General features: G+C 42.2%; 1 protein-coding gene across 20 annotated transcripts; it reads right to left on the bottom strand.

Annotated features, from left to right (window-relative positions):
- TPX2 (TPX2, microtubule nucleation factor) lies at nucleotides 12,890–66,433 on the bottom strand. 20 transcript variants are annotated; one of them, XM_021078098.1, is made up of 19 exons: nucleotides 66,281–66,433; nucleotides 65,711–65,848; nucleotides 62,167–62,257; nucleotides 51,641–51,818; nucleotides 48,910–49,029; nucleotides 44,874–45,000; nucleotides 36,576–36,704; nucleotides 35,500–35,628; nucleotides 34,057–34,178; nucleotides 32,340–32,491; nucleotides 30,888–31,059; nucleotides 28,872–29,010; nucleotides 28,012–28,228; nucleotides 20,645–20,740; nucleotides 19,432–19,608; nucleotides 18,900–19,046; nucleotides 16,112–16,223; nucleotides 15,045–15,232; nucleotides 12,890–13,441 (listed from the first exon to the last, which is right to left on the bottom strand). In XM_021078098.1, the coding sequence occupies exons 4-19, from the start codon at nucleotides 51,744–51,746 to the stop codon at nucleotides 13,331–13,333; spliced, it is 2,244 nt and encodes a 747-aa protein (XP_020933757.1). In that variant the 5' UTR covers nucleotides 51,747–51,818; nucleotides 62,167–62,257; nucleotides 65,711–65,848; nucleotides 66,281–66,433; the 3' UTR covers nucleotides 12,890–13,330. The 20 variants fall into 20 exon arrangements, with proteins under 20 accessions (XP_020933757.1, XP_020933746.1, XP_020933750.1 ...); XM_021078087.1 differs by lacking the exon at nucleotides 62,167–62,257; XM_021078091.1 differs by lacking the exon at nucleotides 62,167–62,257 and having other exon boundaries at nucleotides 51,641–51,815.

Below are 72,089 nucleotides of genomic sequence, written 5' to 3'. Positions count from 1 at the left end.
AAGGGAGGGAGGAAGAAAAAGAATAAACAATGGGAAATTGCGTAGCTGTAAAAAAAAAAAGATTGAGGAAGCAGTGAATGAACTGACATGAAGCAACCTCCAAAGTGGGGGGAAAGCCAAGGACAGAAAAGCATGCAGAGACGCTATTATTTGTGCAAAAGGGGGGTGAAATTTATAATAGTTAGCATAATATGTATATAATACATGCATTTTCCCTTTATACACATATAAATTTTTTTGGCAGGATAAACAAGACCCTGGGGAGCAGAGGTGGGAGAGGAATGTCACTGCATACCCTTTTACTTTTTTGTTTGAACCCAAAACCATGGGAACAGACTGCTCTTCAAAATGAGTGACGTTGCAAACTACGCATTTGGAGTCAATAAGCAATGAGGTCCTGCTGTACAGCATAGGGAACTATATCTAGTCACTTGTGATGGAACATGATGGAGGATAATGTGAGAAAAAGAAAAAATACATGTATATATGACTGGGTCACTTTGTTGTACAGTTGAAATTAACAGAACGCTGTAAATCAACTAAAATGAGAAAAATAAAAATCATATAAACTTTAAAAAATGAGCGATGTTTTCTTTTTCCTCTCTCTCTCTCTTTTTTTTTTTTAGGGCCTCAGGTGCAGCATACGGAGGTTCCCAGGCTACAGGTCGAATTGAGGCTGTAGCTGCCAACCTATACCACAGCCACAGCAATGCAGGATCTGAGCCACATCTGTCATCTACTCTGCAGATCACGGCAACACTGGATCCTCAACCCACCGAGCAGAGCCAGGGATCGAACCTGCATCCTCATGGATACTGGTCGGGTTCATAACCCGTTGAGCCACAACAGGAGCTCCCCTGAGTGATGTTTTCTTAAGTGAATAAATGCTGGGGCTGTTGGTCCAAGACTAGCCAGAAACAGAATTGGGTCTCCTTCCCCAGTCCTGCTGCCTTTTGTCTGCTGTTCCTCCTCGACTGACCTGGCCCTTCCCTCTTCCATTTCTCTCCTTCGAGGTCTAGTTTACAGCCTGCCTCTGCCAGGAAGAAAAACACTACTCGCCACATGCCCCAGGCCTTGTTCTAAGTGCTCCTGTGTAGATTCCCTTGTGGGATCTTCAGAATCCAATGAAGTAGGTATAATTACAGATGGGGAAACGGAGGCACAGAGAGGTTAAGTATTGACCCAGAGCCGTCGGGCTTGTAAGGGATGGACTGGATCTGAACCCAGGTTCTCTGAAAGGATGGGAGCTCCCACTTTTTGAGTGCCTGCTGTTAGCTTTATCCATTGTCTGAGAACATCATCTTGATAATAACTCTATGGGGATCTTTTATCCTATTTTCTCGATGAAGACAAGAGCATCCAAAGGGGAGCTTGTCCAAAGCTGTCCTCCACAAGGAAGGGAGTTGGGCCAGAAATGTGCTCCTTCACAACCCAAAGTCCTCCTTCTTCCCCAGCCTGTGCCCCACCCCATCTCCCTGCTGGGTACCCACTTTCTGGGTGTCATGGCACTCTGAAGGTTGAAATGCCTCACGCCTGTGCCTGTGACCTGGACTCCCAGCCCTCCGTTTGGTCATTCCCACAACACATTCTGGTTTAGCTCGCAGTGTTGGACCCCCCTCCTCTGGCTCCTTCAGTTCTGGGCTGATCCCACCACTGACACCGTCTGGGAGCCCCTCAACACAGGGGCTGTAGGATGCTCATGTGTCCTTGGCACAAAGTGTGCTTGCCAGTCAGTGTCTGATGAGTAACTGAGTGACCAGCAAGGCTCAGGACTGGGTTTGTGGGATGACTCTACCGCGATGGCCCTTACTAACGTCCCCTTGCTTTGACTGTAGTTATCAGTACTGACCGTTATTGAATAAGTGCCCACAAAGGACCACTAAGGGCTCTGCCAAGGGTTCTGACCAGCTCATCAGATCTTCACAAGGGACTTTAAGCACCAAGTGCTAGGCCATCTTTAAGATGTGGAAACTGATGCCAAGAGGGGGTAAGAGGCTTGTCCCTAAGGTGACAACCATTGAAAAACTTCAAGCTACCCAGATTCATATATAGAGCCACCTCCCGACAAGACTGAAATCCAGGCTGTGACAACATCAGAGACTCTAACTGCTGTACGTGTTACTGTTGATTCCTAGATAATAACTGGCATTCCTTGAACTCTTTCTAAATGAGTTGTTCAATCCTTATGGCAGTCCTGCTGAGCAGAGGTTGAGGAGCTCTGGCTGTGAAACTCTGAGGCTCAGGCAAATGCCTTCACTTGTCTCCTCTGTAGGACGAGCACCTTCCTCCCAGAGGGAGGTATGAGAAGCATTTAGAGCAGTGCATGGGTACGTAGGGAGAACTGTATCAATGCCAGCTGTTTCATCCCCATTTCACAGATGTGACAGGAGAACTGAGTCACGGGGCAAAGTCATAGAGTTGGGCTTGAACTATCTAACTCAAAGCTCAGCTCATAACTACTCTGCTCCATCGCTTCTCTCCTAGGATTCCGGGGAGCAATTAGCGAGCACCTGTACGAAGAGTGCTTGGCACAGAACCCGCAGCACTGCAGGGTCTTGATCACATGGATGCCCCAGGTAGAGGGCTCAGCCGTCCCTGCAGGCTCCTCCACAGTGCCTCCTGCTGAGATGAGGGCCTGGCCTGGTTCCGGATCCGCAGGATTGCCTGCGGCTTGCTTGCCCGCCTGCCCGCCTGCCCGCCTGCCGGGGCTGAGCTCAGCTCAGCCAGCTGCTCCCTGGGAGTCCCCATGCTTCTTCTCAGAGCTCCCTTGGAGGCACCGGGGTGGGGCCCAGGGAAGCCTCTCCCACCCAGCTGGGGGCTGCCAGAGCCCCTGCCCACCCTTAAGACGGGGTTTTCCTGCCCTGCACCAGCTGTGCTGCTATCCTCCTCGCCTCTACAGGGGCAGGGCAGGAAGTAGGGAGATGCCAGGACCAATTAAATCCGACGGGGGAATTAAGGTCAGCAGGATGCAATTATGCCTGTTGGATTTAACAAGGCCAGAGGGAAGGTTTCTCCAGCCAGAGTTCACGGCTTCTTAGGCCTCTTGCCCTGGGTGGCTCTGCGTTCCAGAAGCCTGGGCTCCCAGGCTCACACATCCCTGGGAGAATTCCTTGGGCCTGGAGGGGTTAACTCCACTTGGGCACCACTTCTTTGGCTCCTGGAGGAAATGAACCCAGCCAAGAGGCTTTAAAAGGACCGGCTCAGAGGAGACATTTCCCAGCCTGACCCTCTCCCTGCTCGGCTGTGATGGAAAATCCAGGGAGTTGAGCAACGACCTTTCTGACTCCAAAGAGAGCAGCCAACTCCCCTCACGACTTTCCCTCCGGTCCTGATATGGGAGCCGCTCAGAGCTGTTTCCTCCTGCCTCTCCCACCTTGGGGCCCCCGAGCCAGGAGTTTGGCAGTACCTCTCGGCCCCCAAGAAAGTCCTGGTAAGGCTGCTGTCCTTACTGCAGACCCTGCCCTTCCCTCCAAGGCTGGTAAGCAGAGATCTATGGACATTCTGTGTGGCCAATTGGATGTAGATTTCTCTGGAAGCTCACATGACACTGTTCCAGCCCAGAATTGTAAAGTTGTATTGCTAAAATTATTACTGAGTGTCCTACCCTGTGGCCAGGACTAAACTCTTCCCTTTGGGGACACAGAGACGGAGCTGGGGGAAAGCTAGAGAATCACCAGATAAATCATTTTAGATGAAAAAAGATTGTAATCATTCATGAAATGGGATCCTTTTTCGTTGCTAATATTTCTACAGAACGTGTCTGGAGGAATATGTATATATACACACATATACAGATACATACAGATGTGAGAGTAGAGGTGATTTTTCTTCTTTGGACTTTGTAAAACTTGTTGAAATGACCATCTGTAACTCTTAGAAGATGAATAATTCAGAATATCAATATGAACACAGATTTCTACAATTGAAGACGGAAAATGGTAAGAGCTACATGAGATCTAAAATGCTATGGGATCTCAAAGGCAGAGTTTTGGGGCTGATGATCGGGGCTGACTTCTCAGCTGAAGGCATGACGATGGCACGCTTTCTCAGCGCCTAGTCCCCAGAGTCTGTGTAAAATGGGGCCCCAGGAACCTGTCCTCATAACCAGTATTTCAGGTGGTTTTCGTGCACTCCCCAGCTTGAGAACTCACGAGTCAGGGGCTTTGAGGCACTCCTGGGGCAGCTGGCAGAACACTCCCAGCACACACCCCCCCCACCCCTAGCCTGGGCTGTGTTCTCAACCCTGATGCACATAGGAAACATCTGGAGAGCTTTCATCTCTGAAGTCTGAGCCCCTCCTGAGCTCAGACCAATTAAATCAGAAACTTTTAGGGGGCGGGAAGAATGTTGATTATTTCTCAAACCTGCCCAGAAGATTCTGATGTGCAGTAAGATTGAGAGCTGCTGCTCTGAGGCTCTCCCTGGACAGGAAGCTCACCTGTTTCTCGGGAATGCCCTCCCAAGTTAGGGTAAAGCGGTGTGCATGGCAGGCGTTCCCCTCTGACCTGTGCTGTGTGCACTGTCCCGGGACCTGGGGTTCAGGTGCTGGCTCAGAACAGACACGGGCCATACCAGTCACCCTGATATACCAAGAACCTAGTACAAAAAGTGGTGCTTCTGGAGTTCCCATTGTGGCTCAGCAGTAACGAATCTGACTAGTATCCATAAGGACGCAGGTTCAATTCCTAGTCTTCCTCAGTAGGTTAAGGATCCTATGTTGCTGTGGCATAGGCCAGCAGCTGCAGCTCCTATTCGACTCCTAGCCTAGAAACTTCCGTATTCCACACCTGAGGCCCTAAAAAGCGAAAAAAAGAAAAAAAGAAAGAAAGAAAAGAAAAAGTGGTGCTTCTGTTGTTAGTGATAATAGTTGCTAATATCTATTGTGCATTTACCATGGGGCGGATAGATACAGATATTAATTCCTTTAATCTTCACAGCAATGTTAAGAGGTGGATAATATTATCGCCCCTGTTTTTAAGAGGAAACTGGGGTGCTGAGGAGTAACTTGTCCAGGGTTTGAGAGGTAGGATTCCAGTGGGACCAAGATATAAACCCAAGCCATCAGACTCAGAGCTCTCACTCTTTAATGATCACTCCTTTACACAAAATAAATGCCTGCTGCAAAATGAATTTGTAGGTGAGTGAAGGATACTTAGATTATGTCATCAACTTGGTTGCCCCAGAGCTTGACATACATAGGTGCTCTGTCAATGCTGAATAATAAATGCTCCGATTTGGTAGGGCCCTGGAACAATGAGAAACCAAGACCAGCCCCTCCTTCACTCTTTCTCCCTCTCCCCCACCCCAGCCCAACTTCTCTGCAGCAATAAACAGCGAAGCCAAAAATAGCCATCTAATGACGTTAGAGGAGCAAGGTCATCTGAAAATTGCCCATGGCCACTGGACACCTCCCTATAGGATCAAGTAGCAGGAGGGTACCCCAGGCTGGTGCAGCTGTTCCAAGAACAGGAAACAGCCCAGGAGCAGACTTGGAAGCACCACCTCATGATGGCAGGGCCCTCGTGAAGGGGGCAGGGGACAAGTGCCAACACTCAAAGGAGAAGCAAGGCCCAAATGTGAGTGCAGACCCTGTAGAAGAGAACTGGACTTTGTCTGCACTGGAAGTCACCCCCGTCACACGATCCCAGGAAATGGCTCAAAAAGCGGGGAATGCATGTTCTGTCCTGGTGCACCTGACGGCTTCCTGGCCCCCCACTATGCTATTTATAACGCCGCGGGGGCTGGGGGCGTCTGCTGAACTGGGTTACCATACAAGCTGGGGTGCATGGCACGTTCTGAGAGGCTGCCGGGAGAAGAGGGCCCCGCCTGGGATGGCGAGGGGGCGTCCAAATAAAGGATGAGGAGTGGGCCGGGGCAAAGCCCCTCTGGCTGCAGTCCCCTGGCACTCTGACCACCTTGGCTTTCATCCAGGCCTGCCGAGGCTTGTGACCTGACGGGCAGCTGCCGTATCCCTGACAAGAACGCAAGCATCCGGCACGGTCCGAGGAGATGCCTGCTGGGTGAAACTAGAGAGAGAACCTGCTCTGAGCATCTGGGGAGCATAGCTGGAGCTTCCCACAGCAACGTCAAGAATTCTGTGAGGACTCCAGCCCAAACTTGCTCCGAGGTCCTGAGCTGCTGGCCCTGGCGAGTGACAGAAACAATCTCTTCTTCATCCAAGGGGCCCTGTGATCAAGTGTCAATTATCTTATCTTCCAGGAGTTCCTGAGAATGCCCATCCCCTCAAGGGCTGCAACTGGTGCGGTGCAGAGGGCCCTTGAGGGCACAGACCTGGGTCCAAATTCTTTTATTTTCTTGGTCTTTTTGTCTTTTTAGGGGCGCACCTTTGGCATATGGAGGTTCCCAGGCTACGGGTCTAATCGGAGCTGTAGCTGCTGGGCTATGCTGGGTCCAAATTCTGACTGCCATTTACCAGCAGTGCGACTTTGGGAAAGTAACTTAAACTCTGAGCCTCAGTTTCCTCCTCCGCCATATGACTTGTTGGAAGGACCTATGGAAAAGCATTCTTCCTTCGGTCTTTATTCTGGTAATGGAGTCTTGGCTAAGGGGATAAACACCTACTCAACCAACTCAGCAGCTCTCCCGGGTAACATGAACGGGCTGCACAAATATGATGCCAGGGAGCTTGGAGGGGAGGTGTGTTTTCTCCTCCACACGGGCTCTGTTTTGCCCTGGGTGCTGAGGCTCACACAAGAGAATGGCTGCTGGCTCCCTGGTCCCTAGAGACCTTTTGAGTTGGGAGACCTGTTGTCCATCCAAATAATGTGCAACGAAGAGTCAGGGAGCCTACAGTGTAGACATCCACCTCCAACCAATAAGAACGCGATTTCTGTAAGGTCAGCTCAAATCCCTCACCTCTCTGCTTGCACAAACTCCCACGGAGTCTCCTTCCTGAGGAGTGCCTCTGCTCCTCTCGCTGGCTGCTGACTCTAGCAGCTGCTGGCCCTGTCCTGTCAGGCTGTTGGCTTTGTGAGTAAACAGCAGGGGCTTCTGGCAACCCCTGGTGACACACACCCACTGACAATTAATATTGAATATGTGACTCAAGCAGGGCCACACTGAGTCACACTGTCCAATAGGGATGAATAAGTGCCCATTGTGCTCCCAGAGTGCTCTGGGGCCATGTTAAAGCTAGGAGCAAATTCTCATCCATGGAACTGGAGGAATGGTCCTTTCCAGAAACATTGTTTTAATTTCTACCAGGAAGACACTGAGACCCAGAAAATGTGACATGTGCAAGGACATAAAACCAGAAGCCACTCTCCCAATCTAGGGTTCAAGCCACTAATTTTTGTGCACCTTCAGAACAAAAAGAGTCTAAGTCCCTTTGACCATAAACATCACAAAAACTGAGTTGCAGCGGAGAGAAACAGAAGAGCAGTAAGACGAGGGGAGACGTCCTTAAACTGCCTCTAGCAGCTGAAGAACCCGCTATTAGCAACCTCACATCGTGGAAAAGCCAAGGATGGGAGGGACTTCCTTGCTGGAGTCTGTCAGAATTCATTGAGCATTCTGTACAGTCTTTAACTGGTTCCAAGGTCAAGAGAAACATCAGAAAATATGTGTGTGTGTCAGAGGACATTATTCAGGGATTAGTCCCCTGGAGTGATGTGGGCTAGATTTCCTCTTCCAGAACAACCCTTGGAAAGTCCTCAAGAGCTAGCACTCTGGTCTCCAGCATAACTTCATTTAAGTTGAAATAGAAATCTAGCCTGCTAGGGGTGCCCTCTTGCAGTGACGGAGCAGCTGACTATAGAAAAATATAAATGTCAAACTAGGACGAATGTGGTTAGGACGAATGTGGTTAGAACAAATTGTCGGGGGAAAAAAGCTGAAAACATTCCAGCTGAAAGAGCCTTATTTATTTTTCTCATTCAGTCACCTCTTTGACGATATGGAAACTGAGGTCCAGAAAAAGGGAGTGCCTTGTTAAAGGTCAGCCGGTGTGCCAGTGCCAGGAGGTGGATTATATTCCCTGCCTCTACTCTTCCCAAGACACACCGCAGCCCAGCTAGAGTTAAGAAAGACAAAGGGCGTTTCCTTTCAAATCTGATCTCCAGGCTCTGAGACAGCCACCCCCCGTGTACGTCTGTCTTAAGATGTAGAATTCCAAGACTTTAAAACGACATACCTAGAATTCTCTCCAGAAAGGCTTTGCTAAATGCCGGTGAACTCTTCTGCTGGGCACCAGTGCCAGTTACACTGACATCAGGTCGGCCAAAGAGAGCTTTCCAGTGTGCAAGTGTGTATGCCAGAATGTCGTCATTGACTATGCTTTTGGGAGGGACTTACATTTTAATAATTTAATTGAATTACAAAGATTGACTAAGTGGTTTGAAACAGCCATTTAAAGTTTAGAGACAGACATAATACATTAGGGGGACAAAGAAATCTGTCCTATAAATAGCCTAGAAAAATCTTTTGCGAAACAAACCTTTTCAATGGGGAGAAGCAAACTCAGAACACAGGAACAATATGCTGCTGTTAGAATTGGTATTTTCAGAGTATGCAACAATACGGGAAAAATATTTGCATTAATACTATGCAAAATGAAAAAAAGGAATACTTTGTATGTCAGAAAAACTCTACACTGTAGAAAAACACACTAAAGTTTTAGGGAGTATGTCAGCGTAAGGCCACTGACTTTTCATCGCTCCTCGCCACTAAGCGTAACAATGCTGCCCCAAACTGCTTTTCCTATTGTATTTTACAACTACTCATTGTTTAGTATTTGACCCACTGAAAACTACATCTCCCACCCTTGCTCCTGAAAGGAGTCCTGAGAATATCACTGGTACCAAAATAAGGTAGGCAACAATTTTTAGCCCATTCATACACCTGCCTGTGAGGTTCTGGGATACCAGTCTCAAACGACATGGGTTTAGGCAGATCAGACAGGCCAAGTTTTTATTTCCTTTCTGTGTCATAAAATTTTAAGAAAAGAAGAGAAGGCAATTGATGCTTTAGGGCTAGGCAGTCTGGTGAAATAATTCTTGACAAAACCTAGTATTTTCCTAAGCCCCTGCAACAATAGTTTCTCGGAGTAAAATGTCAGCATTTGTCAAGCCCTTTCAGGAAGCTGCTGATAACCTTCAGTGCTTAAGAGTCATGCTTTGACGTGAGCCCAGCCTCTTATTCTCTTGCAAGAAAGAGAAGTGCAAATACGATGAGGTATTTCTGGTTTTGACATCCGTAACCTTTGCTACAGAAAGTAGAGTGGGTATGCAGGAATACAAAAAACAAGGAAAAAGTGTTTGTCCCCAGGCTTCTTTTTTATAGCAACTACACTGGCTTTAGCTGGATAACAAATTGTCCTGGAATTCTTGGCATTGGAGCAAACATGTCAGCTCCGTGGTTACGCCTTCGTCACTGCTCAAAGTACTGCACACTTTAACCTTCCTGCTCTTTCCATAGGCCTGGGTTTGTCCCATACCCAGGAAACTTTATATGTTGTCTAAACTGAGCATCCCAGCAGGCTGCAAGGCAGATGGCAGCTCAGGATTCAGAATGTTGACCGACTCCTACCTGGATCCACACCACCAAGCTATAACTCAGCCTGGCTGTGCAGAAATAGGAGCCCGGCCACGTGGCTGACAGCTTTTTTAACTGCTACTCTCAGCAATGAGGAACTTCTCCAGCAGTCAAGATTCAGAAAGGAACTGAAAAGGAAGCATGTCAAGAGCTACCGAAGGGGATATACAGGTCCGACCGGATACTCAAGCCAATAAGCCCCCAAGGCTCAGCTAAGCCAGGGGGAGCTAAAAGACTGGGTATTGCCAAGCTGCCCTCAAGCCCTTGGGACCTCAGGTCATTAGCCCAGGACATCACACAGAGGAACTGGACATCACTACTGGACATCTGCCTTCAGGTCACTAGATTCTCATAAGAAGCTTCATACTTCAGCCAGGCAGAAAGCTAGTACACACCTGAGGTAGCACCTGAACCACATCATTCAATGCAGAACATATGAAAGAGCAAGGAACAGAGTATAAATTATGACATTATTTATGGAAAAACAAAAGGGAGCAGGTGAAGTCATCTCTGCAAGGGAACATACTTGGCAGCACTATCTGGGGTGGGAACTGAACTTGTAGCTTTTGAATTTTGAATGAAGTGCGACACTTACAGAACAAATTAACATTAAAGGAAATGCATAATACTACAATCTCATTGCTATAAAAAAAAGGAAAACGCTGGAGTTCCCATCGTGGCGCAGTGGTTAACAAATCCAACTGGGAACCACGAGGTTGCTGGTTCGATCCCTGGCCTTGCTCAGTGGGCCGAGGATCCGGCATTGCCGTGAACTGTGGTGTAGGTTGCAGAAACGGAGTTCCCTGGTAGCTTAGTGTTGTTGCTGCTGTGGCATAGGTTCAATCCCTGGCCTAGGAACTTCTGCATGCTGCAAGCATGTCCCCCGCCCCAAAGGAACTGCAATCTCACCTCCAAGAATCTCTAAACTCCTGAAGCGTTTTATCTGTCTGTCTCACATTACTCAATTACATCGTATCTCGTGTTACAATTGTGTAAGTCTAGACTTACCTCTATTCAATGCTGGAGCAACTGCCACTGCAGCCTGTCTACTACTCAAGCTCTACTTTCTAAGGACAAAATTCTATGGAAAAGAACTGGTAAGGAATAAAACAGCAGTCAAGATGGCAACAAAGCAATTACATAAGAACAAAATGATCAAAGTAAAAGTGAACGATGACCTTGTATTAATTAATCAGCACAAGACTATTAGTAATGGGAAACTATAACAAGTTAAAACACCAAGGCGTTCCCGTTGTGGCGCAGCAGAAACGAATCCGACTAGGAACCATGAGGTTGCAGGTTCGATCCCTGGCCTCGATCAGTGGGTTGAGGACCTGGTGTTGCTGTGAGCTGTGGTGTAGGTCGCAGACGCGGCTCGGATCTGGTGTTGCTGTGGCTCTGGCGTAGGCTGGCGGCTACAGCTCCAATTTGACCCCTAGCCTGGGAACCTCCATATGTCGTGGGTGTGGCTCTAAAAAGCAAAAAAACAAAAACAAAAACAACCCAACACTAAAAACACAGTCCTTCTCAGGTATTGCAGAAATTCCAACAATCTGCATGTCTGCAGGTGCTAGGAGCTCTGCAACTTGCCAAACAAAGTGTGGCAGCCCGATTTCTCAGAACTCAGTAAATTCCTATTGGAGGGCATGTTCTTTGTTTAGGAAAATTCTGGGGTAGCCTCTGACAATTGAAAGAGAAGCTCCCTCCTGGACAAGGCCTGAAGGGATAAAGAACTTGAATTTCTCTGCAAAAGAAAAGCAAAGATTGAGTTTCAGGAGAAATGGGAGGCTGTACTAGAAAAATGAAGGTCATGTGAAGTGGTGTAGAAAGAAAGAACTGACTAGACAGGTTGTACTGAGAGGTAGACAGCCACTGGGAAACTGAGAGACATTCTGGGAAGTAAGAGACAATGGATGTCTGCATCTCCATTTTAAAAGCTATTTGGTCTAAAGTAACACACTCTCTCTTGCCTCTCAGAGACCACCACGCGTTACCACCCTGACGTGGGTGTGTCTTTAGGCAGTAATCCAGAATGGAGCAAATGGAGTGGACGGACTCCATAGGTCCATAATTCTCAGTACCACTCTTCTAAAAGCCCCAACTTGAGGGCCAGATTTATTCTTCTGCTTGAAACCACCAAAACTAAAAATGGACAAACTATATGAAAAAATGGTCCCAGGTGGTAATATATGAGTAAGAGTCAATTAGTTAGAGAACTGCTGATACATGGGCGGGAGAAAAGGACAGACACAGAGAGGGGATCAAGAGATGGAGAAGTAGAAAAACCAAAGCAAGAGGTAACCAGGAAAAAAGTAGGAAATTATCATCCTTACCTGATGAGGTCAAATGGTCAAGGAAAGATTTATGAAAAAGATGATACCAAAGCTTATTTTTTTTGTTTTTGGCCACACCTGCGGCATGTGAATGTTCCTAGGACGGGGACTGAACCTGCACCATGGCAGCAACCCAAACCACTGCAGTGACAGTGCTGGATCCTTAACCTGTTTCGTCACAAGAGAACTCCCAGAGCTGAGTCTTATATGGAAGAGTTTACCAGATGAGAAAAAAACACACTTTGAAGGCATAACAGACCTCCAGAGTGGTTCCTAGGAGGGAGTTAACAACATAGGGAAGGATATTCTGACATAAGACCCAAAAAAAAAGTCACAAAGCACTTTCCTTTAAGGATAGAGGCTATGCTTTTAAAAGTCCCTAGCTCCGGAGTTCCCGTCGTGGCGCAGTGGTTGGCGAATCTGACTAGGAACCATGAGGTTGCGGGTTCGGTCCCTGCCCTTACTCAGTGGGTTAACGATCCGGCGTTGCCGTGAGCTGTGGTATAGGTTGCAGACGCGGCTCGGATCCCGCATTGCTGTGGCTCAGGTGTAGGCCGGTGGCTACAGCTCCGATTCGACCCCTAGCCTGGGAACCTCCATGTGCCGCGGGAGCGGCCCAAAGAAATAGCAAAAAGACAAAAAAAAAAAAAAAAAAAGCCCCTAGCTCCTTTCAAAGTACTCACTTCCCCAATAAGATGTGACCTCCAGAGGGGCTTGACAGATTTAAAACATCAAATAACAAAATCAGGGAGGGAAGACAAACCTATTTATTCCAGTCCAGGTCACTGGAGGACTTCAAAGTGCACTGCTCAGCATTCCCTGTTATCATCAGCACCAATAAGAGAAGAACAAGCCTGCACAGCGGCTCTGCCTGAAGCCACCGATGGCCGCCGTGAGGTTCCTCCAGTAAGTCTGCCTCATCTGGCAGTTTACGAGGATTCCTCCCTCATAAAGAAGGGCTCTTTAGCTCTAAAATCATCTTGCACAGACAAGAGGAAAGAATCTGACATACTACTGATGGCTCTTCATTTAATCCATGACTTAATAAATCCTATCTCAGTATTTAACTATCTTTATTTTCTGATTAAAATAGGAAAGGGGGGAGGGGCAAGGGCAATAGAAATTACACTGTACTAATGCAAGGGCTTTAAATTCTAGTCAGAGTTAAGACCCATATTAAAGGGCAACTGACGGTTGAAAGGAAATGACTACACGGAGTCCGGCTGAGACATACATAAGGTGAGTCTCACTATTAGCCACAATAACACAGGAAAAACAAGTTTCAATGAAACTGGAGTCCACACTTGTCCGGCATACTCTGTGGGTCATGGGTAGGGAAAAGCCTGGAGAAATGGGTTCTCTCCATGCCCCCGTGACAAAGAAGCCTCCTGGTTTGATGGAAGGAGCAGCTCCGGTTCCCAAGTGGCATCAGCTCGCAGCTAAGTTCAGCAGTGGAATCGAGTGGAAAACTTGGGCGATACAGGCATGGTCAGTGGCTGGTCACTTGACTTGACCTCCACACTCTGGTACTTGCGTATTGGATTTGCCTTGTGCACCTGCAGAGTGAAAAAATATGTAGTTACCACTGATAAGGATGTTAGAGAACCACACTTTACGTTTTTATTTTTCTTCCGGAGAAAAATTTTGCATAGTGTTGCAAATTCCAGTCACTAATTCAAAGAAAGAGGGGTAAAAAACGGCAATGCAGTATAGCAGTAAAGCACAAGAGCTTCAGAGCCCAAGCAGGTTTCTATTCAGATCTTGCTGGACCCTCAGATTGTCTCTATCTCCAATTCGGCTGTTCAGTACGAGGGTATAAGAGGACTATACTCAATTGCAGCAGAGACAAGATACATGTGAAGAATTTGCCAGAGTACAATCTTAAGTTTACTGAGTCTTAATATTCACCAAAAGCATGAACCGAAAAAACAGAGCCAATAACCAGGAAGGGTTGCTGGGAGAAGGCATGGTCACACCCACCCTTTTGGCAATCTAAAATCAACCCTGAATCAAGCCAGGTTAGTGGAGCACTAATGCGAGCACTGAAGAAAAATCAAAACACTTGAAGCTATTAAAGAGGCTGATTTTGTATTATCTGACTAAGGATTGTATTGGTTTTTTGTGGTTTTTTTTTCATCCAATCAGCAAATGGTAGCTTGAATTTTGTTGAGAAGCTAGTCCCTTTAATAGTTTGTCCCTAGAGCTTTCCTGTGACCAGTCGCCCCTGCCAACAGCTGTATCAGCTGCTGGCTTAGCACTTTGAGCAAAACCTCAACAACTTACATATTTCTAGATTCTTTCTTTTATTAATCATATGAAGTTCCAGCTAAAACTGTCTTCTTCCTCATCAATGCAGTCAATGTGGCTTGCTGCCCTTCTACTGAAAGGGTCGTTAATGGGAATTAAGCTTTCTTTTTGGAAGACTAATATCTAAATCATCTAGTGTTAGCATGGAGGGCCACCTGGACCAATACACACTATAATTCCAAGGAACCTGACTCAAGTATTAAGAGGAAAATGAAAAGCCAGTTGTCACACATGTCCTTCCCCTACCAATGTATTCTAATTGTAAAACATATTTTCTTAGGCCTTAAGGAAATAATAAAAATAAGTGAAATAAAGAGTCCTATAGGAGTTCTCCTGTTGTAGTACAGCAGGTTAAGGACCCAGTGTTGTCACTGCAGCTTGGATCACTGCTGTGGCACAGGTTCAATCCCTGGCCATGGGTGTGGCAGGAAAAAAAAAAAAGAAAGAGTGCTAAAGAATGTACCACTGTGCACAGTTACAGCATATGATGTCCTCCTTATGAAGGCCCCTGGAAGAAGTTCTGACTGAATATAGTGTCAAGGATAAATGTATTCTTCAAATAACTAGCTTATTTACATCTCCTGACCACTGTGAGTTTTGTAACTGACATGCTGGTTCCTAAAAAGGCCACGATTATGGCACAAACTTAGCAGATCCATGGATCACAATGTACGCAGCTTTAGCCTCCTTCACATCTCAACTCTGTCACCACCCTTGCTTTGTGTGACTTCTCGTTTTCACTCATCCTTGATGCATTCTTGTAAGCCACATTAGATCCTTTCTGGAACAAGGCAAGGTATAGATTAAACAGACATAAGCATGGGTTAGTCAGCATTCACACTGCCCAGTTACCAATTCTTTCCGTAGCCTGGCCAGTTCCTGCCTCTGCTGCTCCTCTTCCTGTTGCCTGGCCTCCTCCAGCTGCTGAGCTTTCTGGGCTTCCACCTCAGCCATTCTCTTCTCCAGCTCCTGCCGCTCCCTGGCTCTCTTCTCAGTGGCCAGCTGAAAAGTTTCCTGGACTAGAGAACCAGAAAGGCCCTCTGAGCAGAGACAGAGAGAATATTGGTGCACAAGGACTCGCATAAACCTAGCGCCATAGATCCAGCAAGTGGCACAGACATGCAAGGCGACAGAAAGGCTGAGCTCTGAACGAAGGAAGCCCAACAGGGAGAAAGGCAGTGTGAACCATGTACAAAAGTCCTAACATTTTAAGAGTTGGAAGGGCCCTTAGAAATCATTTAATTAGGAGAAAAGCAAGATGCACAGAGATGAAGTGGCTTGCTCAAAAACTACATAGTGAGGAGTTCCCATCATGGCTCAGCTATAAAAAACCAACTAGCATCCATAAGGACGGGGTCTGATCCCTGGCCTCACTCAGTGTGTTAAGGATCCAGCATTGCTGTGGCTGTGGTGTAGGCTGGTGGGTACAGCTTCGATTGGACCCCTAGCCTGGGAATTTCCATATGCCACGGGTGCAGCCCTATTAAAAAAACAAACAAACAAAAAAAAACAACCACTACACAGTATTTGAGACAGATTTAGAAGAATCCCACTTTTCTGACATGCTCCCCAGTGCTTAAGGAATCAAATGTTTTCTACCTAAGACTTGCTTCAGCGGACTCCAGAAAGAGGTCCTGGCTCTCCCTCCCTCACTTACGTACTTGCTCCTCTCTGGGCAGGAGAAAGTATAACTGTTGAAATGCCAGCTGCCTCTGCCCAAGCTCTCATTCTGTGAATCTGACCCCAACATATTCTACAAATCAACATGGCTGCTGGATTCAACAAAGATCTAGAGGGAGAAAACTCTAGATCCTCTATGGGCAAATGCTTCTGATTAACACAGTATGGTACTGACACAACTGAGTCCCAGGAAGTCTGGCAATTCTGCCCCAATCCCCTAAGAACCCATGAAATATTACCAGTAAGGGATTTTTTCTCTATCTTAGGAACGAAGGGCTCCTGGGAGATGACGGTGTTTGGACGAGCCTTGAAGCAAGCTGCTTCTTTCTGCTGTTTTAGTTCTTCCTCCAGCTATTAGAAAGAAAAATCTGTCAGATAAGCAGCCACACAAATATCCATAACACCTCAATGACTCAGTTCTAAGGTTTCTGATCTATTTCAGTGATAAAGACAGCAGGTGATTTGATCTAAATCTCAATTAAAATCCTTTACATTATGCAGATCAGACCAACAACATCTGAACCCACTGAGAACTAGAAAGTATCTTTAAGATACTCTTAAGGCCTATCTTAACACAACAAAAGATAAATAAGTAGACATTATATACACCTGATGTGATCATCTGTATTCTCCCCCTCCAACACCCAAAAGAATCTAACCAGAATTTGCATCCAGATATAAACAATTCAACTGTTTAAAAGTGAAGGATTTGGGGATATTTGAATGTTGACTATTTGTCACTATTAAGGAATTACCGTCAATCTTTTAAAGTGTGATTGTGGTATTTTCTAAGGCACTATATCTAATTACTCATTTATAGGAAATATAGGAGATAGAGGAGCATATTGACCAACACCATGGACATACAATAACCAAAATCCAGATTATAAAAACCTACAGGACAAACAATCCAATTTATTCAACAAATAAAATGCAAGTAGAGCAGCCTATAGATTAAAGGGGATTTAAAGACTTATCAAACAAATGTAAGATATGGACTTTGCATCCAGATATAAACAATTCAACTGTTTAAAAGTGAAGGATTTGGGGATATTTGAATGTTGACTATTTGTCACTATTAAGGAATTACCGTCAATCTTTTAAAGTGTGATTGTGGTATTTTCTAAAATCCTTATATTTTAGGAGTTCCCATTGTGGTACAACGGAAACGAATCTGACTAGTATAAGTGAGGATGCGGGTTCGATCCCTGGCCTCGCTCAGTGGGTCAGGGATCTGGCATTGCTGTGAGCTGTGGTATAGGTCACGGACGCGGCTCAGATCCCAAGTTGCTGTGGCTGTGGTGTAGGCCAGTCGCTGTAGTTCCAATTCAACCCCTAGCCTGAGAACTTCCATGTGCCCCATGTGTGGCCCTAAAAAAGCCAAAAAAAAAAAAAAAGTGTTAACATCCTTATATTTGGAGTTCCCATCATGGCTCAGGGGTTAGCAAACCTGACTAGCATCCATGAGGATACAGGTTCGATCCCTGGCCTTGCTCAGTGGGTTAAGGATCTGGCGTTGCCATGAGCTGTGGTGTAGGTCGCAGACGTGGCTCAAATCCCGAGTTGCTGTGGCTGTGGTGTAGGCCGGCAGCTACAGCTCTGATTTGACCCCTAGCCTGGGAACCTCCATATGGCGCAGGTGTGGCCCTAAAAAAACAAACAAAAAAACCCAAAAAAAAACCTTATATTTTTAAAGATACACATTCAAGTATTTTTGGATGAAATGAGATGACAACTAGGACTTGCTTCAAAGTAATCTTGTGTAGGTAGAAGTGTTCAGTAAAGAGATAAATAGGTGTAAGTTAAATGAAGTAAAATTTTCCATGTTTTGATCACTAGAGAACCAGGTGACAGGTTTATGGAAGTTCATCATACTACTGTATATCTGAAAAACTTTAAGGAAAAAAATTTTTTTTTCTTTACTTATTATTTTGTCTTCTGAGGGCTGTGCCTGCGGCATATGGAGGTTCCCAGGCTAGGGGTCTAATCAGAACTGTAGCCACCGGCCTACGCCACAGCCACAGCAACAGAGGATATGAGCCGCGTCTGCGACCTACACCATAGCTCATGGCAACACCGGGTCCTTAACCCACTGAGCGAGGCCAGGGACCAAAGCCGCAACCTCATGGTTCTTAATTGGATTTGTTAACCACTGAGCCATGACAGGAACTCCCTAAGAAAAAATTTTTATTATGGAAAACAACCTCTACACAGACATTCTATGTCATGGTCCTTGAAAGATTCATTATCACTTCCAAAGCAACAGTGCTAAGTTTTCCTAGAGAACAATGCCAACAAGGAGTCTACATTTAGTCACTTAACCAATTATATCTCTTGGGCTTCAAGAGGGGTTAACTTTCTACAAAGATTAGGCCAGAGCCTCTTTTGGACAAAGCCTAGAATAAGAGATAATATCAATACTGACAAACTTAGGGATTCAGGGGAATTTTTTTCCAGACAGGGCAGAATTAGATCCCAATTAAACCAGTCAACAATCAATTAACTGTTTTTAACCACCTGTCAACTATAAGGAGCAAACAATATACCATGTTGAGAAAATGACACACCATATTGAGAATCAATTCTCACTACATAGTTTCTCACATGGTTTCTAATAGATGAAATAAATACGATCTTCAAAACTCTCCTTGTGCAAAAAAAAGGCCTATCTGTTCTCGAATTCCCCAGATGATCACTTAAAATAGAGATTAGCAAACTTAGACCTGCAGGCCAAATCCAGCTTGCAAACTCTTTTTGTACAGCCCTTGAGCTAAACATCGTTTTTATATCTTTAAAGAGAAACACACACAGAGAGCATGTGACAAAGACCATATGTAAACTGTACAACCTAAAATACCTAGTATCCAATCTTTTGTAGAAAAAGCTTGAGGATCCCTGATTACAGTGAGACCCCCAGAAATGATCTGGTGGATTAATTCCCAGATGAAGGTCAGGGTTGTGGGTCTACTTATTGCAACAAACCAACAATCGAGCAATTCACATTTTAGCCGCTCTCCCTATCCCCACCTGGTGCTTCCAAGTTTGTGCCTTCAGAGCACCTCTTCTGTCAGTCTCCAAGCAGAAAGGCTCAACCTGGGTTGTATTCTTCACCTTCTTCTCTGGCAGGTTAACGGTGTCAAAATGAGGCAAAGGTAGTGCCTTGAACTTAGGCACCTAATAGAAAAGAAGATGTTAAGATTTAAGATAAGGTCTTTCTGGCCAGAAAGCAGCAACTGCTCCAGAATATCTGGATGAATCTGAAAATAGGCAAGGCCAGTTTTCAAAGAAGCATGGTATGGCAGAAAGAGTAATGAGTTCAAAAGGAAATCGAGGTTTTCCTCCCAGTATTGCCAATAACTAGCAGCATGATCATGGGCAAATCACTTAACCTCCTTATGCCAGAAGGATTATTTAAATTACTTGCCCTATTTATATTTCATAAGGTTCTTAGGGATCACAGGAAGTCAGTGATTTTATAGTTAAATGTGCAACATAAAAGATTACCTTTAAGGAATCAAAGAATAGTATTTTGCTGCTTGCAAAAAATGGAAACACCTACCTCCCCTTTCTGCAGTTCTTTTATTTTCTTCTCCTTCTGTAACTGACGTTTTTTGTCTCGAGAATCAAAAGAGAAGGGGCATATTTCCACAGTTCTCCCCACTGGAATTTGGGGCTTAAAAGGCATTCCAAAATATGGCACAGGTTGAGCTCTTATCACTACTGGCTCCTCCTCTTCCTAAGGAAAAAATTGCAAGTTAGAAACAAGATTCCTCACTCTCTCTCACTTCCTCAGAATGTGGAGTCAGAGGGCATTATATGAGCAAGGTCATTAATTAAGGCAAGTCACTCAATCTCTTAGATGTCTTAGTTTTCTTTCCCATCAAAGAGGGCTACCCACTGACTCACCAACCTACTAAGTCACCTACCAACTCACAGGGGTGAGACTGATGTGAAAGCACTTGATAAAACTAACACAATTACTACTAAAGAATCTAAAATTTTTCACAGGAAGGTTGTAAAAACAATCAAGGAGTGTGAATAAAGTGAGAACAGAAGAAAGGTACTAGCCAAGCATATACCTTGACCTCTTCTTTGACCCAGCCTCCAGAGTGCACTAAAACATGTGACTGAGATTATTTCTAGTTGCCAAACCCAGAATAGGACCAAGTAAGTTGTTTGGGTTCAAGCTGGTAGCATAAGATTACTGTGTATTTTAGTTTCAAATGAACCTATAAAAAGGCTTATGCTTGAGATCTGCTATAAAATTACCCTAACTCTGGATATTTATAGATAAAATGGGAGATGTAACAAGAAACTAGCCTGATCAATGACAGTTTATGTATACCAACTTCATGAACCATCACCACACTGCCAACTTTGCAACCCCTGGGTTGCTAATGGAGATAGGACAGGGTGATGTTAACTGCTTAGTATGAATTTTAAAAGTCTCTCACTGAATGGTGACAATAGCTCAAGCAAAACAAAGTATAGGTTTGGCAACTCTTATTCCATGTTATAACAATAGGCTAATTTTCAATGCAATAGAAACAAACATAACCTAAATAAGCTGCAACCAGTTACCACTGAAAGCCAAGATTCGTATCCTTACTATTTTGCTCTTTGAAGAGCAAAAAAAATGAGCAAATGCTTCATTCCCATTGTTAGTCCAGATAAGAGTGACTGCTTTTGAATTCCACTAAGTTTAAAGAAATTAGAATAATGCCTAGATTGATTATGCAGCAAGGGTAGAAACCCCCATCCCAGGGAATCACCTCATCTTCTTTGGAGGGCATTCGGATTCTGTTCTTCAGAGTAAAGGCTGGTGACTTGGGGACAGTGACTGGAAGTACTTTCTTTTCAGGAACACCCTGGAAGGAGTAAGCAATTCAGTTAGATGTTCCAGAACAATCTCTACTAGACTGTGTGTTAAGATTAATTAACTTAGATGTTCACATATCAGGATTTTTTTTAAAAAGCTAGTACTTCGGTATGTTGCTATTTACCCAAATAAGACTGGTGTGTATTTAGCACTCCAACCAATGCAAATTACAAAGACATGATTTGAGTTGTATAGTCAATAAAAATACACTTCGGAGTTCTCACTGTTGTTCAGTGGAAACAAATCTGACTAGTATCCATGAGGACATAGGTTTGATCCCTGGCCTCGGTCTGTGGGTTAAGGATCCGGTGCTGCGGTGAGTTGTGGTGTAGGTCGCAGATGCAGCTTGGATCCCAAGTTGCTATATCTGTGGTATAGGCCGGCAGCTGTAGCTCCAACTCAACCCCAGCCTGGGAACTTCCATATGCTGCAGGTGTGGCCCTAAAAAGGAAAAAAAAAACCCAAAAAACCTTTTTTGGTATTTATGAAAAACTCACCACAACGGAAAATAAATGTCAATATTTTATTGTTTCTCTCCCTTTTAATGCCCTAATCACTAAACAACAAAATCAAAAAGGACTTCCAGGGAGTTCCCGTCGTGGCGCAGTGGTTAACGAATCTGACTAGGAACCATGAGGTTGCGGGTTCGGTCCCTGGGCTTGCTCAGTGGGTTAAAGGATCTGGTGTTGCCGTGGGCTGTGGTGCAGGTTGCAGACTCGGCTCGGATCCCGAGTTGCTGTGGCTGTGGTATAGGCCGGCAACTGCAGCTCTGATTAGACCCCTAGCCTGGGAACCTCCATATGCCGCGGGAGCGGCCCTAGAAAAGACAAAAAGACCAAAAAAAAAAAAAAAAAAAAGGTATTTTTGACCTGTAAGACTAATATTTTAAAGACTGATTAGTACTGGGTTGGCATGTGAAGAGAAGTGGCCACTCACACGGAGTTAGGTAAAGTACAGACTGGTACACCTTTTAGGAATTTAGTTATTAAATCCTTAAACGGTCATACTCTTTCACCCAACATTACACCTCTAATATTTGGTCTCCAGTTTAGTTTTCAGGTATATTTCAATATAACATTTTTAAAAAGAATAAAAAATTGCAAATAACCCTATTATCTATCAAGAATAAATTAAATGCTTCTTAAATTATAGTATAACCACACAATGGAATATTATACAGACATCAAAAAAAAATAAATCTTTATTCCTGACATAGAACAGTGTTCATAATATTGAGGAGGAAAGGACAAGTTGCTAAAACAAAGAATATTATTTTTCTGGGTTTTTTAAACGTATACATTATTTATTTGTTTGTTTGTTTTGCTTTTTAGGGCCACACCTGCGGCATATGGAAGTTCCCAGGCTAAGGGTTGAATCAGAGCTACAGCTGCTGGCCTACACCACAGCCATAGCAACACAGGATCCGAGCCGCGTCTGCGGCCTACACCACAGCTCATGGCAATGCCAGATCAACCACCCAGTGAGCAAGGCCAGGGATCAAACCCGCATCCTCATGGATATTAGTCAGATTTTTTTCCGCTGAGCCACAACAGGAACTCCCTTAAAATGTATACATAATTAATCTAAGAATAGAAAGTAAAATCTGGAAAGAACACCAAACTGTTAACTCTCACATCTCTTTGAGGGCAGATTAAAAGAGGCATTTAATTTCTATATTCCATAATTCTAATACACTGAACTACTCCAAAGATCTTTTCCCCTTTGTGGCCAAAACACTGCCAACATCTCAAATCCTTGCAGACTGAATTATGTGTACCAAACTATGCACATCATTCAAAACTAACTTATGTTAGAAAGTTGTTCCATAAGTATTTTTTGACTTTCATGGACTTTACACTCGATCATGAATCTGGCAATTAACCCTAAATGCAAAATAATATTTCTTAGGCTATTGTTCTGAATGAGGGGTATGAACAGATCAATTTTTTAAAAAATCCAGGAGTTCCCGTCGTGGTGCAGTGGTTAACAAATTTGACTAGGAACCAGGAGGTTGCGGGTTCGGTCCCTGCCCTTGCTCAGTAGGTTAAGGATCTGGCGTTGCTGTGAGCTGTGGTGTAGGTTGCAGACGTGGCTCAGATCCCGCATTGCTGTGGCTCTGGCGTAGGCCAATGGCTATAGCTCTGATTAGACCCCTAGCCTGGGAACTTCCAGATGCCACGGGAGCGGCCCTAGAAAAGGCAAAAAGATAAAAAAAAAAAACAAAAAAAAACTCCAAACAACCTTAAGGCGTTCCCACTGTGGTACAACAGGATTGGCAGCATCTTGGGAGCACTGGGAGGATGCAGGTTCGCTCCCAGGCCCCTCACAGTGGGTTAAGGATCTGGCATTGCCACAGCTGCAGCTCAGATCTGATCTCTGGCCTGGGAACTCCATATGCCACAGGGTGGCCAAAAGAGAAAAACAAAAAACAACCTCAAGACATCTCTCAGTAACTCTTCTACATGCTGCCCCCATTAGCTCTCTATTCTGCTTCCTCTCTAATTCTTCACTGACATGCCATAGGCTACATCATCTATTGCCTGGACCATTCCACCAGCCTTCTAACAATCTTTGGGCTTCTCATCTCATTCCACCAGTGCATGTTCTTATATGGTTAGAAGATCTGATCATGTTATTTCCTGACTTAAAATTGTTTTATGGCTCCTATTGCCTACCTACAACAGTATAACAAATTCCTTAGCATGAAATACAAAGTGGAGTTCCCGTCGTGGCTCAGCGGAAACGAATCTGACTAGAAACCATGAGGTTTCGGGTTTGATCCCTGGCCTCGCTCAGTGGTTTAAAGATCCAGCATTGCCGTGAGCTGTAGCGTAGGTCACAGACACGTCTTGGATCTGGCGTTGCTGTGGCTCTGATGTAGGCCAGCAGCAACAGCTCCGATTAGACCCCTAGCCTGGGAATCTTCATGTGCTGCAGGTGCGGCCCTCAAAAAGACAAAAGAAAGACAAAAAGAAAAAAGAAATACAAAGTGCTTCACAACTTGGTACCCTACCTGACTATTCAGCTGTACCTCCTGCCCCTCTTTACACATCACCCTCCACCCACAATGATTTAACACTGGTTCTCATCTCAATACCTTTGCTTGTGCTGTCTGAAATGCTCCGGTTGCTTGGAAGCATCTAACCCTTCTTTTCAAGGCTCCACTAAAGCACCTTCTCTTTTAGAAAAACTTTCAATAGATCTCTCCATGCCCAGAACCTACTTATGCCACTCTCCCCTTTACATGGTCTATTATGGGACATACAAAAAACTTCACTGCACTTGTTTTACTTCATCTCCTCCTGCCAGACTGTGAGTGTTTTAAGAGTAGAGACTGTAATTCCATCAATCCCTAAAACCTAACACAAATCTTGGTAAGCATAAGGCATTCAATAAATGTTTGCTGAATGAATACAGTAAGCATGAGTGACAGAATTTACACCTTGGACTTGAAGACTCTTAGACTCTAATTTATACCTTGGGAGACTTCTCCTCAAGCCCAACAATGTACAACTGCTCCAAACATGTTTGGAATGTCTTTCTTAGAGTGGCCTTCAAAGTCAGTTTGTTCAATCTTTTATTTATATAAATTTATTTATTTTTTATTGAAGTATAATTGGTTTATAATGTTATGATAATTTCTGCTATACAACAAAGTGATTCAGTTATACATATACCCATTCCTTTTCAGATTCTTGTCTTACGTAGATTACTGCAGAATATTGAGTAGAGTTCTCCATGCTACACAGCAGGTCCCCACTGGCCAGTCATTCCGTATACCACAGTGTGTACATGCCAATCCCAAACCCAGTCCATCCCTCCCCTCCCCCAACCTGTCCCCTTTGGCAACCATAAGTTTTGCTTTGTATTATCCTTTTAAGGCCACATCCAGGACATATGGAAGTCCCCAGGCTAGGGGTTGAATCAGAGCTGTAGTTGCTGACCAACACCACAGCCACAGCAATGCCAGATCCAAGCCACATCTGCAACCTATACCATAGTGCATGGCAACACCGAATCCTTAACCCACTTAGTGACACCAGGGATCAAACCTGCATCCTCATGGATACTAGTTGGGTTTGTTACTGTTGAGCCACAAAGGGAACTCCAAGAAAGGTGATTTATGAAAATCAACTTTGTAGCAACTGTCCAGCCATGCCCCATCTCCACTGTAATCAAAGCCAACTAGGAGGGAGTTCCCGTCGTGGCGCAGTGGTTAACGAATCCGACTAGGAACCATGAGGTTGCGGGTTCGGTCCCTGCCCTTGCTCAGTGGGTTAACAATCCGGCGTTGCCGTGAGCTGTGGTGTAGGTTGCAGACGCGGCTCGGATCCCGAGTTGCTGTGGCTCTGGCGTAGGCCGGTGGCTACAGCTCCGATTCAACCCCTAGCCTGGGAACCTCCATATGCCGCGGGAGCGGCCCAAGAAAAAGCAACAACAACAACAACAACAAAAAGACAAGAAAAAAAAAAAAAAAAAAGCCAACTAGGGGCTTAATCCAAAATAAAGAAAAGGAAACTGTATTTCTACAAACAGAGAAGGATTCTTATTTTGCTATTTTAAGGTTTTTGGTTATAAGCTCCTTGAGGGGAAGGATATTGTCATTTGCATTCCTTTGCACAGTCCACAGCATCTACAAGAAGTAGTAATTGTTCAGTGAATGTATGCTGACTAGTATCACTGTCCTTATTTGCTTCCATGTCAGTCTGCTCCCCAGCCTGTGAAAGCTCTGAGCACGAAGGCTGTGCCTCATTCCATTTGAATCCCGTGTCTAACACAGGCTGGTGCATTTCAGCTTACACTGTCACTCACTCAGTTATCCAACATTGCAGGGCCTAGGCTGAGATGCTTAGGTGCTGGGAAACAGAAGAGAACAATACAGATATACATGGTCCCTATTACCAGGGAGCTCACAGTTCTACTGGAGAAAAGAGACAATGAAAAAGTAACAAATCAACTATTTCCTGATTTTGACAGGTGCACTGAAGAAACCCAACAGAATGTGGAGCTGAAGGATAACTCCGAAAGGAAGCTGAGAGATGTCCTCTCTCAGGAGGTGATATATGGTTGGAAGTGGGCAACGTGCGGAGACAGATTTAGGAAAAGCGGCCTAGGCTGGGGGATACGATGGGATGGGATGGAATGTTAGGGGTGAGTACCTCTCCCTAAGGCCATGCCCCACGTGCCCTGGGACAAGTTCTCAGGCTTGTCCCAGAGCAATTAGGAAATTACCATGAAGCAATGTTATATCTTAGGGAGTATGGAAAAAAAAAATTTTTTTTAAAAGCCTGCTGGTCTCCCCAAGTCCCTAAAATATCACTGCTAAAATTACTCACTGACACCACATCCACCTCCGTGGTGCCCCAACTGCCCATTAGATGTCGGCACCAAGTTCACATTTCACACCCTTGAGCTCAAGGCTTTCATCACGCTATCTCTGCCCCAAGAGCCCTTTTTTTCATCCCTGCCTCATGTCTTACTGCTGCCCAAGCCCATCTCTCATCAGCCCCGTTGTCTCCTTGCCAAGTGGGAGAGCAAGAGAAATATCATACGGACTCATGGAAAGAGAGCTTCAGCACTGGGGACAGGGATGGGGACAACATGGGCAGACAGACGAGATGCATTCAGGCTCTGAGAGACAGTCTATTCTGCTATAAAGAGTCCAAGACCAGAAGTTAAGACATCTAACCTCAGTTCTGCCACCAGTGTTTAAAAATGTTCCCATGAGCAAGCCACAGTCCTCTTTCAAAGTCTCCCTCTCTAAAACATGAAGAGGGTGGAAGAGAATAAATACATCTGTGACTCCTTCTATACTTGACTTCTCTAGAATCCAAAAGTTGAAGGAAATCACTGGAAATTTCCATAGGGAGAGAGGTGCAAACAGCCAGCATCAAACTCAAAAACTGCATTTGCCAAAATATACAATGATAACAGCATTGTAGGGTACAATGATACAGTGTTTAAGGAGATAATGGGTTCAAATCTTGGTTCTGCATAATAAGACAATGCTTAGCTCTCTTTCCCCCTCTGAAATGTAGGGATTAAAACAGAACCTATCTCAGTTCCCATCGTGGCTCAGTGGTTAACAAATCCGACTAGGAACCATGAGGTTGTGGGTTCGATCCCTGGCCTTGCTCAGTGGGTTAAGGATCCGGCGTTGCCGTGAGCTGTGGTGTAGGTTGCAGACGCGGCTCGGATCCCGAGTTGCTGTGGCTCTGGCAAAGGCCGGCTACAGCTCTGATTAGACCCCTAGCCTGGGAACCTCCATATGCCGCGGAAGCAGCCCAACAAATGGCAAAAAGACCAAAAAAAAAAAAAAAAAAAAAAAAATAGAACCTATCTCTTAAGAGTTGTTATGAGAAATAAATAAGATAATCTACATAAAATACTCAGTACAGGGAGTTCCCTTGTGGCTCAGCAGGTTAAGGATGCAGCACTATCACTGAAGCAGCTGAGTCGCTTCTGTGGCATGGGTTTGTTCCCTGGCGCAGGTACTTCCACATGCTACAGGCAAGGCCAAAAAACAAACGAAAAACACCACCACCAACAAAAGCACTCAGTACAATGTAAGTGTGCAATAGTTAACAATTTAACAACATGACTGCTTACTGTGCATCAGAAACTAAGGTCTTCATCGGGCTTCTCTCTAATCAATCTATGTTGCACTTAACAAATCAAAACTCCAGGGGTGGGCCCAGGAATCTGTTTATGTAGTAAGATCCCCAGAGGATTCTGAGAACCAGCTGGATTTGACAATCACTCCACTACTGTAGACCATTATCAATTCAGTAGCATCTTACTTACTTACCTAGTGCGTTGCTGATCTGTTTACCCAGAGTTCTCAACACTGGGCCTGGCACATATAGTCAAAGTGTCAGCTATCATGACAGTAACAATAGGAAGATGAGGATGACTACTAGGCATTGTCAAGGCTCAGATCAAATGCTTCCTCTTCCACAAAGCATTCCCTGAACCTCTAACTGGAAGAAACCATTATTTCCTTTGAATTCTTATAGCACTTTTAACAGTCATCTGTCTTAGAGCACTTCTGTCTCACTGTATTACTTATACCTACATTGTCTCCCTTAATGGACTTGAAGTTTCCTTAAAGCAAAATCCAACTCTGGCATGTTACTTTATCACCCACAGCTCTTAATATGATGCCCTGATTACAGTATCTATTCAAACATTTGCGAGTGGGCGGATATTCAGTCATAAGCAGGACACTTTTGCCAGCAGGCAGAGTCTCCCCACTCTTACCACAACATCTTCCAAGATCTTAGTAGGGCAAGGCCTGGAATGAAATTCAAAGTGTTCATCCTCAGATTTCTTCTTTGACTCTCGCTCCTGGATCCTTTTCTCAATTTCCAAATCAAAGCCAATAGGCTGAGTGGGTGGCTTCACAGGTGGTTTCTTGGGCAAGATGGGCCCACCTTCAAGAATTCTGGGATCAAGTTCCTGTGCTTTGAATTTGTATCTGTAAGGTGAGAGTTTAAGTGATAACCACAATAAATAAATAAATGAAATGAAAACCAAGCAAATAACAAAACTAGAAAAATAATAATCGTTAAAATTACCCATCACACACAGCAACATTTCAACTCTCTCCACAGCCATTATCTCTATCTCTAGAGCAAAGAATAAATGAGACAGTCTAACATTCCTGCTACTTTAAAGACTGGGGTTCCTCTTTAAGAGGAAGCTCCCCTTTCTCAAAAGAAGTACAAGAACGGAAGAAATGAAGGATACAAAAGACAAGCTCCAGTGCTAATCGAGTTAAATTCCAGTTCCCTCCACAGGTAATAGCTGTAAAATAGTTCCCTCCTTGGGTAGCCATAAAAGGGTGGGATCTACCTAAACTAAGCACAGAGGACCTTTCTTACTGGAATCATACTAAGTTCTCCCACCCTAACCTCTGCATTAGTTTTTTTACTAGCTTATACTCCAGGATAGGTCCATACTCCCACTTTCAAACCTATCATCACAGATGCAGAGCAGAGCCTGTACCTCTGCCATAATTCCCAAGACAAGAAAAATAGCAACTGTCCCCCTAACAGAACCAAAAAGAAAATAGGCAGGTTCTTGGAATTCTTCTTCAAATAACTGCTGGTGGAACTTACTGCTGCAGTTTCTCAAGCTCCTCGGCCTCCTGATCCGCTGTACTTTTGCAGGTCACAGGCCTTGCACGATGTTTGGTTTGTAGCACAGGAGTCTGTGGGTCTCTGCATATCTTGGCCACAGATTTGGAGGGTAGCAGAGCTGTAAACCAAGATCACACATTCACCTAGCTCTCCAAGACCCCATTTACCTTCAGGTGCTGACTGGGCTGAGCAGCCCAGAGATGCCAAACCACAGAGTAGCTGGCCCTCCACTTTCAGCTGAGCACGTATCAGTCAACTTGACAAACATTCAGTCCGTTTTCCCTCTCACTCTTTATTCAGGAGTAATGATGAAGGTAGCCCTTGGGCAAATTCTGCTATCATCTTCTGAACCTAAAATCCATTTGGATCTGATGGATTCCTTATCACTGCACAGACCTGTACTGCGTTCCCGCTGACTATTTTGTTCATTATTGAAAAATAAGATTTTTGCATATTCCAGCTTTAAAATAAGGCCTTTCTAAAGACCAAGGAATAATTCCCAACATTATAAATTCCCTAAAAGCACTACATCAAAACATCAAGATCACCTCTCATAGAAAGTCAAACAGAAAAAGTAAAAAACCACGTCAAAGCATCAATAAGATCATCATCACTACTCACAGAAAGCATTGATTTACCTGACCAGGAGCAACCTTGTCAATTTTTACAACTACATAGATTGAATCTAATTTAGACCACCTTATCACAGTGGGAGACAGAAATGAAATTGACTTACTTCAGAAACAAGCCAGGCTTCAAGTGTATATAACTCTATATAGCTATAACTGTACAAAGTGTTGAATAAAAATTGCAAAAAGTAACTTTTCTTTCTATTTGCCAGGACTGAGATTCTAAGAGCAGGGTACATCAGACTCTTAAGAGTAATATATTATTTAGAAAGTTATGGTTAATATTTATATTTCCCCTAGGATAAAGAAAGACATTTCATTATTTTCATAATATAAAATTTGACAAATGGTGATAATAACAATACTAGGAAATGCTGTACTTAAAGGAACACATCTGGCTACCTAACATAGCACTAAACAGGGCTTATGCAAAAGCAGAAAAAATTAAGAAACCTTTAAAGACAAAACAACCAGATTCTGCTTTATCCAGAATACTACCCTATACTCTCAAAAACTATTTGATACCACACCTCCACTCCTTCAAACTTCTTTATCTCCTTTTTGTAGGAATTTTTTTTCATAAAGACAGACTATTAGATTCCCCTCATCTGTTCATCACCAAACCTACAAAACCACCACCATTTGTACCCATTCCTCTCTTCCAACCTCCTTTCAGAGAACAATCACTCTATCTGTGCTAAGTACCCCTCTCCTATCTGCCGGCACAGAGATTTAATCACTAGTTATCTCTTTTCTCTTTTGTATCTTCAACGTCTTTCGTGCCAGGGCCTTCTCAGCACACAGACTTGCTCTATCTCTCACCTCCCTTGATTCTTATATTTCCCTCCACTTTTGTAGTACGGAACATAATTTGTAATGATCTATTTATCTCTCTCACTGAATTAAAAACTTGATGTTAAGCAGGTCCATCTTGCTCACTTCTATTCTCCCTACAGCAAAGTAACTGTTTTGTGGTGGTAAAACATTTGTTGAATCGCTGAACAAAAACTACACAATCTTAAATAAATGTAATGCTTTCATTTTCTGTAGGTAAGAGTACACCCTGACACATGGCAAAGATAGCCTTGATGTGTAATGACATCTCAGGTTACTTTAATTCCCCCCCCACCCCCCAGCCAATTACTGACAAGGAGGATTAAGGTGGTTGATGGGTATAAGTGGACAAATGGCCGGGTGGTTTGAGAAATGCTCAACTATGTATACATTTGTTATCTATATACAGGCATATGCCAAGCTTTAGTTCAGAAGCTGGGATTTCAAATAAAGGCAAATTTGTGCCTAAGATGTAAGCAAATAGAATTCTAGGGGAGGCTCCAGCCAGGTATGAGACTGGAAAGAAACTTACTACTATCATCCTTCTTGCTCCTCAAGTGGTATCTGTTAGGGGTTCGCTTATGAAAGGCTTCGACCTGCTGTGCAAGGGGAACATATGTAGAAGCTGTCTCATCAAATGTTCTTTTCTTTCCTTTGGACAGGTTGAAAGGCATAACAATGGTGCATCCCTTTGACACTCGAGCCTAAAAAGAAAGAAGTTGTTCCCCAATGAAGTGTTACGGAAGAGCTCAGATCTACCACAAGCCACATACTCAGCAGGAATATCAAGAGAAAAAGGGCCCGTGGAAAGCCAAGATTATTATCCTTAAGTTTGTCAGCCCTTGAGCCAGGGTTATAACCAGTCTACTCCCTCTTTTAAAAAGGAGATCTAGCACTTAACAAATTACCTGTTCTGTGATGGTACAGTCAGGGGATTTTCCCAAGTATGTTAATATTTTGAAGCAATTGAGAGCAAGTTTTCTTACAATTAGAAGAGGGGGGTAGCTGCAAAGGTAGCCTACCTCCAGTCCCATTAAAAATTTCTTTAACTGGGCTTCTGGATCTGGATCAGGTCAGGTAGCTGCCTGAATCAAATTCTCTCTATGCATCCTACCAAAAACTGATTGATGAAGAAGTCTATCAATTTTGATAAAATTGATCTCTGATTTAAAACAAAACTCTTCATGGGCCTATTTCTCAAAGAAAGAAGAAGTACAACCCCAGGATTTAAGACTGCAGAAGGAATGGCTTCAACAAGTGATGCTAACTGCAAACTGAAGTAGAAATTCTGAGCCCTATAAATTTTTTTTGGGGGGGGGGGCCATGCCCATGGCATGCAGAAGTTCCCAGGTCAGAGACGGAACCCATGCCATAGCTGCTACAGTGACAATGCTGACAATCCTTAACTCACTGCACCACGAGAGAACTCAAATGCTAGAATTTTTATTTAGGATTGTTACTGGAGTTCCCTGCTGGCTCAGCAGGTTAAGCATTTGGCATTGTCACTGCTGTGGCACAGGTTCAATCCCTGGCCTGGGAACTTCCACATGCCATGCGTGAAGCCGGAAAAAAAAAGAAATAAAGAAAGAACTGTTCTGGTAACAAAACTGAATAGGATTTGAGTGGTCTACCCCAACCCCAATTTTCCTGTAAACCCTGTTATATTTAAGACACAACTTTGCAGATGAGGGATTTTTTTCAAAAATTTCATAACACAAGCTATAACGAGCCTATACAATTTGTCACACATAATTCTATATATTTTTCAATGCAGTTTTCACAGCAACTTGATAAGATGCTTCCCACAGACATATAGTGATTTATCTAAGATTACACAGCTTAGAGGAGGCAAAGTGAGGATTTAGATCTTAACTCAAAAAATATGCTTCTCTCAATTATATTATTAGAAGCAGTGCCCACAATTACTACACCAGAATCCTCATGGAATTAGGAACAAGAATATTAACTTAGTCCATCAACTTACAGGAGAGGGAGGATGCTTTCGCAGTTCCGATGTAAAGTTCACTTCCTTATACTCCTCCTGGTTCTTAGGATGTTGTTTGATTCGCTCATCTGTGCGGAAGTGGAAGTCAACTGATTTGGTTACCTGGGTCACTGATTTCTTCACAGGGAGCCCTGCGTGAAGAGCAGAGTAAAACATATAGATAACAGAGTAAACATAACAGCAGAGTAAAACATAGTTTATAGAGAATTTAAACTAAGTCCCCTTTTATCCAGTCCTTTTGGTACTTCTATTACCAGGGAGCTAACTTTGTTTACTCTCCACCTATAACCCTGCACTTGAAGCAGTCCTCAGGGACACCAACGTACATGTCTTATTCCCTGAGTGCTCTTAGGTCTGAGGCCCTTCAGTAAGATGCGAACCTTAATGAGGGAACACGGGGAGAGGAACCCACCTCCCAGGCGTGGTCATAGCTCTGGAGACACAGAGTAACTGGAATACTTTTGATAGGAAAATCTAGGAATTGACTTTTTTTTTTTAATTTTTTATTTAATTTTTTTTTGTCTTTTTGCCTTTTCTAGGGCCGCTCCCGCGGCATGTGGATTTTCCCAGGCTAGGAGTCTAATCAGAGCTGTAGCCACCGGCCTATGCCAGAGCCACAGCAATGCGGGATCTGAGCCACGTCTGCGACCTACACCACAGCTCACGGCAACGCCGGATTGTTAACCCACTGAGCAAGGGCAGGGACCGAACCCGCAACCTCATGGTTCCTAGTTGGATTCGTTAACCACTGAGCCACAACGGGAACTCCAGGAATTGACTTTAAAAGCACACGTAAGGGAGTTCCTGTCGTGGCGCAGTGGTTAACAAATCCGACTAGGAACCATGAGGTTTCGGGTTCAGTCCCTGCCCTTGCTCAGTGGGTTAACGATCTGGCATTGCCGTGAGCTGTGGTGTAGGTTGCAGACGTGGCTCGGATCCTGCGTTGCTGTGGCTCTGGCGTAGGCCGGTGGCTACAGCTCTGATTCGACCCCTAGCCTGGGAACCTCCTTATGCCGTGGGAGCGGCCCAAGAAATAGCAAAAAGACAAAAAAATAAAATAAAAAAAATAAAAGCACACGTAACTAAGCATCTCCAAAAGGGAGACCCTATAAACTCCAGAGATGGTTTTTCAACCCAGTAAGCACAGCTTTTTAGCTTTGACTCCACCAATAATAATTAAGCCAGAGCAAAGCAGAACTCTGATCCCATCAGCTCCATCAGCTACTTTTCCTCCATAACTATAACTGGATTCATTCAGCTTTCTTTTCCTCTGCCTGGGATAAAATGGGAAAACAATTTTAAAAAACTGGGCTGCCCAACTGCTTTATCTTCTGTCTCAATCCTAGTTCCTTCTTTTTCTAAAACAAAGAAAAAGAATTATGAGGAAAAAGGAGGAATTAATTCTACTGGAGAAATGAGGGAAATCCTCATGAAAAAAAAAAAAAAGCCCTCAAAAGATGGGTGTGACATCTACAATTAGCAAGGAACGGCCATGTTCCAAGAAAGGATCAACATATATAAAATGTTCTAGGGAATGACTATCGGGATATGACTAGTGTCCAACCTTCTATATAGACACATCTTTTTAAGCTGACTACTATCCAAGAAATTTTTTTGCTTTAGAGATTTTAAAAACTCTCTCCAAGATCATGAGAAGCACCCCCCATAAATAAGACTCCATCAGAACTAAGTTCACCTGCTCCTGCAAGAGCAAATTTCTTGAATTCTTCATTCTTTTTCCGCATCTCTATCACTTCTTGCTGCATTTTCATTCTCTTCTCCAATTCTTGCTCCTCAGTACTTTTTAGAACCTTCTGCCTAAAGAGTAAATCAGTAAAGGAGATGAAAGAGGCGAGGAGAAAGAGACTTAATGGTTCAAAAAAATCTAAAGGCATTATATAGATTAGATTCTTAACCTGTGATAAAATAATCATCAAAACCAAAAAGTATTACCTAGTAAATCAATATTAACTTAGATAACACTATGAAAAACAGATGCAGGAGTTCCTATTGTATCTCAGCGGTAATAAACCCAACTAGTATCCATGAGGATGCAGGTTGGATCCCTGGCCCTGCTCAGTGGGTTAAGGATCCGGCATTACTGTGAGCTGTGGTATAGGTTGCAGACATGGCTTGGATCTGGTGTTGCTTTGGCTGTGGCGTAGGCTGGCAGCTGCAGCTCCAATTTGACCCCTAGCTTGGGAACTTCCATATGCTGCAGGTGTGGCCCTAAAAACAAAAAAACAAACAAACAAAAAACAGGCCACTTACAGATAATAGAAAAAGAAAAAGATGATTCACCCAAGAGGAACTTTGGAAAAGGTGTTTGCAATAACAGTTACACAATCTCTTCAGCAAACAAATAAAAATTAAAACAATTTGATATCATCAACATTGTTATCAATTTAATGTGAAACGGTTTTTAAAGTAAAAAAAAAATTAATGCAGGGGAGACTACAAGGAAATAAAAATACTCAAATCGAATTGATGGCACTGTAAACTCATATATTCATTTCAGAAATAAAATTAGCAATAAATATCAATAGCCATAAAACTGATCATACTCTTCGATCAAGGAATTTCTTTCTCCTTATCCTGAGGAGATTACTCAAAGAAAAAGGTCTGCCTATAAAGATGTTCATTGATTCCTTATAATAATGAAAAAGTGGAAACTACATTTTCAACAGGAAATATTTACATATAATTTGATAGAATGTTAACAATCTATCAAAAGGATAAATGTGAAGATGTTGCAGCAGAATAGAAAATAAAATAAAATAGCCTCATGGTAACTGAATAAAGCAGAACCCAAAGACTATTTATACACTGATTGTAAAAATATGTATTTTACTTAGTGAAATGTCCAGAAGGGAGCTTGGCAAAATAAAAACTGCCAATTTAGGTAGAAAGAAGCTTCACTAACTTTTTCTTTTTGTATTTCTTTTTCATTTGTTTTAAAAGTATATTTTTCTCAATGTGTAAGACTCGAGCACCCACGAGGACTTAAAACAATTTACCTTACTGTGGTTACAGCTTTAGGAGTTTCCCAAGCTCCATGTGCATCAAACAGACTGTAGATGTACCCATCTGTAGTTTTACTCTACTGACTCTAAAGTTGAAATTCAGAGAAGAATCATACCTTATAGGTGGGATACAAGGCCCAGTGCGTCTGCCCTTGGCTTTCTCTGGGGAACACTCATTCTTTTCAGAAATATCTTGATGAGCACTGCCTTCTTCCTCTTCCTCTGGCTTCATTTTATTGTTAGAACTTGAGTTCAAAAGGACAAAAAATATCCCCTCAATTCCCTATAGCATATCTGGCTTTACCCTCCTCCCCAGATCTGCCACACATGGCTTAAACTTTCTCATTCTTTAGGACAAACATGTTTCAACAACAAGATTCTTCCAATAGTATCATCGTATCATATGTACCAATGGCCACAATAGGTAAGCTTTGAGAATGCCAGCAGAAGTCAGGGTAAGAGCTGTCTGGTGATGGCTCAGGAGGGTGGGAAAGGAATCTGACTGCTCATCATCAAATGAACAAATGCCAGACAACTAGTTGCCTCCCCAATATTTATTCCACTTTCTTTCTTATTAAAAGAACCCCAATTTTGTTTAAGGCAACAATGTATAAAGATAAAAGTATTATACTTGCTTCAACAGTCTCTACTGCAACTAGAGGGATCTAATTTACAGTTCAGTCAACTGAGGTATATCATTAAATGTTTCTGGAAATATTTTACTTCCTGATATGGGTGCTGCCCCTCTTTTTTTTTTTGCCAGACCCTTCTTTTTCTTCTTCTTTTCTCAAACATGAATATGACATCTAGAGCTAGAGCAGGCTATCTTGTGACAATGAGGCAACAAACACAGGAAGAAGCTAAGAAACACAGAGGAGCTATCCTGAGCAACACATATGAAGAACAAACAAACAAACAGACAGACAAAACACAACTAAGACTCACAGAGATAGTACTGAACCAAAGCCAGCAGCAAACTACTTTTAGACTGTGAAGCAAATAAAACACTATTCTTTGACCCATTCTAGTTAAATAGGCTAATACCTTCAGCAAAATACATTCCTAACTGACAAAAATAAGAACAAGCACAAAAATAAGAACAAGCACTGTGTATTCTGCTTGCTATTATTACCATAGGAGCAAAGAGAGGTTAAAAAATCTATGCCAACTGATAGAAGCTGTGGCTACTTACACTTTCATTTTTTTGGAGGGTGGAATTTCATTGATAATTACAGGAGTAGCACATCTCTTGGCTTTCATTTTTACATGATGTTTTTCTTTCTGTACCAAATTCTTCTGAGCAGAGAGTCTAAGAGATCTTCTATGGTGGAAGAATCGACAAAACTTATCTGTCAAAAATGTCAAACTACAAGGGCTATAAAAAATGGTATTATGGGAGTGCCCTGGTGGTCTAGTAGTTAGGATTCAGCGCTTTCACCAATGTGGCCCAGGTTCAACCCCTGGTCTGGGAATTGAGATCAAGCCACTGCATACTGCAATCCCCAGCCCCCCCCCCCAAAATAGAAAGAAAAAGAAAAAAAGTGGTGTTATTTCCAGTCTAAAAATCTAATTATCCTCTTGCCTTACTAATAGCTTTTTAAAATTCATCATAAAATGTTGGTATTTAGGTGCACCGATGTTTATAAATTTAGACCTCAATAAAGCTGATTTAATTTTGTAAGAAGGTACTAGCAATCACATATACAACTCTATCCTTTTAGAGGTATGAATAAAAGTGAAAAAAAAAGATGAGATGACTTGACCCTGTTACATAGCTAACTGCTGACAGATTTGAAACTAGAAATCAGAACTCCATGAAACTTACTAAAGTGTTTATTTTCTCCTCCTTTAGCCATGGCTTCCTATTTTTGTTAAAATATATAACATAACAAAAAGTATACAAAACAAAAATTAACTGATTACAATTGTGAAGACTCATGAAATCACCACCACAGCTAAGAAACAAAACACTGGCAGCAGGTACTATCTGGACTTTTACAGTAATCGTTACTTTGGAGTGGGGCAGGGGGTGGCAGGAAGCTGCAGCATGTGGAAGTTCCTGGGCCAGGGATCAAACCCGTGCCATAGCAGCAACCCAAGTTGCTGCAGTGACAATGCTGGATCCTTATCCCACGTCACCACAAGGGAACTCTGATCATTACTTTATTGGTTTACCATACAAACATGCAATCCCATAAATATGGTACATTAGTTTGGAAAGAAAACAAACAAATAAAAACTTTATATAATAATCAGACTACTGCAAACATTTTTCTGTGTGGTTTATTTTACTAAACATTATGCTTATGAGATTCAACCACATTGACTTACACAGTTCTAATTCCCTGATTTTCAATGCTGTAGAATATTCATTGCAGGAACATACCACTATTTATCCCGTCTACTACTGATTCTCATATATGCCTCTTGATGTACATGTTGTTGGGTATGTATGTTAAGGCATAAGATTGCTAAGTCATATGACATTGGTTTATCAACTAAAGCTATTTCCCAAAATGCTTGTACCAATTTATGCTTACAGTGGCAAATTTATGAGTCTGCAATGCTCTATATTCTCCAAAACATTTATTAGTATTGTTTGATAACTTCATCTTAGTCATATAAATTGGTACACAATGGAAACTCATGACGGTTTTAATTTGCTTTTCCCAGTGAGACTGAGCACATTTTCACATGTTTATTGGCCATTTGGTTATCTTCTTTCATAAAATGCCAGTTAAGTCTTTTGGTGGTTTTCTACTGTGTTGTCAATTCTCTTCTAATTGATTAGTAGGAATTCTTTATATACTGTGAATATGCACCTTTGTAGGTTTTAAGTGTTATAATTATCTTCTCTCAATCTGGGGTTTGGCTTTTAACTTTCTTCATGGTATCATGTGATTTTATCATGAGATAAGTATGTTCAAATACAACAATCTCCTTCCCTACAAGCATGTCAGCGCTTTTCTGGTGGATTTTATTTAAGAAATCTTTCCCTATTCCAAGGTCATGAAGATATTCTCCTATATTTGCTTACATGAGCTTTAGCTTTCACATTTAGATCTACAATCCACCTAGAACTGTTTTATATGGAGTGAGGAAAGGGCCAAGTCTCATTTTGTTCTATATGGTTACCTATTGTCCAATCATTGATTATACAAGAGGAAAAAATAAAAAGACCTTCTCTCCATAGGTCTGCAATACCACTTCTGTCATATATTATTAGCCCATATATAGGAGAGTAAGGTTCTATTTGTTGCATTGGTCTCATTTATCCTTGTAGCTTTATACAGTAATCAGCCTTGCTATATATTAGACACCCCAAAATTATTTTGACTATTCTTGGACCTTTGCATTTCTCTATAAATTTTAACATCAAGTTATCAATGTCCCAAATGAAAACCTTTGGGATTTTTACAGAGATTGCATTGAATCTACAGATCAGATAAGAAGACTTGACATTAGTCACCCAAACCATGAACATGGTATGCCTTGCCATTTATTTAGATCTTGTTTACTTTCTCTCAACACTTTAGTCTTTATTATTATATACGCAAATTTTTGAGACTGCATTGAGTACTTAATTTTTAAATCTTTATCATAGAGGATTTAAAACATTAAAAAATGAAGGAATAATATAATGAACCACTAGGTACTCATTATTCAGCTTTAAAAATTATCATCTTACAGCCAATCACATTGTCAATTTTTCTTCCATCCACCCCCTAGATTTTGAAGCAAATCCTGAATTTCCTATCAATCTTAAAAAGTACTCATAAAAATAAATACATGGAGTAATGCAAATTGCATTTATCATCCAAATCTTCATATTATTACAAAATGTAGATAAAATACAAAAATATGACTATTTGAAGACACTGGAAAGTGATCAAAAGTAGAGAGAAAATAGAGAAACATGAAAAACAGCAACTAGAGCAATTACGAAGTTTAAGAATTATGAAAAACAGCAACTACAAAGGTTGAGAATTATGAGTTAATAGCTTCTTTGCCTGAGGTCACTCCCCAAACATGGCAGGTCCAGCAGTAGAAAACTCTAGTCTCACTGGATAGAGATAATAGAAAAGAGAATTCAGGTCCAGTACAGCGACTAAAAATTTATTTATTTATTTTTATTTCTTTATTTATTTTAGGGCCGCACCAGTGGCATATGGAGGTTCCCAGGCTAGGGGTCTAATCGGAGCTGTAGCCACCAGCCTACACCAGAGCCATAGCAACGTGGGATCCGAGCCACGTCTGCAACCTACACCACAGCTCACGGCAACGCCGAATCCTTAACCCACTGAGCAAGGCCAGGGATCAAACCCGCAACCTCATGGTTCCTAGGTGGATTCGTTAACCACTGAGCCATGACGGGAATTCCCGCGACTGGAAATTTAGTAGGAGGAAAATCCTGGAAGTGAAAGAGCTGCAGGAATTCCCTTGTGGCGCAGTGGGTTAAGGATCCAGCATTCTCACTGTGGTAGCCTGAGTCACTGCTGTGGCACGAGTTCAGTCCCTAGCCTAGGAACTTCCACATGCCACAGAAGCAGCCAAAAAAAACAAAAAACGAAAAACAAAAAACAAAAAACAAAAAAACAGCAAAGAAAAGAAAGAGCTACAGAAAAGATATCACCCAAAATATGAGCCAAAACTCTGCATAAATTCCTATGTGCTACTATATATGCTAACGATGCACACCTACATATGCTAACTATGTATGTTTAGGGGAGTCCAAGGGGGTCCAGTGAAAAAGCAGCAGCTGGTGAGGTGCCCATCCGTAATAGACATAAGTTTACTAGGTAAGACGAATGAGTTTGCTGCTTTTTTTGATTCACTACATTTTCCAATATGCATATAGCAGAATGGCACACAGCTAAAGTCTTACTAGCTTGAGGTATTAGAATTCAAACATCAGGGCTGACAAAACAGTTGGAAATTTAGAGGCAAAACTCCAGAAGCAGGAGTTCCCGTCATGGCTCAGTGGTAAGGAAACCGACTAGTATCCGTGAGGACGTAGGTTCAATCCCTAGCCCTACTCACTGGGTTAAGGATCCAACGTTGCCGTGAGCTGTGGTGTAGGTTGCAGACGTGGTTTGGATCTGGCATTGCTGTGGCTGTGGTGTAGGCCGGCAGCTCTAGCTCTGATTTGACCCCTAGCCTGGGAACTTCCACATGCCACACATGTGGCCCCAAGAAGAAAACAACAACGAAAAAACCTCTAGAAGCAAGAGAACCACTGAGAGTATATACACTTAAACCTGAGTATAAACTCTACTCAGTCTTGGTTGACCACTAACATTTTCAGGGGAGACTTCAGGGAATTAGACTTACAGAGCAACTATATATACAGATATATGAATGGCCAATAATCACATGAAAATGTGATCAGCATCATTAGTCATCAGAAAAACGTGAATTAAAAACACAGTGAAGGAGTTCCTGTAGTGGCACAGTGAAAATGAATCCGATTATGAAACATGAGGTTGAGTGTTGGATCCCTGGGCCTCGCTCAGTGGGATAAGGATCCAGCATTGCCATGAGCTGTGGTGTAGGCTGCAGATGCAACTCAGATCTGGCGTTGCTATGGCTGTGGTGTAGGTTGGCAGCTGCAGCTCCAATTAAAGCCCTAGCCTGGGAATCTCCATGTGCTGCGGTGCGGCCCTAAAAAGCCAAAAACAAACCAATAACCAAAAAAACAAAAAACAAAAACCCACCCACAATGAAATATCATTAAAAAGACCGACAACACCAAGTGTTGGCCAGGATGTGGAGAAATCAATATTCTCATATATTGCTAATGGGAATTATAGTCACTTCGGAAAACATTCTGGCTATTTCTTATAAATATACACTTAACAGTATGGCCCAGCAATTCCACTCTTAGGTACTCACCCAAGAGAAAACATATTGTCCTCACAAACATCTGTAGACAACTACTCATAGCATTTTGAGCTGCTCATAACCCCAAACTGGAAACAACTCAAATGCTCTCAACTGGTTAGTGAATAAATTATGGTATATTCATTCAATAGAATTTATTATCAGCAATAAAAAGGAACAAAATATTAATACATGCAATGACATGGATGAATTTCAAAAGCACATGCCAAGAAGTCAGATATAAATGTATACTATACAATTCCATTTATAAAAATATCTAGAACAGGCAAAATTAATCTCTGCAGACAGAAATCAGAACAGTGGTGGCCTCTGATTGGGAGGCAGAGAGAGTGAGAAGGCAGAATGAACAGTAAAAAGTTGACTAAAAGGGGGCGGGAATGAGGGAGTGTTCTAAAGTGATGGAAATGTACTATATTGAATTATGGTGTCACGGTTGCATGGTGCTATATACCCTTGTCAGTACTAATCAGACTGTATACTCAAGATTTTACTATATGCAAATTATACTCCAATAAAATTTGTTAATTTTCTTAAATGAAGACGATTTCATAACATTAGAAAGAAAGACAGCAAAGCACATGAAGACATGACCATTTTGGACCATTACTTAAAATCAACATACAATGAGGTTATAAAGTAAAAAGAAGAATTGCTGAGTGTCTTTAGGGAAAAATTGCTAAGGAATGAGATTATAAAAATTAAAACACATGGTAAAGCAATACCTACATGGAAAAATTATTATAGACTAAGACATTATTGACTCTTAACTATTATGTGTGAAAGGAGTTTTAGCCATCTTTTAGCCATCAAAACCAAGTGAAAATAAAACAGTAGATAATTTGAATGATTACCTACACTTTCCTATTCCACCTTCTGTTCCTTTCTGGATTGGGCGTCCCCGGACTAAAATAAATCTGAGATCTGAGATAAATGGCACTAACATTTTACCTCTTTATGCATTTTCATAATGCAGTTATCGTTTACAAACTACTGTCGCATATTATCTAATTTGTCAGTTTCTTACAACAAGCCTAGAGAGATACAGTTATTATCAGTAAACTAAGGTTTTTGAATAGTAGAGGAACCTGCCATTAAAACAAACAAACAAAAACAATTCACATCTTCTGACTCTGAGAATGGCTAGCTTTCCTTCATACCATCATTTCCAAAAGCATCTGAGAATTCAGTCAGAATGTGGGGCAATTTTAGTAACCATATACATATACAAAATGGAGAAGCTAAGACACACACTATCTTGCATTCTGAAGGAATTTCTAGGATACTGGGTCCCTTTTAGGTAGGCCTCACTTCACAATCTAAATATGGAAATAAGAGTTCCCATTGTAGCTCAGCAGTAATAAACTCGACTAGTATTCACCAAGACATGAGTTCAATCCCTGGCCTTGCTCAGTGGGTTAAGGATCCGGCGTTGCTGTGAGCTGCGGTGTAGACTGCAGATGCGGCTCGGATCCTGAGTTGCTAGGGCTGTGGTGTAGGCCAGCAGCTACAGTTCTGATTCAACCCCTAGCCTGGGAACTTCCATATGCCACACTGGTGCAGCCTAAAAAGACAAAAAAATAAATAAATAAATATGGGAATCAGAATCAACCAAGAGCAATCACTTAAGTCTCCTGTGACATATACCTAGCTGGTTGAGATCCCAAAGAAATCTTTAATTAAAATGGACTTCTTCACCATAAAAAGATTAAAATAAACATGTATAATACCATCCTCACAAGGTGATCCTCTTTTACCAGCATGAGGCTTCATAAAGGGCAATTTCATTACTTTTGAGCAATAGTATTATAAATACTCTGCCACTCCTATTCCTTGGGAATATTCTAGGTGACATCAAAGTATAAAGCAATAATAGTCCTGGAATTTAAACTCTGTGGATGAGTGGTAATTAGTAATTCCTACTAATTAGTGGTAATTAGTAATTCCTAGTCAGATTTGTTTCTGCTGCACCATGACGGGAACTCCTAGACGGTGAAAGGTTTTAAAAATCTAACTTGAGGAGTTCCCATTATGGCTCAGCAGGTTAAGAATCCGACATAGTATCCATGAGGTTGTGGGTTTGATCCCTGGTCTTTCTCAGTGGGTTAAGGACCCGACATTGCCATGAGCTGTGGTGTAGGTCACAGACGCGGCTCAGATCTGGCATTGCTGTGGCTCTGGCATAGGCCGATGGCAACAGCTCCAATTAGACCCCTAGCCTGGGAACCTCCACATGCTGCAGGTGCGGCCCTAGAAAAGACAGAAAAGACAAAAAAAAAAAAAAAATTCTGCATTACTATAAGCTGCAGCATAGGTCACAGATGCAGCTCTGATCCACTGCTGCTGTGGCTGTGATGCAAGCCAGCAACTGCAGCTACAATTCACCCCCTAGCCTGGGAATTTCCACATGCCACAGGTGTGGCTATAAAAAGGAAAAAAAAAAAGACAAGAAAAAAATCTAATTTGAATACTCTTTTGGTTAGTGCCATCTGTCTTTTTTTTTTTTTTTGCCATTTCTTGGGCCACTCCCGTGGCATATGGAGGTTCCCAGGCTAGGGGTCCAATCGGAGCTGTAGCCACCGGCCTACGCCAGAGCCACAGCAACGCAGGATCCGAGCCGAGTCTGCGACCTACACCACAGCTCACGGCAACGCCGGATCGTTAACCCACTGAGCAAGGGCAGGAACCGAACCCGCAACCTCATGGTTCCTAGTTGGATTCGTTAACCACTGTGCCACGACGGGAACTCCTGGTTAGTGCCATCTGAAAGCAACTAATACTAAGTCTGATAGCTCCCAAACAATGAGTTTTGGTTAAAAAGAGGACACTGAGGAGTTCCCATCGTGTTTCAGCGGAAACGAATCCAACTAGGAACCATGAGGTTGCAGGTTCCATCCCTGGCCTTGCTTAGTCGGTTAAGGATCCAGCACTGCCATGAGCTGTGGTGTAGGTAGCAGACGCAGCTCAGATCCTGCACTGCTGTGGCTATGGCATAGGCCAGGAGCTGCAGCTCCAATTCGACCCCTAGTCTGGGAACCTCCATATACCGCAGGTGCGGCCCTGAAAAAAAAAAAAAAAAAAAAAAAGAAGGACACTGATACAAAATGCAATATTCAAAGATATTAGATTTTTGGAGGTCACTAGTGCCAAGAGTGCAGCTTAGCCCAGCCATCCATCCACCCCTTCACTCAAGTCTTTATTCAGTTTTGCTCCTGCCAAACACTGCTAAGCACTAAGGATACATGATACTTGCCCTTATGAAGTTCACTTACAACCTGTAAACAGGAAAAAACAACAACCTGTCAAATATCCACACAAACACAGGATGTAAAAGGGCAACCCATGCTGACAGTGCAAACAGCAAGGACTTTGGAACCAAAGTGATCAGTATGAATTTGGTCTCTGAAATAAATCTGCATTGGGCAAGCAACTTTGTACCTCTGAGCCCTTACCTACAACTCATAAATGTCACGAAGACTAAATAAGGTAACATCAAGAGTCTAACATAGTATGGGTCACACAGGAGGTACGCTAGTAACTATTCTTTGAACATGGGTAATATGAACACTTTTGAGCTCTAGAACAGTCTTACCTCTGAGGCTGAGCTGGAATATTTCTTGATGTGGTTTCTTTAATTTTTATGGAAGAATAAGTATTTGATGAAATGGACTCGTCCACCAGATTTTCTTTTTCTGCCTCTTTGTTATATGTGTTGTCAACTGCAAGAGAGTAAAATCTAGTCAGTACTCGAATCTCAAGGAAATGAGCTAGAGATGAGAGATACATCTATATATATGACTTAATACAGAATTCTAGATTGAAAATTGTGTGTAGGAGTTGTCACTATGGCACAGTGGGTTAAGGTTTCAACTACAGTGGCTCAGGTTACTGTGGAAACACAGGTTCCATCCCTGGCCTGGCACAATGGGTTTAGGATCCAGGATTGCTGCAGCTGTGACATAGGTTGCAGCTGTGGCTCAGATTCAGTCCCTGGTTCAGGAATACATATGCCACAGCTGAAGCCAAAAAAAAAAGGAAAAAAGAAAATTGTGTGTATGTGTATGTATCCCTCCTAAGCAGTAGAACCTTTAGTTCCAGTGAAACCTTATGCAGTAGATCAATTTATAAAAGCTACTTTGGGGAGTTCCTGTCGTGGCGCAGTGGTTAACGAATCCGACTAGGAACCATGAGGTTGCGGGTTCGGTCCCTGCCCTTGCTCAGTGGGTTAACGATCCGGCGTTGCCGTGAGCTGTGGTGTAGGTCACAGACGCGGCTCGGATCCCGCGTTGCTGTGGCTCTGGCGTAGGCCGGTGGCTACAGCTCCGATTCAACCCCTAGCCTGGGAACCTCCATATGCCGCGGGAGCGGCCCAAGAAATAGCAACAACAACAACAACAACAAAAAGACAAAAGACAAAAAAAAAAAAAAAAAAAAGCTACTTTGGGAATTCCCGTCATGGCGCAGCGGTTAACGAATCCGACTAGGAACCATGAGGTTGCGGGTTCGATCCCTGCCCTTGCTCAGTGGGTTAACGATCCGGCGTTGCCATGAGCTGTGGTGTAGGTCGCAGACGCGGCTCGGATCCCACGTTGCTGTGGCTCTGGCGTAGGCCGGTGGCTACAGCTCCGATTGGACCCCTAGCCTGGGAACCTCCATATGCCACGGGAGAGGCCCAAGAAATGGCAAAAAGACAAAAAAAAAAAAAAAGAAAAAAAGAAAAGAAGTTCATTAAAAATAAATAAATAAATAATTAAAAGCTACTTTTGGTTGAAGCAGAAATGAAGTATCCAGAGCCTTGCCTATTTGCCAGCCTAAGCCCCCACCTCAAAGAAAAGCATCACAAACACATTCTTACAACATTTTAAAAAGATAAAATTCTTGGGAGTTCCTGTGGTGGCACAGCGGAAACGAATCCGTGAGGTTGCAGGTTGGATCCCTGGCCTCGCTCAGTGGGTTAAGGATCCAGCATTGCTGTGAGCTGTGGTGTAGTCACAGACGCAGCTCGGATCTGGAGTAGAGCTGTGGCATAGGCTGGCAGCTATAGCTCTGAACAGACCCCTAGCCTGGGAACCTCCATGTGCTGCGGGTGGGGCCCTATATAGACAAAAGACAAAAAAAAAAGATAAAATTCTGAAAGCTTCCATAGAGACAAAGAAATAGCCTAGGTAAGGAAAATAGGATAAGCTGAATTCCTCACCAGCAACACCGGATGATAAAAGGTAAAAATTCTTTGCTTTCAGAGAAGTGAAGGAAAAAATATTTCAATCTACAATTCTGTATTAAGTCAAACTTTCAATTGTAAATGAAGGTGGAACAATGACATTTTCAGACATGTGAGAACTCAAAGTTCTCTCCTGCACATAAACTTAGGAAGTTCCCAGAGGATGTACTCCTGCAAAATGAGGTATGAATGGAAGAATACAAGAAAGAAGACATAAGATCCAGGAAACAAGGCAGCAAAGACACTGAAAAGATATTAAGAAAAATAATGCCCTCCCCAATTAAGCAGTTATAACTTCCAAGGATCACTGTCCAATACGAAGCAAGCTATGCGTGACAAAATTTTAAGTAACTAAAAAGTTTAAAGAGAATCTACCTGACCTTGATGTCAGGATCATCTTTATGTGGCCAAGAGATTGTGACCAAAAAAAAAAAAAAAAAAAAAAAAAAGAATCAAGGAGGAATGCAGTTGTGCCACAATAACTGATCTGGCATTGAGTAATATTTACATAATAAAAAAACAGTAAATATTTTGGAAGTAATCATATGATCAGATATTATGCCTTTTATTTTTTTAGGGTCATGCCCACGGCATATGGAAGTTCCCAGGCTAAGGGTCAAATCAGAGCTAAAGCTGCTGCCAGGCTACGCCACAGCCACAGCCACGCCAGATTCAAGCCGCATCTGCGTCCTACACCACCACTAATGGCAACAACAGATCCTTAACCCAATGAGCGAGGCCAGGGATCGAATCCACATCCTCATGGATACTAGCTGGATTCATTTCTACTGAGCCACATGGGAACTCCCATGATAAGATATGGATATAAGCCCCAATTCAATTTAAAATAGCAAGAGTTTAAAAATAGAGCATTTGAGAAAGTGAACTTGGGTGGGAAAATGAGATATTTCTATCATAAAGTCTTCTGATGTTACCACGGCCATCAGGAAACGGAAAGAGAAAAAAGTGCTGAGAGTAATGAGAAAGAAACAATGAAGTCTTCATGAAAAAATTAGCATTTGGGGAGTTCCCATGTGGCTCAGTGGGTTAAGGATCCAGTGCTGTCACTGCAGTGGCTTGGGTCACTGCTGCAGCAGTTTGATCCCTGACCTGGAACTTCCACATGCTGTAGGTGCAGAGAGTAGGGGTGGGGGAGGAAGACAGGTGAGACAGGTGAGAAAGACCACAAAGACTGCGGGGCCCAAGGGGTATGCATGCATGGAAGCAGTATGCATGGTCTTCACCACCTGATGGGCCCAGGAGAGGTCTCTTGCTCTAGGACGTACTGCTGACAAAACAGTCTTAGACTGAAAGAGGTCCAAACAAACTAGGTATATCACAGGCTTATTCAATTCAAGAAGAGCACAAAAACCATCAAAGCAACAGAAAATCTGCCACATTTCTAAGCACCTCAAATGAAATATGCATAGTTCTAACCTCTTATGCAAGAAAGATGGATGCAAAAGTTCAAGATTCTTCTCCAGATCCCAAATTCAATAGATATCACCTATACTTATGAAAGAACTAATTTAAAGTCAGCCTAGCAACTCAGACTCCGCAAACTAGACAAGTTCACTGAAAATACAGCTATTTCCAGATATGGCCCTCTAGTTAATGGGTGTGATTGAAGCTAGTGTCAGATTTACCCAAAAGATTAATTTTCAAATGCTCTAATTTGACTGTGGTGATGACTGCACAACTACCCTGTGACTATATGAAAAAACATTGAAACATATACTTTAAGCAGGTGAATTGCATGATAAGTGAATTATATCTAAATATAGCTATTTCAAAACAAGAATCAAGGCTTCCCTTGTGGCACAGCAAATTAAGGATCCAGCATTGTCACTGTGTGGCATGGGTTTAATCCCTGGCCTGGGAACTTCCACATGCCACAAATATGGCCAACAAAATAAAACCAAAAAATCAAGAATCGTTTTTGAGAATTTATGACCTCTTAAAGAATACTTTTTTTGTTCAAAATAATAAACATTATTTGGCAGACTTAGTAACTACTAGTTTAAATGTCAATCATCTTTGAAAATCAGATATTATGACTCAAAGAATTCTTGTACAACTGGCAGGCAGCACATTCTTCCCTCCTGCTGTTTTGTTTCCCAGCCAAACTCAGCTTAGGTCACATTAAATCTCATCATAAAAAGAAAACAGTTATATATCTGGCAATAAAATTCTATGTTAGCTCAATTTTGAAAAGATTGGGAAAAAAAAAAAGGTAGGCACATCATTAGTTTCACATTCACCATGAAATGAATAAATGAATTAGCCCATTTTACCAATTGAAAACCTTAGAATACAGCATTTAGGTAATTTCCCCAGACCCCCTCAGGTTCCTACTACACTGTTCCACCATCTGCCAAGGAGCTTTTTTTCTCATGTTCTTTCTTACCTGGTCTCAAAGGTGTGAAATCTTGCTGAAGATTAGCCTTTCTCAGAGGAGTTTTGTCCTGAAAAAGCCCTCCTGTACCATTCTTTCCAGGAAATTTATTCTCCAGATTGGCCTTCTCCTCTGTGAAAAGGTAAAATTATCATCATCTAAACAGTCAGCAAGGAAGAGAAATAGATTGGTGCCATACACTTAAAATGGAGCCTACCAGCACACTTCTAACTCATTTGGCAAATACCAGCAAAGTTCTAGTGATCAAAAAGAAGTAAGCACACATTGTATGTCAGAGACAGATGACAGAAACTATCACTAAAACACTGGCAACACTGAACAATGCATTATAGAAAAGGAGAAGTGCAGACTCTGCACTGTGAAGAGCTCCTTATCTTTGCTTGATAACATATTTAGGACCATACGAGCACAAACTGGCCTTATCCACCCCCTAAATACCTCATGTTCCTCTTAAAGAAAACTGTAACCACCAAGATCTGCAAGGCTTACAAGGGACACCTTACAGTATGATTGAGCTGAGGTTCTTCCTCAACTGGAAGAGTGTGGGTGTGTGAGGATGGAACAGAACTAGGCTCTCTTAAGGAACTTTTATCTTAGGGTCTTCTGTGCTCAAAAGCAAGTGCAAAGCAGGGAAGAGTGTGTTCTACCAACAGCGTACTGACAAAAACTTCAGAAATGTGGTGACTCCCAGCAATACCTCTATGAATGTAGACTGATTGCAACTATGTAAAGAGATGTGATACTTGGAAGAAAAGTAGAAAGTAATATGTAAGGTGATTTTGAAAAAACAGCAGGATTCATTTTTTTCTTCCAAACTGTATTTAACAGTATTGTTATACTAATATTTCCTTTTTTGTTTTTCAGAAAAACTTGGAAAAACAGATAGACAACTCAGCTATTTCCTCAGGGTTTCAGTGGACCAAGCGCATGGGGAAGACCTTGAAGACAGCAGGCCATCTCATCCACCCTTCCTCCTACACCACACCCAACAGACCCCCTCCTCTCAGGATCCTCACTGGATTTCATTTGTCCTTTTCCAAGAGAATGACATAGGCCATCACATTTGGACACTGCATTGTAAGTGTTAACTGCAATGGACTCATTTCTGTTCCCCATCACATATTGATTTCTCTTAATTAGGAGGATAAGGACGTGAGGAAGAAATAAAGGGGCCCCTGCAACTATTAGCCTGACATATCAATGGTCTCACATATTACTCCAACATAACATAAAAACAAAACCACATTCTTATTTGTTGACCTGGTGTCAAGGTTTGTGTCATATCACATGATCCAACATCAAGTAATCTTATCTCTATTTGGAGACTGGGTTCTGAACAGCATAATCCCTCCATTTTAAAATGAATTGGGGGAGTTCCTGTTGTAGTGCAGCGGCAATGAATCCGACTAGGAATCATGAGATTGTGGGTTTGATCCCTGGCCTCGCTCAGTGGGTTAAGGATCAGGCGTTGCCGTGAGCTGTGGTGTAGGTTGCAGACGTGGCTCGGATCCCGCGTTGCTGCGGCTCTGGTATAGTCAGCAGCTGCAGTTCTATTCGACCCCTAACCTAGGAACCTCTATATGTCAAAGGTATAGCCCTAAAAAGCAAAAATAATTTAAAAAATAAATAAAATAAAATGAATTGGAGATGGCCAAAAAACACATGAAAAGATCTTCAACGTCACTAATTATTAAGGAAATGCAAATCAAAACTACTATAAGGTACCATCTTACACCAGCCAGAATGGCCATCATCAAAAAATCTACAAATAGTAAATGCTGGATAGGGTGTGAAGAAAAAGGAACCCTCTTACATCATTAGTGGGAATGTAAATTGGTGCAACCACTATGGAAAACAGTATGGGGATTCCTCAAAAAACTAAAAATAGAATTACCATTTGATCCTGCAATCCCACTCCTGGGCATCTATCCAGAGAAAACCATGACTCCAAAAGATACATGTACTCCAATGTTCACTGCAGCACTATATACAATAGTCAAGATATGGAAGCAACATAAATGTCCATTGACAGATGATATGGTACATATACACAATGGAATATTACCCAGCCATAAAAAGGAATGAAATAATGGCATTTGCAGCCACATGGATGGAACTAGAAATTATCATGCTAAGTGAAATTGGTCAGATAGTGAGACACAAATGTATATGCTATCACTTATATGTGGACTCTAAAAGGATACAATAAACTTCTTTGCAGAACAGATACTGACTCACAGACTGAAAAACTTAAGGTTACCAAAGGAGACAGGTTGTGGGGGAGGGATGGGCTTGGGATTTGGGATGGAAATGCTATAAAATTGGGTTGTGATGATCGTTGTAAAATGATAAATATAATAAAATTCATTGAGTTAAAAAAGTAGAAAATAAATAAATAAAGTGAATTGGGGAAGTTCCCTGGTGACCTAGCACTTAAAGGATCCAGCGTTGTCAGAATTTCCATTGTGGCTCAGAGGGTTAAGAACCCAATTAGTATTCATGAGGATGCAGGATCAATCCCTGGTCTTGTTCAGGAGGCTAAGGATCCAGCGTTGCTGTGAGCTGTGTAGTGTAGGATGCAGACATGGCTCCAATTTGGCATTGCTGTGGCTGTGGTATAGGCCGGCAGCTGCAGCTCTAATTCGACCCCTAGCCTGGGAACTTCCATATGCCATGGGTGTGGCCCTAAAGAAAAAAAAAAGCAGAGAAAGTAGACACTTACCAAACCAGGAATCTATGTTTTGGGTATCTTCCTCATCATCCAAAGATGTAAAATTGATAAAGTCCATTGGTGCATCATAGGAATAAGAGGTTGTAACGTGTGACATTTTCCACCCCTCTTCGTTTAGAAGAGCAGGTTTTTCCCAATGTTTGTGTCACTTTTCTCAATCGGTCACCTACTAAGGAAAAAAATAGTTCAGAAACCTGGTTATACATTTATCTAAGGTACTGATTCCCTGGAGATGACTTTGCTTTTACTTATCACATTTGCAATTCTGAAAATCACCCAGGCAACATGCCTTACAGTTCAAATCACACTAAAAGTTAACTTTGCTTTTTTGGTAACTTGAAGACACTCCTTGAAGTAAATATGTTGGAATCAGAAATAGACCAAATTTGATGAATATCTACAACATGCCCTGTACTATGGCTAGATATTTTACATTATCTTATTTTCCTTTGATCCACTGTTTTCTCATTTCCAGACTCCCCGGCATCCAATTTATTTTTTCTGCCCTGAATAACCCAATTTCTGAAACACACCATTAAATTTTATACCTACCAACCAAAATCTTACTCATCATTCAAAGTCTAACTCAATTCTCTATAAAATCTTTCCCAATTTCCATCTGTCATAACAAATTGTTACCTCTCCAAAGCCATAGCGCTTTTTTATACTATCCAATTTCATATTAGTTAACTATGCAAACACTTCTCCTACTGGGTACTAAGTTTCTATAGACAAGGATGGATTTTACTCATGTGTGTATACCTCATCCACCAAAGTGCTTACGACAGTATCTCATACATAGTAAAAGCTCAATACGGTTTTGCCAAGCACAGGTTTTTTTCTTCAGAAATACTTTCATAAAAACTACTCCTGGGCATGAAGAGAAAGACTTAAAAACACATAAAAGGCACAACAGGCAGATTAGGCAAAAGAAACACGTCAAAGAGCTGGGTCCATCCCTACTTCCCCATCCTTTGTACAGAAGTACTGTCCTGTGTCCTCCGTCCTGTGGAAATCTGTGTAGATTTAAAGGCAGACCCCACTCCAGCCCCGTATGGTTAAGAAAACAGCTGGAAGTAATCTGAAAAATAGCCTAAAGGCCAAGCTCACTGGCAAATAATTTCCCTATGAAACCTTATGAGCCATTTGTCTTTGTCCAAGGAACAACATGTACTTAAAGTATTCTGTATCTTGGAAGAGAAGCAGATATGGGGAACAGCTTGCATACACATTCATTCGGTATCTTTCTTTAAGCCCTGATTTTATAAATACATGTTCATCTAAGGGATTAATCCGAAAAATAGCTTTTATAAAAATACACAATGCACACTACTCCAGATACACACACACATTTTACTGTTGTTTTCAAATGGGATCACTGACATTTTGAAGCTGCTTCACATATTGCGAGCACCTTCCATATCAATACATAGATACATCAACAATTGATGACTGTGCCATAATTTACTGATCCCCTATTATAGGCTTTTCTCAATATTCACTTTAAAGGTACTACTAGAAGACTATCCATGTAGCTGTATTTCTCTTTATATCCTTAATTCTTCCCTTAAGACAAATTCTTTTAGATGGAATCGCTGGCTCTTAACACACACTGTGAAAATGTTCCTCAAAAGAGTAACAACACCCACTTGCATTACCAGAGAGGTGTGCCAGTTCTCCTCTGGGATCTAAGAGCCCTCAGTGCTCATTTTCTCTATATTATACCATTATACCTACACTCTGAGATAAAGCATGAGATTAGTTACACCAATGTCACTGCTACTTAGTGGTTTGGCCAGCATTTCATTAGCTTCTCTCGGTGGACTGGGGTAATTCAGAAGGAATTTGTTCTGACAGATACTTGCTTTACACAGTGACATCAATCTATGCATCTGGGGAACCTCATCCTACCTCGGTCTCAACTATGAACTCACAGAAGCCAGAACTCCACAGATACTTTTATAAAAATGCCCCAATTGAGGTACCTGGTGTAGAAATATGACACTTTGGAACTGGAAGGAATTTTAAATAACATCTAACTTTTAAAGTTTATAGATAAAGATTAATTAAAGCAAAATGGGGGTCCTCCAAGGAGTTCCCATCATGGCTCAGCAGTTAACAAACCTGACTAGTATCCATGAAGATGCAGGTACGACCCCTGGCCTCGCTCAGTGTATTCGAACCCCGGCACTGCCGTGAGCTGTAGTGTACATCGCAGATGCAGCTCGAATTTGGCGTTGCTGTGGCTGTGGCATAGGCTAGTGGCTACAGCTCCTATTTGACCCCTAGCTGGGGAACCTCCATATGCCATGGGTGCGGCCCTAAAAAGACCAAAAAATGAAAATAGGATCCTCCAAGATCACTCAACAATACTACTACTGATCATAGTTACAAACAGTTACCAGAGGTGCTTACACATGCCGGGCACCATGCAGTACTAAATCCTGTATTTTAATACCCTCAACAATCCTCTAAAGCATCAATTATTACTCTCATCCTAGAAGAAGAAGCTGAAGGTAAGGGAGACTAAATGACCTGTCCAATATGATAGTTATATAAAGGCAGAACTAGATTGAGAACTGCATCTCCTGACTTTATTTTTCATTTCTTGGGCTGCTCCCACAGCTTATGGAGGTTCCTAGGTTAGGGGTCGAATGGGAACTGCAGCTGCCGACCTATACCAGAGCTGCAGCAACGCGGGATCCAAGCTGCGACTGAAACCTACACCACAGCTCACGGCAATGTCAGATCCTTAACCCACTGAGCAAGGCCAGGGATCGAACCCGCAACCTCATGGTTTCAAGCCAGATTCGTTAACCACTGAGCCACGATGGGAACGCCATCTCCTGACTTTAGTACAATGTCTTTTCTACATCATTCTGTCCTCTTACCCTGTGAATTAGAGAAGCATGTTAATGTAGTTATGGTCTCTATTTGCATAGAAAATAGTACCATATTTCTTTCCAAGTAGATCCATTCTTCATAGACTTTTGCCCTGAATAGAACATTCTTTACTATCTTCTTTCTAAATTTTCACTCTCCCCCACTTCTACTTTCATTATTCAATTTCATTCAGTCAAGCTATTTGCTAGCAGTGCACTCATATCATCCACTTGCTAGGGGCATAAATGTGGGCTTGATAATATCAGAGTTCCCTTCTCATGAATATTCAAGGATGAGACACTTTTCTGTCGCATACAAAAAGTAAAAGATCTAGTCTCAGACATAAAGGAATTTAAAATCTAGACAGGAGTCTTACAACATTCAATAAGTAAATATAAAGATTTAAATTACATAGTATGAACTATAAGTATAAAGAAAATTAGAGATTAACATAGTTTAAGTCATGATTAAATATTTTTCATAGAACATCATCAAAACAATAAAACGTGGAAGTTCCCATCGTGGCTCAGTGGGTTAAGGACCCCACGCAGTCTCAGTGAGGATGCAGGTTAGATCCCTGGCCTTGCTCGGTGGGTTAAGGATCTGGTGTTGCTACAAGCTGAGGCATAGGTGGCAGATGTGGTTCAGATCCAGTGGCTGGATCTGGCTATGGTGTAGTCCTCAGCTGTAGCTCCGATTCAACCCCTAGCCTGTGAACTTCCACGTGCCACAGGTGCAGCCATAAAAAGAAAAGACAAAACAACAACGACAACAAAAATGTACGAAGTGCACTATAACAGAGCACCAAGTTTCTAAGCTTGGAGAAGCCATGGGAGTTCTGGCCAATGAGAACAAAGTAGGAATCTACTAAGGGATTCACAGGAAAACTCACCCTTTCCTGGTGTAGCAACAACCCTTGAGCTGCAGCTGAGGACTACACCACAGCCAGATCCAGCCCTTTCCCTTCACCCTTCTTCTTGCCTTGAAGGCAGATGTAATAGCTAGAGCTACAGTAGCCATCACGCACACTGGCCAAGACAATAAGAGACAACAGCCCTGCTATCACTGAGCTACTGATCACTCATGACCAGCATCACCTACTCCAGACAATAAAAACAGGTAAGTCATTAAAGTCACATTTTCTGCCACTTAAAGACAAAACAGTCCCCAGAGAAAAATCCAGAATTCCTGCCCTATCTCTAGCATTACTTGATGTATATGACAATGGACCAGTCACTCCACCTTTCTGCTTACCTATGTCCCAGAGACAAATAAGAAGGTATTTTGAAAGCTTTGAAATACACTACCATATGATATTATCACTGTCTTTTGACCTACTGATACCTTTCCTCTCCTGGAGCACATTTCTATTCAAAAGACCCTACTAAGAGATTCCGTAGCAGCTGAGAGTTGTTAAAATTCCCCTGCTGCAAGGAGGAAGTTTTCCTCTTCTTGTGAACAAACATGTTGGAAAACATGGGAAAATTTTAGATTCCCATGATCTTAATGCCTAACCTAGGTCACTGGGAAGACTTCCCAGGCAGGAATGTAATGAAGACAAGCTGGGGGAGGGAAGGGGCAGGAATGTAATATGCAGCAATTCCACTTAGCCTCCTAAAAAAAAACTATGATTCCACCAAAGCATGATGCTGAAAACCACCTGGAAAGTATTCAAATGTAACCCTTCACATCCTTTTTTCCTTTTTTTAGTTATGGGGCTACACTATTAGCCTCTGTGCAGGGCAATTTGTACTTTTCTTTTTGATAGGTCTTGCCAAATGTAGAAATTATATCTTACGGATAGGTATTTATGTGTGTGTAGGTAAAGGAAAATTCACATAGGAATTCCCTGGTAATCTAGGGGTTAAGAATTTGGTGTTGTCACTGCTGTGGCTCCTGTTTGATCCCTGGCCTGGGAACTTTTGCATGCCATGGGGAGTGGCCAAAAAAAAAAAAAAAAAAAAAAGGAAGGAATATTCACATAACATTGTTCACAAGAGCCAAAAGGCTGAAAACCCAAATTCCACCAATAGGAGATAAGTTAGGCTACAAGCCACATGGGAAGTCCATCCAATAGGAGATTAGTTGAATAAATTATGGCACAACCATATATTGAAATATTAAGTAATTTTAACATTTGACAACTTTACACATGTGATTTGTACAGAATGAGTTCCAAGAGGTATTAAGTGAGAAAAGCAAAATGCACAAGAGTGTGCTCCCGTTCAGGTTAAAAAGAAGGAAAGGGCTATACCTTTACACATACATAGACTATTATGGCAGGAGAATGAAAAGGGTTAAAAGCAACTGGGGGAGTTCCCATCATGGCTCAGTGATTAAGGAATCTGACTAGGAACCATGAGGTTGAGGGTTCAATCCCTGGCCTTGCTCAGTGGGTTAAGGATCCAGCGTTGCTGTGGCTCTGGCGAAGGCCAGTGGCTACAGCTCCGATTGGACCCCTAGCCTGGGAACTTCCATATGCCATGGGAGTGGCCCTAGAAAAGGCAAAAAGCCAAAAACAAAAAAAAAAAGCAATTGGGCCTGGGAAGAAAGCTGGAAGGTCTGGGTCAGGGGAAGACCTCACTATATAATCTTCTGTATTCTTTACATATGTTTTATTGTATAAATGCATACCTTTTCAGTTTAAAGAACTAGTTAAGCAATGTTTTTCCACCTAAATCTATGTTTACAGTCCAGAAGTCACTAGGCTTTCTGGGATTTTTACTAAATAATCTTATAATCCAGCAATAATTGTCAAACCTGTTGATCTCTGGATATAATGCTTCCCATTTACATAGCATGTAAACTGGCTATGAATTTCACATATCCAAATGCTACACATTTTCCTTTTTGATGTTTCTGTATAAAAATAAAATGTTCCTATGTACTGACCTAATAAAAACTTTGAAAACATAGTTAAAAATAATAGCTATTAATTACTGAGTATTTATGACAAGCCAGACACTGTTGGCAGTGTTTTCATGTATTAACTTACTAAATCCTCACAGCAATCCTGTAAAATAGGTACTATTATTACCTTAATTTTACAGATGAGGAAACTGAGGCAGAGAGATATTTTCAACTTGTTCATGGTCATGCAGCTAAGAAGTAGCAGAACCAGGATCTGACCAGACAGGCCCACTATAAAGGGATGTCCTAACCCACCATACTATCCAATTGCCTCTCATATTTATTTAGAGATAGATATTAATATAGATTGATATCAAATGTCCAGGAGTGAGAGACAAAACCATTTATAGAAAATGTAACTTCCAGGAGTTCCCGTCGTGGCTCAGTGGTTAACGAATCCAACTAGGAACCATGAGGTTGCGGGTTCGATCCCTGGCCTTGCTCAGTGGGTTGAGGATCTGGCTTTGCCATGAGGTGTGGTGTAGGTTGCAGACGTGGCTCAGATCCCACGTTGCTGTGGCTCTGGCGTAGGCCGGCGGCTGCAGCTCCAATTGGACCCCTAGCCTGGGAACCTCCATGTGCCGCAGGAGCGGCCCAAGAGATGGCAAAAAAAAAGACAAAAAAAAAAAGAAAAAGAAAATGTAACTTCCAAATACTGATTGTCTACTACAGGCCAAGCAGTTTACCAAGCACTTCACGTAAATCATCTCATTTAAACTGAATTCAGAAATTATCACAACCTTGTAAATTAACTACGCATCAATAAAGCTTAAAATAAAATAAATTGCATTAACAAGCAGTAACAATTACAAGGTAGATATCATCACGACCATTTTACAAATAAGGGAAGTAGCTCAGAGAAGATGACCCACTAGTAGGTAGCCATACTGAGTTTTCAGACCAGGTCTATAGGATTCCAAAATCTGGGGTCACTATAAAATACAGGGGTCTCCTATAAATATTCTAGTAAAAATGAGGTAGGTAACCAAATCTTACTAACCTGGTAGACAAATGTCAAAATAAACTCTGCTCTATACAAAAATTAAGCATTCCTGACAAGAATGAATAACTTCTCATTATGCATAAAGAATACTCTCATAAGTTAAAAACCCTATTCTAAGTATACCAGGAAAGCTCTGAGCTGAATTTTCTCATAAAGTAAAACATCACCCCTTAACTTCTCTTTACTTAAGTTTGTACTCTTGTACATAAATTTTTTCTATAAACAAGATGAAGGTTAGTCTGAATCTCTCAGTGGATATTAGAGAGTAAAAGAAGGAGCTCCTGTCGTGGTGCAGTGGAAACAAATCTGACCAGGAACCATGAGGTTGCAGGTTCTATCCCTGGCCTCACCCAGTGGGTTGGGGATCTGGCGTTGCCATGAGCTATGGTGTAGGTCACAGACACGGCTTGGATCCTGCATTGATTACTGTGGCTGCGGTGTAGTTCCCCAGGTACAGCTCTGATTTGACCACCAGCCTGGAGATCTCCATATGTTGCAGGCACAGCCCTTAAAAAAAAAAAGAGAGAGAGAGAGAGAGAGAGTAAAAGAGACTATTCAAGGAGTTCCCACTGTGGCACAATGGGATCAGCAGCATCTCTGCAGCGCCAGGACACAGGTTTGATCCCCAAAGTTGCAACTGCAGCTTGGATCTAATTCCTGGCCCAGGGAACTCCATATGCCACAGGCTAACCTACCCGCCTCCCCCAATGCCAAAAAGAGACTATTCAAGTATCACAAGGAAGGATGTCCTCTGAGGTTTAGAACTGCATGTGATTAGTAGGGGTTAAAAAGCATGGGGGCTCACACCTAACCTAAATATACATAATCTTTATTTAGGTAAAATTTTAAAACCAAAATACTATTTTCTAAAATGACCTCTTTTATTTTATTTTATTTTGGCTGTACCCGTGGCATGTGAAATTCCTGGGGCCAGGGATCAAACACACACCACAGTAACAATTCAAGCCACTGCAGCGACAATGCCAGATCCTTAACCCAATGAGCCATAGGAGAATTCCTAAAATGACCTCTTTTTTAAAAAGCTTCTATTGAGCTATCTTTTCGTCTAGTATGACCTCCCATGCTCCCTCCCCTTCACAACAACAAAAAAAAAAGGGAACAAATAAATACATGTCCATTGAGAAGTCTGACTCTCTTCAATAGTGATAGAACAAGTACAAGAACAAAATCAAAGGTAACTACTGGGTTATACTAGTTTTGCTACATTGCCTCTCTCAGATAATTATCAGGATGTGAAACCTTCAAAAATTAAAGGCCTAGTGGGAAATGGAGCAGGCCAAGGCCAAAGCCAACTGTTTAACTGAGAGCCCCAAGCAGGACGGAATTGGACGCCTTCCTGCACCCCTTAATCAAGATTGAATTTCTGTCAACAGGTTTCACTGAAAGGAAAAAAAAAAAAAAAAAAAAAGGCACATGCGTCAAGCACATTCCCCCACACAAATCAAGCTGCCAAGCAAAAGAATCAACCTCACATTTCAAAATTATCTGAATCTGCCACAGCTTCAGATTCCTGCAAAACTAGAAACATTCTGAGTGAAGAAATAGCTCTTTCTGACCAATAATCCTACAATAGACCTGAGGGAAAAGCTTCTCCCATATGTTATGAACTAGTTAAGTTCCTTTTAAAACTGTCTTTTAAGTGCCATGTATCATGTCATATAGTCCATTTTTGTTTCCAAAAAACAGAGACTGAAAAGATAAATATACAATCCTTAAGAAACTCACAGATAATTCTGATACACAGTGTTTTTTGCTGTATTGAGGGATAAACAAAGGGCACTAGAGAAGTGCCAAGAAGGGAACAGATGAAGGAGGGTCAGAGAAGGCATCCTGGTGGAAGTGATACTTCAAAGATACAGACAGACCTGCAGAGTTCTATGGGATAAAGATGAATATTGACTTTTTCTAGAGGAAGAGATGAATGGAAAAGGAAAACAAATAAGGGGAAGTACACAACTGAGGAAGACTGCAGAAGAGGCAATGTAACCTATTTCCACATTCATCTGAAATTAACCTCCAGCACCCCCTCTGCCTCCTTCACTCTCAAACCAAAAATAAACAGCCATGACAAGCTCTATAAATCAAAAGGTGCAGGTTCAGAGCTGGTTGGGGAAAGCAGCAAAAGGAAGCATTCTAAGCAAGGCTGAAATAGACCAGCAGCTCCTAAGCAAAGCAAAGACTTTGGTCTGATAGATGCTCTCAAGCACCTCACTATCCAGCTTGTGAACTGTGTCTTGCCTAATTCTATCAGAGGAAAAATCATGAGTTTAAAAATTGGTAATGTCATAGAATAAACAAAGTAAATCATGTCCTCATTAGAAGTATAATTAGTTAAGATGGTCCCATCCCAGGCAGTGCCATTTCCCCAGGGACACCGTCTCCTATTTTCACAAGGGATAAGAGATCCTGTTACACTACCACAAGTTAAATAGAGTTGAGTTATTTTCATCTTACCCAGAGAGAAAACACCTACATTTAAAAAATATATATATAAAGATTAGCAGCAGACAGTAAATGACAGCATAATCCAGACATCAATTTTAACTGTTAATCAAAGTCACAAACTAAGTCTGAAGGAAGTTCATGGACTCTGTTTCCACATTTGTTTGCTAACTTCTATGATGAAATCGGATCTGTTTACCGAAACAGATCTATGAAGCTTCCAAAATTGGGTCAATTTAAAATCCAATGACAATCCCTCACTGTCCAAGCACTCAGAAGTCAGCACAGGACACATGGACACTTGTTCTAATTCATCACTGTCCAGAAATCTCAAGCAAATAACATTTTTCTATAATCTTCCTCCCAAACTTGGGAATTTCCTATCACTGCTTTTGAAGGTTACAAATTCAGTTCTGCTTTTTAAAACTCATCCACAGAACTCTATAAACCATAATCCGTTTTTTTTGTTTTGTTTTGTTTTGTTTTTTACAGTCACAACCATGGCATATGGAAGTTCCCAGGCTAAGCGTCCAATAGAAGCTGCAGATGAGGCCTACTCTACAACCACACAACATTGGATCCAAGCCACATCTGCAACCTACGCCACAGCATGCAGAAATGCCAGATCCTTAACCCACTGAGTGAGGCCACGGATCCAACCTATATCCTCAGGGACACTCTTCCAACTTCTTCTTTACATACTCTTCCAGCTTCTTACTCTTTTTTTTTTTTGTCTTTTTGTCTTTTGTTGTTGTTGTTGCTATCTCTTGGGCCGCTTCCGCGGCATATGGAGGTTCCCAGGCTAGGGGTTGAATCAGAGCTGTAGCCACCGGCCTACGCCAGAGCCACAGCAACTCGGGATCCGAGCCGCGTCTGCAACCTACACCACAGCTCACGGCAACGCTGGATCCCCAACCCACTGAGCAAGGCCAGGGATCGAACCTGCATCCTCATGGATACTAGTCAGATTCGTTTCTGATGTGCCACAACGGGAACTCCAGTGCATGATTTTTTAAAACCAAATATAGGTACAATAAAAATTGGAAAGAAATCTATCAAAATGCTAGCCATAGTTTACCTGAGAGGTGTGAGAGTGGGTAATGTTATTTTCTTTTGCTTTTCCATATTAAATAGATTTTCTTCCAAAATATGGGTTACTTTATAAAGCTAAGTTAAAAGTTATTTAAACACTTTTGAAGCTGATACATTAATGTTTCTCTTCATTGTTTTTAATGTAACACTGTGGATACAGCCTTACCCATAGTTTAATTTGTCCTCAGTCCACCTATCTAGAAGCTTGAATCAAAGTTGCAATATATTCTTTCACCTCTCTTCTGAAATCTTGAAGTCTGGAAAATACTTCTTATTAAGAACATGGAAGAAGTAGAATGAAACAGGTTCAAATTCTTTGCAGTAAAAAACGTTGACAGAGAAAAAACCCAAAAGCTGGAGTTCTAGTTGTGGCTCAGCGGTTAACAAACCCGACTAGTATTCATGAGGATGTGCGCAGCAGCTTAAGGATCCGGCATTGCCATGAGCTGTGGGGTAGGTTGCAGAAGAGACCTGGATCTAGTGTTGCTATGGCTGTGGTGTAGGCCAGCAACTATAGCTCCGATTCAGCCCCTAGCCTGGGAAACTCCATATGCCACCGGTGTGCAAAAAAAAAAAAAAAAAAAAAAAAAGACACACACACAAAAAAGCTATGGTCTAAATAGTATGGATTCCCCCCAAATGACAAACTTCTTAACAGATTGTTTCAAAAGTATTCCTAAATTTTTACAGTGTACGTTTGCTATCTCCTCATGTCCTTGATATTATATACTCCCACTTTATTTTTTTTTTTTAGGGCTGAACCCGGCGGCATATACGATTTCCTGGGCTAGAGGTAAAATTGGAGCTGCAGCTGCAAGCCTCTGCCACAGCCACACCAACACCAGATCCAAGCCGAGTCTGCAACCTACACCACAGCTCAGGGCACTGGATCCTTTAACGCACTGAGCGAGGCCAGGGATGGAACCCAAATCCTCATGGATATTAGTCAGGTTCTTAACCCATTGAGCCACAACAGGAACTCTTACACACTCCCACTTCAAAGCAACCTTTCCAAAACCTGCAATTTACGAACAATGACACCAATGGGTGGTAGTGTGTACTGCCATTCGATTCAAACATCTGGAAAAATAGCAGGCACACTCAAAATATGAAAAAACTTTTATTACCTTTTTTAATTTAAAAAAGCAGAGCGAGGGGGAAAAAAGGGAGTTCTTGTTGTGGCTCAGTGGTAACAAACCCAACTATTGTTCATAAGGATGCAGGTTCAATCCCTGGCCTCACTCAGTGGGTTAAGGATCTGGCATTGCCGTCAACTGTGGTGCAGGTTGCAAACTCAGTTTGGATCTGGCGTTCTGCGGCTGTGGTGTAGGCCAGCAGGTACAGCTCCGATTTGACCCCTAGCCTGGAACTTTCATATGCAGTGGGTGCAGCCCTTAAAAAAATAAAAAGTAAAAAATAAAAAAGTAGAAATGGCAATTTATAAAAAATTTTTAAACTAAGTGCCTACAAAAAATGTTATACCCCTCTCAATAACCTTTAACTTCCCCCAATCAAGTTTCTCCAAAACTTGGACAAAAACAGAACCCCTCTCAGTTATCTATACTTTTTTCACAAAGTACCTTGGGCTGCTGATCTGTCTCAAACACAGATGTATTCACAGAACTGACTGGGCTGTTCAATCTCCCTATAGTCAATTCTGCTTCCTAACTTTACCCATGGCAAAGAAAATTCAGTTTCAGTTTGCCAAAGAACATTTAAATCTCTCCACCTGCTTTCTTCTCCAGTAATCCAAAAAGAATTAGAGAAGAGACCCAGGAAAGGATGAAGAAAAAAATATATAGGGAATATAGGAGAATGCTGAACCTATTCTGGTACCTAAACAAGAAATGAAGAAGCTTCCCACATAATCCTGTCTCCTGAAGAAGCTTAATTGCAGCTGCAGGATAAATTAACTTTACTAAGGTTAGACTACATAGACTTAAGTACAAGGCTGGCCAAAATAACTGTTTTATTTAAATAATTTGAAATTTTACAATGAGATCCTACTGTGTAGCACTGAAAACTATGTCTAGATACTTACATCGAAACACAACAATGGGAGGAAAAATTATGTATACATGTATGTGTAACTTGGTCCTCATGCTATACAGTGGAAAAAATATAAATAAATAAATCAATAAGAGATGGACAAGAAAAAAATTAAAATAAATAATTTGAAAGTTTAAACAAATTTGCCGTCCTATTTCAATAAATTCAGTTTCACATATATGAAATTGTGTAGTCAATTTAAATAAAGCCTTCTTGCCTTTCTAATTCAACAGATATTGAATGAGAGATTTTCATGCACCAAGATGGTTCTAGTTCAGTTCTAACTAAATTCACTTTATCAAGAGTAGTTTGTGTCCTACCTGCTTCCCAAAGCCACTCCTGCCTGTTTTGGGGTGTTTTTTGGGTTGCTTTTTGTTTTTTGTGTGTGTCTTTTCTTAGCTGTGCCTGAGACATGCACAAGATCCTGGACCAGGGATTGAACCTGAGCCACAGCAGTGACAATGCTGGTTAAGACTGAGCTAACGGGGAACGCTCACCCTTGTCCCTTTTAAGACTCCTTGATCTCCCTCACCTCTAAATTGCCAGGGCACTTACAGTACAAAACAACAGAGCACTCAGATGCTGTTTTGTGCTAATTGTCACTTGTCAATTTGATTCAGACTTTTGTCCTGAAGCATAGCAGAAACCTCATATCTGTATATGCACAGCATCTAGTACCAATCTGAGCACAGAGTACAACCCTCAAAGGTCAATTAATTACCTGAGTGAGCTGGGAACCACAATAATTTTGAAACCAAGAGTGACAACTTAATGCTGAACAGACACACTCACAGTATGACTCCAAAACAACCAAGTTTGATTTAGGGATAGCAGGACAGGGGGTGTGATATACTGAGATCACAACATAAAAATATCCTTAGTAACACAGAAAATAGTTCAAATGTTGACATCTGATGAGTGAGACAAATTCAAAGACAGGCCATAGGATGGCAAGATAAGGTAAGGCTGAACCAGGGAGAAATCCAAGCAATGATCTTAAAGCAAAATCAGAGAGTTCCTGTTATGGCCCAGGAGTAACAAACCCAAGTAGTATCCATGAGGGTATGGGTTTGATTCCTGGCCTTGCTCAGTGAGTAAGGATACAGCATTGCCATGAACTGCGGCATAGGCCAGGAGCTTACAGCTCCTATTTGACCCCCTAGCCTGGGAACTTCCATATGCCCCTCGTTTGGCCCTAAAAAGACAAAATAATAATAAGTTTAAAAAATAAATAAATAAATAAAGCGAAATCAGTAGAGCACTCAGATGCTGTCTTGTCCCAAGCAGGACTGATTGGCAGGAAATGCTTGGTACTTGAATATTAGAAAGTCGTGAGAAAAGAAACCATGTATCTAGAAACCAGGGAAGGGTTCCAACTGTGGCACATATGCTGCCGGGGGCGAACAAAAGGAAAAAAAGAGAACAGGAGAAAAAAAACAATCCCACAATATTATAGCCTGGTTCACTTTTCCTTCCCTCTTCAATCTCTACATGTTTTAGGATAGGAAATTAGAAAGGCAATAGTAACTAGTGGTTCCACACAAAGAGGAAGGGCTGGGCAGACAGGGATAAAACAATGAATTTTAAATCCCCCAACAGAAAGACAACTCCAAGTGGAATTAAACTTGCCCTCAATTATGTTCTCACACCACCTCATTTACCTTTCCAACTTACACAGTTGTTCTGAAATGCAGTTGTCTGTGGCTGTTTTCCTCCGCTAAATGCCTTCTTGAGGGCGGGGCTACAGTTTATCACCCTTTTCTCAAAATGTTTCTAGATTACAGGCCTCAGTTTACTCCCTATAAAAGAAGGATAAGAATAGCACTAACTTCACCGGCTTTGGGTGAAAATTAAATGAGAAAACAGTGCTTAGTCCAATAAACGCCTGTTTCATGTGTGCTGGGTAATATAATTGTCGTTACCGTTATCCTTAGCCCATAGTCTCCCCCAACTCCTCCTTCCACCTATTTCCCAAGCCGGCCTCTGCCTCTACCTGAAGACACAGCTCGCTAGACCCGATCCGGACGGACTTCACGGGGAAATCCTATTACCAAGAGAAGGGTGGCCGGAAGCCCGGCTCCCGCTACGCAGGACAGAACGGCGCCCCTGCAGCACACTTTCCCAGAAGCCAGGCCCTCAAGGCAGCGCTGGGAGGCGACCTCCAGAAGCTCGAAATCAGGGAGAAGCCTGCCCTGAGCCCTGGGTGCTCCCCTTTTCTCCCCACGGCTCACCTCACCTCGGCGCTGACAACCGACCGCCCAGAAAACCCGCCGCGGGATTCATTCAGTACCGTTGAAAATTTGAACCCAGACTCTCCAGTCAAACGCACCAATCAGAGAGCCAGGATCCGGCTAGCCCAGCCTCCCGATTGGCCCGAGAGATCTCAGCGGCGCCGGAAGTCAGCCTGAGGGACGAGCAAACAACCGGCCCCAGAGGCTTCTGGGAAATGTAGTACAAGAGCCTGAGTCGGTAGGGATAATTCCAAAGAAGAAATTACTACAAAGCCCAGAATGCTTCGCTCCAAACTCTTTGGGAAAGATGGTACTACCAACTGAAGAGGTGGAGGTCGAATTTAGGTAACAGAACGGCGTGCGTCCTGGACCTCCCCAAAACATTCACGGAAGAGAATTTCTCATTTTTTTTTATTATTCTCCCTGTAGTTATGCATAGTGCTTTGAATATTCACGAGAATTCACTTCGTTTTAACATCGAGTCCTCTGCATGCAATATAGACTCGCCCCCGGAGTCTCTGCCAAGTGTGGAGTCTCTCGAACTCTTTATCCAGTCCACGCCCTGATATTACTGGCTAAAGCGGTGATTTGGCGGTGCTTGGTCCTCCCCTTTTAATTCCATCTACATCCTTAGCTTTTTTACTGTCGTATTGTAGAAGAGAAAACAAAGGCCCAGAGAAGTTGAATAAACATCAAAAGTCATATTTTTTAAGTGGAGGAGATGGGATTTGAATTAAGAATGTCTGGTCCTATACATCATCAGTAGTCAATTAGAGGATAATAGCAAGGACAGAACAAGAAGATGAACGTTCGTAATAACAAAAGCAGTTTCCTCTGTAGTGCAGTGGGATCATTGGTCTCTTGAGAGCGCTGGGACTGATATTGGATCCCCGGTTGGGCACAGTGGGTTCAGGGTCAGGAATTGTGATTTTGCCGCAAGTGCTGCTTTGGCTAGGATCTTATTCCTGGCCAGGCAACTCCATTTGCCGCGTGGGAGGCCAAAATAAACACATATAACAAGAAAGGCTACAAAGTTTTGAAAAATATACCTAAGATCTTCACAGTAGATTTTTCTAAAGGGAAAACTTCGTTGAGTAACTATAAAAATAATTAAATAAGGGTATATACCTTATTAATAGATGGGGATATATATAATACTGTAAATTTTCCATGTTAAAAGTTCAAGGCACAAAGTTTCTTGGTGGCCTAGTGGTTAAGGATTCCACGTTCTCATTGCTGTGTCTGGGGTGGATCCCTGGCCTGGGAATTTCCTCATGCCCTGGGCACACCCCCCGACCCCCAAAAAAGTTCAAGGCAATTCCAATGAAAATCCTGATAGGTTTTGTCATGGAATTTGCCAAGTTGATTCTAAAATTCATGTGGAAGAGAAAGAGCATCTGAATTTTGAAAACATAATAGAAATTGCCATACCAGATCTCATAAATATTAATATATGAGATTATAGTAATTTTTAAAGTATTGCTGTTCCCACAGTGGCACAGCAGGTTAAAGATCCTGCTTGTCTCTGGGGTGTGGGGACTCCATTACAAGCCCCCCAGCCCAGCCCAGTGGGTTAAGGATCCAGCATTGCTGCAGCTATGGCAAATCATAGCTGAGGTTTGGGTTCAATCCCTGGCCTGGGAACTTCCATGTGCCATTGGTGCTGGAAAAAAAAAAAAAAAAAGTCTTATTAATTGACTCCACGGGGATTCAATCAGCAAAATCCAGATGGGAAAATTTGACAGGAAAAAAAGATCTAGTTTCTTCAAGACATAAACATCAGGAGTTCCCTGCTGGCTCAGCCATATATCCCAAGTTATCACTGCTGAGGTGCTGGTTACTGCTGTGGTGAGAGTTTGATCCCTGGCCCTGGAACTTCCAAATGACACAGGTGGGACCAAAAAAAATAGAAACAGAAAAAGAAAGAAAGGGAAGGAGGGAGTTCCAAGGAAAACAAAAAATTTTAAAACCCCTGCAAGAGTGGGGGGGGTGCTTTTATTTTTTAACACTCCTTATTTTTTAGAGACACATATAGAAATGATGAGGATGAAGTGTGTCTGGAATGTGCTTCAAAATTATCTGGAGTATGCTGGAAGGAAAGTAGATGGGAGTATAGATGAGACAAGATTAGCCACAAATTAATAATTATTAAAACTGAGTGACAGCAAGTTCCTGTTGTGGCTCAGTGGGTTGCAAATATGACATAGTATCCATGAGGATCCAGGTTCAATCTGTGGCCTTGCTCAATGGGTTAAGGATCCAGCATTGCTGTGGGCTGTGGTGTAGGTCACAACTTGGCTCAGGTCCTGCATTGCTGAGACTATGGCATAGGCTGGCAGCTGCAGGTCGGATTCCACCCCTAACCTGGGAACTTCCATATGCTATAGGTGCAACTATAAAAAAAGCAAAAACAAAAACAACAACAACAAAACACACAAGCAACAGGTTCATGATACATATAGACATACACATACATATATTTGTTTGAAATTTTCCACAGTTCTTTTTTAGGCAGGGTATTGCCATAGAAAAAAATTTAACAAAAAAAAAATCAGTAGAAGAATTTAAGCATCCAGAAATAGACCCATGTATATCAGAATTTAGTAAATGTTGAGTAGAATTTCAAATCATATGGAGACAAACAGATAATGGAGTTGGGATATTTTTTTCATTTGGGCAAAATATTATGTTAAATTTTTATTCAATACCATTTACAAAAACAAATTTCAGATGAATTAAAACCCTAAAGATAATTTAAAAATTAAGTTTTAAAGTTTTTAAAAAAATATATTTACGACATTGGGTTGGAAATTTTTAAGACAGACACAAGGGAAAAACTAAGTCATAAAGGAAAAGACTGATCAGACCAAATTTTAAGATTCTGTTTGACAAATGAAAAACAAACAACAATAGGGAGTTCCCGTCGTGGCGCAGTGGTTAGCGAATCCGACTAGGAACCATGAGGTTGCGGGTTCGGTCCCTGCCCTTGCTCAGTGGGTTAACAATCAAGCGTTGCCGTGAGCTGTGGTGTAGGTTGCAGAAGCGGCTCGAGTCCCGCGTTGCTGTGGCTGTGGTGTAGGCCGGTGGCTACAGCTCCGATTCGACCCCTAGCCTGGGGAGCCTCCATATGCCGCGGGAGTGGCCCAAAGAAATAGCAAAAAGACAAAAAAAAAAAAAAAAAAAAAAAAAGCATGTGCTCCCTACAACCTAGGACTTTTGTTTCTAAGTTTAGTTCCAAGAGACACACTTAGCATCTTTCCCACAGAGATACAGAGGCACAGTCACTGCATTTACTGAGCGCCTACTATGTGCCAGTTGCTATGCAAAGTGGGGATTCAGCAGTGAAAAGACAGACAAAATTTCTGTCCTCAGGGAGCAGACATTCTAGTGGACACTAAACAAGGTAAATAGATAAATTAATTATATATTTGGAGGTGATAAATGCAAAGCCATTTGCTCACCAGGCCCCTAAAGGTGGATGGCAAGAAGAGGAGGAAGGGACAGCTGGACAGAGAAGAAGAGAGGACAGTTTCTGCCTAGGCTGCCCATTTTCAGCAGACACATCACCCAACCTCCAGGTCCCTGCAGGGCCATTGATAGCAGTGGAGGTAAAGCTTGCTTGCTTGATATGAGGTGGGAAGGGGTGTCAAAGCTGTGCTCTGTCCAGGCCTGCTAGGCAGAAAGTGCTCAGTGAGTGAGTGAATGAGGCAATGCCAGGAGGTCGGGATGCGTGCAGGAACTTCCCAAGAAGGGAGTACCCATCGTGGCTCAGAGGAAACGAATCTAGCATCCATGAGGACGCAGGTTCGATCCCTGGCCTCTCTCAGTGGGTTAAGGATCTGGTGATGCCATGAGCTGTGGTATAGGTCACAGATGTGGCTGGGATCTGGTGTTGCTGTGGCTGTGGTGTAGGCCTGCGGCTACAGCTCTGATTCAACCCCAACCCCTAGCCTGGGAATCTCCTTATGCCATAGGTATGGCCCTGAAAAAACAAAAAACAAAGAAAACTTCCCAAGAACTTCCACATTAACAGGAGGTGAGCCTGGCCCAAAAGATTCCTCTCTTGTCATTTCTTCTGCAACCATTACAATCTAGGCTATGTCTCAAGTCCTATTTATTTATTTAGCTTTTTAGGGCCATACCTGCGGCATATGGAATTTACCAGGTTAGGGATCGAAGCAGAGCTGAGGCCAAGGATCGAACCCACATCCTCATGAGTACTACTCAGGTTCTTAACCCACTGAGCCACAGTGGGAATGAATGGGAAATTTTGAGGTCTGAAATCACCAAAACAGAATTTTAGAGCTGGATGAGGCACAGATACATTTGGTCCACTCTATCCACAGTTTTAGTCATTACTCTTTTGGCCTTATCCCTATGTCAGGGTTTGCCAGTTTAAATAGGGTAGTTCAGGAGTTCTTATTGTGGCTCAGCAGGTTAAGAACCCAACTAGTATAGATGAAGATGCAGGTTGGATCCCTGGCCTCACTCAGTGGGCTAAGGATCCATCCTTGCCATGAGCTGAGGTATAGATTTCAGATGTGTCTTGGTCCTGTGTTGCTATGGCTGTGGTGTAGGCTGGCAGCTGCAGCTCTGATTTGACATGTAGCCCAGGAACTTCCATATGACGCAGGTGCAGTCCTAAAGAGAAAAGAGAAAAAAAAAAAAAAAAACTAAAGAGGGTAGTTCAGGAACATTTAATGAAGACCCAAAGAAGGTGAAGGAGTAAGCCATGCAGATATCTGAAGGAAGAATGCTCCAGGCAGAGGGAATGGCAAGTGCAAAGGCAGGAGCAGAGAGGTTTTAGAAATGGCTAGAAAGTCTATGGCTGGGTCAAATGGACAAGGAGGAGAGGATCAGGAGACGAGGCCAGAGATAATCTGGGGCAGGATAAGACCAGATAATCTGGGCCATTGTAGGAAAATTGATTTTTACTCTGAAGTGGAAGTCCCAGGAGGGTTTTGAGCATTGATTTACTCTCTGCGTTTAATGGGGTAACTCTGACTGGTGTGCTAAAAACAGAGGGAACTAGGGACAAGAGTAGAAATAGGGAAATCAATTAGTAGGCTGTTGCATTGTAGTTGCAAGAAATTGGGAGATCACCTAAATGTCCATTAGCAGAGGGATATTTTAATAAACTGTCTATCGGATGGAATACTAAGCATCGGTTCAATAAGAGTTCGCTAGGTCTGGACTGACAGGAAGGTATCCCGTTTTTGAGTTAAAACACAAAGTGCTGATTGCTACAGGAGTTCCATTGTGGTGCCGAAGGTTAAGGATCTGGTGTGTCGCCACAGCAGCTTGGGTTGCTGCTGTGACTCGGGTTCCATCCCTGCTGATTGCTATAACTTCATTATGAAACTATGATGGGGTTTTATTTGGTTGGTTATTTTAAATTTTTTTCCTTTTTTGTATTTTATTATTTTTTCATTATTTTGTTCATTATGTTTTTTAAAAAATACCAAAAAGAGGCGGTCCCATGGTGGCGCAGTGGAAAAGAATCCAACTAGGAACCATGAGGTTTCGGGTTTGATCCCTGGCCTAGATCAGTGGGTTAAGGATCTGGCATTGCCGTGAGCTGTGGTGTAGGTCATAGAGGTGACTTGGATCTGGCGTTGCTGTGGCTGTGGTGTGGGCCAGCAGCTGTAGCTCTGATTGGACCCCTAGCCTAGGAACCTCCATATGCCGCGGGTGCGGCCCTAAAAAGACAAAACACAAAACAAAACAAAACAAAAACAAACAAACAAAAAAAACCAAAAAGCAGTGCTCCACTTTCCCCACAGGTATGAATAACTAATAACAGCTTTCA

Source organism: Sus scrofa, chromosome 17 (genome assembly GCF_000003025.6).
Source record: "Sus scrofa isolate TJ Tabasco breed Duroc chromosome 17, Sscrofa11.1, whole genome shotgun sequence".
Taxonomy (NCBI): Eukaryota; Metazoa; Chordata; class Mammalia; order Artiodactyla; family Suidae; genus Sus; species Sus scrofa.
This window is presented reverse-complemented; position numbering and strand designations above follow the sequence as displayed.

What these genes read in the sequence shown, in the direction of transcription:
- TPX2 (XM_021078098.1), bottom strand. Translation starts at nt 51,746, where the DNA reads ATGTCACACGTTACAACCTCTTATTCCTATGATGCACCAATGGACTTT. An exon ending in CCCTCCAAAAAAATGAAAGT is followed by an intron (nt 35,629 to 36,575) that starts GTAAGTAGCCAC and finishes TTTGAACTCAAG; the next exon opens with TTCTAACAATAAAATGAAGC. An exon ending in CCTTGTATCCCACCTATAAG is followed by an intron (nt 34,179 to 35,499) that starts GTATGATTCTTC and finishes TTTACTCTTTAG; the next exon opens with GCAGAAGGTTCTAAAAAGTA.